General features: G+C 35.4%; 1 protein-coding gene across 1 annotated transcript; it reads left to right on the plus strand.

Annotated features, from left to right (window-relative positions):
- Positions 1-14,144: 14,144 nt before the first annotated feature.
- On the plus strand, positions 14,145-57,138 carry tmem161b (transmembrane protein 161B). The gene is made up of 12 exons (XM_056458395.1): positions 14,145-14,355; positions 23,717-23,820; positions 29,330-29,416; positions 37,784-37,881; positions 37,994-38,150; positions 44,562-44,713; positions 47,638-47,698; positions 47,851-47,991; positions 51,416-51,529; positions 54,024-54,198; positions 54,850-54,946; positions 55,035-57,138. Exons 1-12 carry the CDS (start codon positions 14,353-14,355, stop codon positions 55,298-55,300), a joined length of 1,455 nt encoding a protein of 484 aa, XP_056314370.1. The 5' UTR covers positions 14,145-14,352; the 3' UTR covers positions 55,301-57,138.
- The last annotated feature ends 14,951 nt before the right edge of the window (positions 57,139-72,089 follow it).

The following is a 72,089-nucleotide window of genomic DNA, read 5'->3' on the forward strand; positions in this document are numbered from 1 at the left end:
ACGATAGGCTGCTAAGCCTTTTATGGGGCGATCAAATCATAAGACGATGATCAGCCCGGCCCAAAAAGTACGTCGGCCCACCGGGAAAGTGCCCGGTCTGCCAGATGGAGAGTCCGCCCCTGCGTGTGTGGATTTTAGCGCGGTGGCAGCGGCGGCGCGCACACAAGGCCTCTACATGTGGGGATTGTTTACATCAGAGTGCGCATCAGTTCTGCGCAGCATATACACAGTGTTTCTTCAAGCGGTTGATGGAAAATAAGCTAAGGCGCGTTCTAAGAATATAAATTTGGATCTATTTTTCACGGTATTTTGAAGTGCCCGCGATAACAATATCGTGCATATTCATTACCGTGATTTATCGCATTACCGAATACCGGCACAAGCCTAGAGAGTACAAAATCATATGTGTCTTTGTACAGTTTTACAGCCAACTGTGTGCTAGTTTCAAGTCCCGAGCTTGTACACCGAGACTAATAACCACGCACACTGAATTAACTTTGACTGAGGCACCGGATGCGGCGCTCGAAGCCGCGACATGGCACACCAGACACTCTCTGTGGCGTGGCAGAGACATGAAGTGTCCCGAATCGTCGCGCCACGCATTTTTGAATTCTAAACATAGGTTTCTGCAGCGGTCCGCGGCGCCCAGCCGTCGACTTGAGTGTACCCTGATAGAAACTTATGTTTAGAATTCTAAAACGCATGCTAGTTAAGATCACAGGGAGCTTCTGGGATCGCGAGAAATGCAAACGGCTGAAGTATAAGGTAGACTCAATGAGAAGTACACATGTTTGCAAACCTACCTAAAGATACAACCAATAATTACGATTAGAGCGATAATGTGGAGAATATTGATCTTGTGTTGAGCCCAATGAGCCTTGCATCTAAAAAATAGAGCAAGGGTGTTCCTTTAATGATATTGCTTCGACTCACGAAGAAAATGGCGGACGTGAATCAACAAACTGAGGATATGATGACGCGCTTGTCAATCAATATTGGTGGGCGGGGGGACCGCTCTCCTACGTAAAGTTGCGGTCGGTTTGAAAACCGCTCCAATTGGTCCACCGTTTTTTATGTTGTTAAATTGAAAAAAAAGCACTGGGTGTGCTTATATCACCCTAATATGACGGTCTATACACCATACATGCACATATGTCTGTCCAAACAGCTTGAAAAGTAGATTTTTTACCATAGGTGCCCTTTAAAGGCTTCTCAACGCCGCGTTTCTGTTGCATGGAACGAAACTGCTGCAACTAAACAAAGTTATGCCACCTGTGCGATAGTTTAAAGTTCTGAGCTTATACACCAAGGCTAATACACATGCACACTGGATTAACTATAGCAGCGGGCCATTCACATATTGCGTCTTTTCCCGCGCAAGTTCATTATTTCCAATGTAAGAACATATGCCAATATGTGTGCGCAAGCGGAGCGATGTGCTCGCGCCTCCCACACCAAGTAGAAAATGATTAAAATGATTATGCAAGTATGAATGCACATGATAACAACAGTTCAATTACTTCAAATACTTACCTAATATAAAGCTTAAATTTACATTAGACGTGATAACCATAAAACCATGATTATCTTCAGGCTATATAATCATACAACAAAAATCTATAATTGTTATGAAGTTCAAAACATAACATACTGTATCAATGTGTCTGAATGTAAACAAGAACATAGAATCACTGAGAGGCGACACTCTGTTGCTATTTGGTAAACAGCCACTAGATGCTGCTAGGGTCAAGCGGCTATTTTGGAATGAAAATTCCAATAGGAAAACAGCACGGATAACTAACATTGGACAGAATTAATTAAAATATTGAGTTAAACATGAGTTAAATACATCCCCTTTAAAAAGTAACATTTTAAAACAATATCCCAATGAAAACAGACAATTTCCAAAATGTTGACAAGACTAAGTTTAACACATCTGATATCTAAAATATTTGTTTCACAAATAAAAGGGTTAACATAATAACTTAATTACTATTTTTGTTTTTACTCAACTTAGGGTGAAGCAAAAATGAGTATACACAACAAAAACTACATTATCTGGTAGATGGCCTCCATGATTTTTAATGGCAGCATTAAATTATGAATAAAAATACATATAAAAATAAAAAAATGAATAAATTTGGAGAAAGTAGCTTTTTAAATAAAAACTTTATTGGTATTTTTTTAACAGACAACACTGGAAAAAATACTATGTACTATTATAATAAAATACTCCAACAAAAAGTACTGTTAATCTGTTATCAACATCCCATTTTGAAAGTCATGTTAATTTAATTTAACATGTCAGTATTAATATGTATTATGCCAGTGTGTAAACTATTAAATTAAAGTAATTTAAAGTCATTTCAACTAAAAGTGACAGTTTCAAGAAAACAAGTATAGTTAATATGTTAAACATTAAGTCTGTAAAATACACAATTAGAAGTGCTGATAATCACCAGTCTATGATTGTAAGTGTTGTATTGTGGTCTTTCAGGTTGTATTTCAGCTTTGAAGTGCTTTTTAAATGAATAAATAAAGTTCAAAGCAGCTGCTTGCCATCGCGACAGCAATAAAATCCAATGGACAACTGATCGGTTGGAGCAAAAATACAGCATATGGGGTCTTATATTGCTGTTGTGTCATCACTCATATTTCAAGTCATATCTCTCCGGCCCCTCATTTGGGATGCTTTTCATGAGCTGGCCCCCATGACAAACTAATTGAATAGCCTTGGTCTATATTTTTCCCAAATCTAAGTTACAACAACCCAGAATCTTTTTGAGTGGATAGCAATTTGAAATTGTGCTTCGTCAATGTGGCTTATTTCAAAAGAATACTCCCTCTCTGAAAAAAAAGGTCTAAATGTTCGGCTGGGGATTTGAGGGGCTCTGGCTATTAGATAGGCTCTTGTCTGGGACAACAGAAGGGGAGATGGATTGTGAGGTGTGGGAGTTCACACCGGGCCATCAGTCTGACCCAATGAAGGTCCAGCCCTCTTTCAGAGGCGCTCAAAGGCCTCTCTCAAAGCACACTATAGCTGAAGAAAAGATTTCTCTATATAGTCAATGAATCCTGTCGCACTATAGCCTCTGTGTGTGTTAGTAAAAATAGAAGAACATGCCACAATAGCAGAGCCATGGCCGTGACGTCCAAACTTTGAAGACTAATTTTCCACTGGTACGCTTGAAATTTTCCTATGAGGCGATTTAATTCATGAAGAAAAAATACACTGAAAAAATGATTCGAAGATGATTCCTTGGATTCATTTAAAAAATTAAGTTAAGTGGTAATAAACAATTTATTTGGGCTAAATTTAAACAAAGATGAGCAATACAAAATTTAATTTGCTTGTTTAAATTCAACACATAAATTATTTGCAACAATTTTGCAGGCATCTTTTTTTTGTGTACGTTTTAAAGTAAAGCTAACTTCAAGATGCTTTGACGTTTGGTTGTACAACATGAGTTACACACACCATACTGCATAAAGAACACATTCGTTTTAAAAGATGATGAGTAGATAGGAATGTGTGTCGCCTTGGTACATTATGGGGACCAAATATGCCCTCATATATACAATGTATAAAATACATGCTGCATACAGTTGTTTAGTTGAATCAAATGAACTTTATAGTCATCTCAATTTGCGTCAGTCAAACTGACAGAAAATATTGAATTAAACATGATTAACTTACTGAAAAAAGTTATCATTACTTTTTGTCGTATCATTTTTACAGAGCAATCAATGATCATTTTGAGGAAATGTATAGTCAGAAAAGTATTAGTATAAATTCATATGATTTAATTTGTACAAACATGTACTATTTTGTGCCCTAAACTCCACCACTAAACACATTTGTCATTGAAAGATGAGCAAATCGTATTAAAACGATGCGAGTGCGATCAAACAAATTCATACAAATTATTCACTATAGCACAAAATGACAAATTGCAGTGAGACTGTGAATGAGGGTGTAGAGTTTGTAAAGGGATATAATGCACAGACTGAACAATCATTACGCCTACGGGAAGTCCACACAAACCATGAGCTTGTGTGTGTCTGTGCAGTTTGTGTGAAAAATCAAAGTACGGTTGAGTTATGCTTAACACAGACCTTGTTTTAATAATAATTATAAAAAAAACTTTAGTTAAGTTTACAACTCATGCTACTGGCTTATTATGCATTGTCTGTAGTGTATGAGTGTGAATGAGACGTATGGGTGTTTCCCAGAGATGGGTTGCAGCTAGAAGGGCATCCTCTGCATAAAACATATGCTGGATAGGTTGGCGGTTCATTCCGCTGTAGCGACCCCTGTTTAATAAAAGGACTAAGCCAAAAAGAAAATGAATGCCTTACCCAGAATATAAAAATGCATATACATTTAGATCATTTACTTTAATCAGTACTATTAAAATGTGAAGAGACTTTCAACCAGCACAACAAAAAATGTTTCTGAAGACAATCACCTACTGCACCTTTAACTTTTGTCTTTTTTTCTGATTTGTTCTTAATTTAAGCATTCAGTGCATCCGGAAAATATTCATAGCTCTTCACTTTTTCCACATTTTTTATGCTACAGTCTTATTCCAAAACAGATTAAATTAATTTATTTCCTTAAAATTCTACACACAATACCCCATAATGACAATGTGAAAAACTATTTTTTGAAATTGTTGCAAATTTATTAAAAATAAAAAACCTGAAAACTCACATGTACATAAGTATTCACAGCCTTTGCTCAATACTTTGTTGATGCACCTTTGACAGCAATTACAGCCTCAAGTCTTTTTGAATATGATGCCAAAAGCTTGGCACACCTGTCTGGGAATTTTTGCCCATTCCTCTTTGCAGTACCTCTCAAGTTCTATCAGGTTGGATGGGAAGCGACGGTTTACAGCCAGTTTTAGATCTCTCCAGACATATTCAATAGGATTTAGGTCTGGGCTCTAGCTGGGCCACTCAAAGACATTCACCGACTTGTCATGAAGCCAGTCTTTTGATATTTTGGTGGTGTGCTTTGGGTCATTATCCTGCTGGAAGTTTTCATTCAGGATATCTCTGTACATTTCTGCATTTATCTTTCCCTCTATTGTGACTAGTCTTTTAGTTTCTGCTACTGAAAAACATCACCACAGCATAATGCTGCCACCACCATGCTTCACTGTAGGGATGGTATTAGCCTGGTAATGAGCGGTGCCTGGTTTTCGCCTGGCATTCACTCCAAAGAGTTCGATTTTAGTCTCATCAGACCAGAGAATTTTGTTTGTTATGGTCTGAGAATCCTTCAGATGCCTTTTGGCAAATTCCAGGCGGAATTTGTCAAAATTGCCAAATTTTCTCCCCAGATCACTCAGCTTAGATGGCCGGCCAGCTTTAGGAAGAGTACTTGTGATTCCAAACATCTTCCACTTATGGATGATGGAGGCCACTGTGCTCATTGGAACTTTCAGAGCAGCAGAAATGTTTCTGTAACCTTCCCCAGCCTTGTGCCTCGAGACAATCCTGTCTCGGAGGTTTACAGACAATTCCTTTGTCTTCCTGCTTGGTTTGTGCTTTGACATGTACTGTCAACCCTGGGACCCTATATAGATATTTATTCGATTTTTACATTCTCTGACTGATATACATTTATATATATATATATATATATATACACATAAATATATATAGTTATAGTATAGTACGCTGATAGTAAAATTCCTGTTCGTACAACAAATTTAACTTTGAGTAATAAAGAGGCCTTGTTATACTATATATATATATATATATATATATATATATATATATATATATATATATATATATATATATATATATATATATATATATATATATATATATATATATATTAGAGGATGTAACATTTAATGCAATGAGTCCATAGTTTTAAGACATTCATCACTTCTAAGACCTTAAAATGTCGAAGGGCCAACTAAAACTTTGTAAGACCCACAGAAAACCTGTTACAGACTCTTTATTTAAAAACTTTAACAGCAATTTTTTTATTTATTTTTTGCTATATATTTGCTTTTTGTTTGGATTTCACTAAAAATGCATATGAGCACATCTTCGTTCTGCCTCGGCCTGCTTGGGTGAGGAATGTTTGGGGCTTGCAGACAGGGTCTAAAGTCAACAATGCATAGAGGTGACATTTACATTGAGAGAAGTGTATACATGCAACAAAAGCACTTCCAGTGTAATTCCTTTAAATAACATTATGTCTCCAGAAAAATCGCATGACATTTGATAGAACGAGTGTGATGATTCTAAGTGGACTGGATATCACAATGGCATATAAATGCCACTTTTGCATTTCTTTAAACAAAAGGAAAGAAATATGAATGCTGTGTATATTGAAGACAAGAGCGTGTCTACTCTTATCAATAGAATTTAAATAATACTTCAATAATAATAATGATTGTTAAAATCAACTACTAATTAAAACTACTTATTAAAAAAATTATTAAAAAATTAAAATTTAATAAATATCTATATATTTTGAAGTACAAAAATTGATAATGCTGAAGAGACAGCTCTTTTATTGAAAGAAAAAGGTGTACACTTGTAATGTAATGTACTGAAGTGAATGGCAGAACTGCATGTGTGTGCCTGTGGCTCTGGCACACATTTCACATCATGTATAATTAATAAAATATAAAGCAGGGCGTAATCTCGCTCTTTTTCCAGTTTCTGTTCGACAATCGCCATGAAAGATTCTGAGTGCCATTAAGAAACAAGCGTATGTGACTGGGTGTACAAGAACTGGGCTGCGGTATTGTCATATAGTGTGAATTTATATCGCAAAGCAAGGGAGTTGGAAATAAGGGAACAGACACCAAGGAGAAAGCCTGGATAAAACGCAGAAATGCCTGTGAAAGTCGACTGTGATCTTCCATGACCCAGATATGGTATTTCATCCAAAAATAAAGCATGCAGCAGGGATAGTAATGAAGACAATTCACTGCCACACACTGTACAGACAATAAAATGAAGGACTATAGGACTATGCACGGCATTATATGAGACATTCACTTGTGTGTTTCAGTTATTGTAATGTTTTTTTAGTCACTTTATCTGTTTGAAAGGTCTTTATGTTTATACATAAAACAATACTGTTATAAAAAGAGTGGACATATATGAAATTCAGAACATTATATATGTCAAACATGAACATGAAAAAAAAAAAATATATATATATATATATATATTTATATATATATATATATATATATATATATATATATATATATAAACAGTAAACACACACGCGCACACAAACACACACACAAACACACATACACACACACGCGCACACACACACACACACACACAAAAGAAATTGCTATCTCTTCCATCCTACTGTTGCGTACATTTCAAGCATTTTCTATTCATTTTCCTTAAATTGGAATGACACATGTAATTTACAGTAAACTCGATTAGTTTCCTTTGGCTTAGCCCCTGCTTTATTACTACTTACTTACTCCCAGGGCCATTTACATGGAAGTTGATATTTTGCCGCATTATATTTGTGTTTCATAACATCTAGTTTTTATGAGGTGGGTCGTTAGCCAGGGGCCATTTTACAATTCTCATTTTAGGGGGGCTCAGCTCCTTATATATATATATATATATATATATATATATATATATATATATATAGAGAGAGAGAGAGAGAGAGAGAGAGAGAGAGAGAGAGAGAGAGAGAGAGAGAGAGAGAGAGAGAGAGAGAGAGAGAGAGAGAGAGAGAGAGAGAGAGAGAGAGAGAGAGAGAGAGAGAGAGAGAGAGAGAGAGAGAGATTAATATTAATACACCTAAAAATGTTTGTTTAATATGGGTTGTATACTAGTATTCCACTGTATTACATAGACAGGCATGACCATTTGAGTTTTGAATAATCCAAATAGTCTCAACCCACCTGTTTACTGTAGTAAAAAAACTTTCTATATTCAAGTGCATTTATTGTTTCCACGTATTAAATAAATAAACTGCCACTTTTCTAATTGAATGACATACATATAAATATATATTTTTGAAACTTACATGCTAATTCACTTATTTCATATATTCATATTTCAATAAATAAGAAGCATTTTTAATACTAGACAACACTTGATGTATCTATCTCTTTCAGTGACTTAGTGACAGTTAAAACGAGTACATTCTCAGTGGTTCTGTCACTGTGTTTAATCCTTTCTATGCAAGACTGTATGGTTTAGTTAATGCCACACGAACTGTAAAGTGTTTAATATTGATAGTTCATTTGAAATAAAAATAGCGAAATTTTTTTAAAAAGAGTTAAATTTTTCGCTGGAGGAAACAGCTTTGCTGATGAGTTGAACGCTGAGAAAACCCGACTGCTCCTCTGTGACATTGGGATACAGGTGATACAAGGTATATCTATATCAAAGAACTGCAAATTTATCAATAAGCACACACCTTGTTCTCTCGCTGTCCATGGCAGTGCTTTGCTGATCAAGTGAAAAACAAAAGCTTAGGAGGAGCCGAATTCTGCCGCCATTTTCTTATGAAATTTAAAGGGGACTGAGGCGATAATTTAGTGTACAGTTTGTGAGCTAATCGCAAAAGTTTTAGGGTTTAGCCTCCCTAAAATAGGCCTAGCAACGCCCATGTCATCAGTCCAATGCTCAACCTGGAGGACCAGGACATACACACACACACACACACACACACTACGGACAATATAGCTTACCCAATTCACCTACAGCACATGTCTTTGGACTGTGGGGGAAACCAGAGCACCAGAGGATGCAAACACAGGGAGAACATGCAAACTCCACACAGAAAAGCCTTTGAACCAGTGACCTTCTTGCTGTGAAGCAACATCGTGAACCCCCAGTGCTGGAAAACGCTCACACACTCTCTCATACGAGTTTATCCAATTCTGCGGGGGGAAACCAGAGCACCCGAAGGAAACTTACGCAAACACAAGGAGTACATGCAAATTCACCACAGTCTATAGTAGAATAGCTGGGAATCAAACCAGTGCCTTAATTTACCTTAAACCAAATTCATTATTCATGTAAGATAATGCAAACTGCTTAAATGTGATTGTAAAGATTTGATTTAGTCACTAATTGCTGTTTAAATTACTGTTAAAAATCCCTTTTTAAACCACTAAGAGTTGACAATATAACAGAGCAGATATTTTTCACCATTTTGTGCTTTAGCTCAAGATGCTAACCTCAAACCAGATAACACCAGATAACTATTTTATCATAATATTATTGTTTTTAAAAAGTGACTGAATATCACAATAACAGAGTTGACAAATAATTAATCTACTATCAGTGTATTCTGAATATTGCACAAACAAATGAGAAAAGAAGAATGACATGCCTCGATGCCTTCCAGAGTTTCCTGCCAGAGAAAGTGACATCATTTGGAGAAAGACATGTTTTTTTTTCTCTCTTAAAAGTGCTTAAAATACTGTTATGCCTTTTTATAACTGATGTAACAAAGTTATAGAATGTATATAACTTAAATGACTAATAACATGAAAAAAAAATAGCATTTTCATGCAAATATTAATATAACTTAGAGAAAGGTGAAAATTTGACTTCTTTTTATTATTTGAAGCTGAATTTTTGATTGGCGGAGACACTCTAAAATAGGTGCAGGGGTAACTAAAGGCGCAGTCACACTGCACTTTTCTCCACATAGACTTCCATTTATACGCACACAAATGTGTCAGACCGGAAACGCAAGCTCGTGGGACAAGTTTCGAGTTGCAAAGTTCAAGGTTGGTGAACTCTGACCTGTGAAATCGCATCACGTGACTGCATGAGACCAAGTGAAGATCAAAACATGACCTTTCTGGACAGAAATGTCAAATATGGACCAACCGCTGGCTTTTTAAAATGTCTAATCATCTTGTTTAATCCCGCCCCTTTTTGCAGCGCCGTACTACAGAAATTTGCATGCTCACACTCTAGTGTGATCGCAGCATAACCTGGTCCTGGAGGGTCGGTGTCCAGAGTTAACTCTACTCTAATTGGACACTCCTGAAACAGCTAATCAAGCTCTATCTAGGCAAACTACAGCAGTGTTTCTAAACCACGTTCTTGGAGGACCACCAACACTGCATCTTTTGGATGTCTCCTTTGTCTGTCACACTCATTATAGGTCTTTCAGTCTCTGCTAATGAGCTGATGATCTGAATCAGGTGTATTTGGTTAAGGATAAAATGTGCACAGCTGGTGGAACGTGGTTGGGAAACCATGCAGGCTGTGTTCCATAACACTTTTAAAAATGCACTGGCAAACTTCCCTTTACTTGTTTCCTCTGGGGGATTCTTGCCACCATTTTCAAGTGCGTTACACCTCATCAGAGATTGAAGGAAGCTTACAAGAACATACTCTCGATCCATCGATTTTGACCAAGGGAGCAAGTCGGCTTCATACAGTATGTCCACTCCAGCACCTATATGTCCCAGAATGCAATACAATTGTGACGTCACAACAGTTGTTCCCAAGTGCTCAAGGGTGCTAAGGGCATTGCATTTAAACCCATTTAGGCGCTGCACCAGATGAGGACACTTATGTAATGTAATCAATGATGTAAATACGAAGGAACGAGACGGGGGGAAGTTAGCTAGTGAATGGTATGCAAATTGGACTGGAATGCAGCCTAAAAACATCCTTGCAGGTGTGAAACAGCAAAATGGAGCTAAACTCTGCAGTAAACACCGTCGCTCAAGGACTGAGTTTGGGCACCCTTGGCATTGACACCCAAGAGTCTTTAAATTGAAATTTTCAAGCCAAAATTTCCCAAAATACAAATAAAAAAAATATTTTAGAGATGTGTTTCATTAAGGTTTTTTTTTTTTTAATGTTTTTTAAGTAAAGAATTTATCTACCAATAATTCTACAATGACCCAGATACATATATATTAATGTTTGTTTGTTTCTAATTAAAAATTGCACATTACTTGCTTTTTTCTGTAATCGTGACATTTATTTGCAAGTTGAAAACTGTAATTGTGTTCAGAATACATGCATTTAGACTGGTTTGGGAAGTTTAGTCAAGCTATTAGTGGAAAAAAAAAATGTGCGTTTACCAATAAATATAGCACTATACTTAGAAATCAGTTTGGAATGTAGGTTATATGTTTTATAAATACAGCAGAATGAACATATTTGATAAACAAGGACATATTAGAAAATTTTTGTAATTACAGCTAAGGAAAGAAAACATATGCAAATCAATCAATAAATACATATACCAGTGAATGAATGAATGAATCGTTGCCCCTTAACAATTCAATCAATTCAATTCAAACATTCCGTTTAAAGGTTAAATTGAGCTTTCCTCATCGTTCATGCTTAGCACAGAACCACTGTTTACAGCCAGCTCTGCCAGATTAATGTGTTTGTTGTTCACACAGCAGCACCAACTATTTACTGAGCATTCCTTATTAGAGCACTCTATTTCTCAATTAGTTTTGAGGTAAATGAGATAACTATAAAGAACACAGTCATCAAATGAAAGCTACTGATTAAACCTGGGAGAACAGACAACACATCTAAAATAAAAATAAAAATAAATAAGGAATTCTAAATCTCTATCTGTATTTGACGGTTATAGACATCAGTTGCAGAAACGCATGCAGAGGTCTTTAGTAAATAGAGGATAAGTAGATCTTGTTTACCGTACACAGAGATAATGACACAGGAGAGACGGGGTTTATTCAGACATGAGCCAATGCTATTCATTTACACTACCATACCACTGTGAATACACCTACTCATTTACTATTAGTACTGCTTTCTGCATCAGGTGAATGTAAAGCTCATTTGAAAAAGTAGCTCATTTGATTGATTAAGCTGCCTCATTTTGCCTTTTACAGCTCTGCACACCATCAAATCACATTCTGAGATGCTTCATTATTATTAAAAAGGTTTTGTAAACAAGATTTTTTATGATAATGAGAAACCAGTTAGATGTTTTTGTTATAAACTGAACTCCCACACAAATACAGCAAACAAAAAAAAGAAGAAAAAAAACGTTTGCGATATTTATTTCTAGAAAAGTCATTTATATTTTATTGTATAAAGTTGCATGATATTGGAAAAATCTAACATTGCTATGTTTTTTTTTTCTTTTGTGCTATATAAATACAATTTCACCACATGACTCTATTTGGAAAGAATTAATAATGTTAGATCAATTGGGATGATTCTGCAGAGTGAATGCTTTTCCATAAAATCTAATAAACAATCTATACAATTTTTGGGGTCCCTGACACATTTTTGTTGTTGCCTGTGCTAACTGCAGTGCATTTCTGTATTTGCATGAGTTGTGAGTATTTTCTTGCACAACAATCTATAAGCATAAAATATACAATTGAAATAAAGTGTTTTATCATTTCCCGGAACAATATTCAAGTACAGTATCTGAATGATAAAAGTTAAAAATAACTCAATAAAATTAATTGTCGTTAAGGTCACAAATTGGTACAATTTCTTATACCTGAATGCTTTTAAAATCATTATACAATCACAGGCATCAAAAGCAAATGCAAATGATAAATTATACTGCAATCTCAACATTGCATATCCAGCGATGTGACTATTGAGAATGATCACATTGTGATATCGATGCTGAAACGATATATTGTGCGGCCCTAATAAAGACCCAATGTATACTGTGAAAAGTCAATATTATAAATTGGCCTAAAATAAGTTTTATTATTATTATTATTTACATTACTATTTATTTATGAACTTATTTTAATGAATGTATTTTTCATTTTAATCAGATTTGTATTTGTTTATTTTAGTATAGATGCTATTATTTACCTAAATGTAATTTAATTATTATTTATAATATTGTTTTATAATAATTATATTATTTTAATGAGATTGTTTTCTTTTCTGTTTTCTTAAGTGTGTTTATTTATTAATCTTAACAAAATGTTTGCTTGTTGTTATTTTTTATCTTTTTTATTCTTCTGATTTCACACAATTTTAAAGCACAAATCAGTAGCATTTTGTTAGAATATAATGAATTTTAACCTGTTTTTAAAACGACATCTCTCAATTTCAACACTTTAAATTTATGAATAAAAACTTATAAAGTCAAAATAGTTGCTCTTCTTATACTGTCTTAATATTGTCTTTGCTTCTATTTTTTTACATATTCAGGAAATAATAATTTTATAATGCATTAATAAACATACGAAGGTAAGTTTAATGTAGAGAATATAGAAAAAAATGAGTGAATAGTATTTCTATCCCTAAATACTGTGTAACTTATTTTAATGATTGTATTTTTAATTTTGATCAGATTTGTATCAATTATTTGAATATAGATGCTATTATTAACCTTAATGTCATTTAATTATTACTTATTGATTATTTTATAATAAATATAATAAGACTATTTTAATAAGATGTTTTTTTGTGTGTGTGTTTATTTATTCAACCTAATAAAATGTTTGCTTTATTATTTTTATCTTATTTTACTTTATCAAATTTAAAGCGTAATTTAGTAGCACTTTTATTAGAAGACTATTAATTTTAACCTGTTTTTAAAAAAAATCTTTCAATTTTCAACACTTTAAATTTATGAATATAAAACTTATCAAGCCAAAATAGTTGCTCTTCTTATACCGTCTTATTAATGTCTTTCATTTAATTTCATTTTATTGTTTAAATTATTTTACATTTTCAGGTAATATTAATTTTATAATGCATTAATAAGTGTGAATACTATTACCATCCCTAAACCCTGTCAGTGTAACGTTACCTCAGATTTCACTTAATACATCACAAAACTGAAGGTTTTTAGGAGTAAACTCACAAAGATGTTCCCCTGTCCTGTGAGGGTTAAATAAATAACAGCACCGGTAGAAAAACGTCACATGTGCTCCCTTCACTACTTCCGGTGAATGGGTCCTGCAAGATCCTTAAGTCACCCAAATCAGTGCCTGTTTCAAAGAAATAGAATTATAAAAACGTTCTTTTTAGAAACATATCTGAAATGTAAACAAGCATTAAAACGCGTCCTGTTAACCAATCTGAGACTTCAATGTGACTTATATATACTTTATTATTGCGCTTTGGAAGTCGTCGATCCTGACAGGCTGTCGCTGGCAAGCTGAGTAACCGAGAGTCTGAGCGTGACCTCTACTGCAGTTGAAAACACAGCGGAGCCGCGGCTCGATTAGTGGGATGTTTGTTTAGGTCTTCGTTTTACCAGTCAACACAGTCATCTCAAATAACAGCCCCGTAAGACAGGCTTATGTGCTCCGTGCCACTGGATCTCCGCTCCGGGGTGCTCAGAGTGTCAGCCGGCTTTGAGATCTTTCACAGCACTGCTACATCAAAATGGTAAGAGAAGAGCAGATCATCGGTGATGTCATGTTTACAGTCATATAACCGGAGGATTTTTTATATAGCTGCTCATTCAGATGATTGATGTATGTCGGGGAAGCTTGACGGTATTGATGCTTGCAGCCATGCTTGTAGATTTGGGTAACGTCTTCATCTAATAAGGTTAAGATTAGTTGATACTTTAAGTGGAAATGTGTAAGTGGTATTTAAAAAGAAATGATAAATTATGTCATTTAATGTCATATTTAAATGAGCGGAGTCAATGGACATTGTGGTTCTGCTAATGTGTCTCACCTGGTGCAGGTAAAGGCTCTGCTTTTGACCTCAGTTTGCCCTCAGCTGGCTGGATGACATCTCTCACCATAACAACAACAAAGCTTGTCATTTTTAAATTGAAGGTTCACCCCAAAATAACAATTTTCCTAGCCTCAGTTAATTACAGATGTCAACATCTTTGTCGTCTTTAAATGAGTGTACTCAATGGACATGATGGTTCTGCTAGTGTGCCTCACCTGGTGCTGGCATTGGGGAAAAGTTTTGTGTTCGCACGTTTAGACTTTCTTCTTAATAATAATATAATCTCAGAAAAGTGTTGTTTGCAAATTCTAAACATGGAAATCATATTAGACTATCAAAGTAGGACATTGTTCAGAGTCAATTAAGCAGTGCTAATGCTGCTTTGAAGTCACACTTGCATACTATTTTAGACCAAAGCATTCAACGTATCATGGTAAACAATATACAGACCTTGTCACAAGTTGTCACTTTTCACAAAATGTACAAATGTGTGAATATAATACCAACTTTACCTCAGTGTGCAGGGAAAGTCTCTGCTTTTGACCTCAGTTTGCCCTCCGCTGACTAGATGACATCTCCCACATTTTCCACTATAAAGCTTGTCACTTTTAAAGAGATGGTTTACACCAAAATAACAATTTTCTGAGCCTCAGTTAGTTACACATTTCAACATCTTTGTTATTATTAACTGAGTGTACTCAGTGGGCATGATGGTTCTGCTAGTGCACAGGTGTCAAAGCCAGTTCCTGGAGGACCGCAGCTCTGCACAGTTTAGTTCTAACCCTAATTAAACACACCTGATCAACCTAATTGAGTCCTTTAGGCTTGTTTGAAACCTACAGGTAAGTGTGTTGAAGCAGGGTTGGAACTAAACTGTGCAGAGCTGCGGCTCTCCAGGATCTGGCTTTGACACTTGTGTGCTTGTGTGTCTCACCTGGCGCTGGCATTGGGGTAAAGTTGGTTTTGTGTTCACACATTCAGACTTTCTTTTTAATAATATCATTTCAGAAAAGTGTCTTTTGCACATTCTAAATAGAGAAATCATATTAGCTATTTGCATTGACTGTCAAAGTATGAGATTGTTCACAGTCAATTAAACAATGCTAATGTTGCTTTAAAGCCATACTTACAGTTGAAGTCAGAATTATTAGCCCCCTCTGTTTATTTTTTGCCCCAATTTCTGTTTAACGGAGAGATTTTTTCAACACATTTCTAAACATAATAGTTTTAATAACTCATTTCTAATAACTGATTTATTTTCATCTTTGTCATGACGACAGTAAATAATATTAGACTAGATATTTTTCAAGACACTTCTATACAGCTTAAAGTGCATTTAAAGGCTTAACTAGGTTAATTAGGTTAACTAGGCAGGAGAGGGTAATTAGGCAAGTTATTGTATAATGATGGTTTGTTCTGTAGACTATCGAAAAAAAATAAAGCTTAAAGGGGCTAATAATTTTGACCTTAAAATGTTTTTTTTTTTTTTTTTTTATTAAAAGCTGCTTTTATTCTTGCTGAAATAAAACAAATAAGACTTTCTCCAGAAGAAAAAATATTATCAGACATACTGTGAAAATTTCTTTGCTCTGATAAACATCATTAGGGAAATATTTAAAAAAAGAAAAGAAAAAATAATTAAGGGGGGCTAATAATTCTGTCTTCAACTGTACATACTATTTCAGACCGACTAGTCAACGTAGCATGGTAAACAATATAGGGATCATGCCTCTAGTTGCCACAAAAGGAACAAATGTGTAAATATAAATCCAACTTTACCTCAGTGTGCAGCTGAAGTCTCAGCTTTTGACCTCAATTTGTCCTCCAACTGGATGACCATAACAACCATAAAGCTTGTCACTTTTAAAGAGAAGGTTCACACCAAAAAAACAATTTTCTGAGCCTCCGTTAGTTACAAAGTTCAACAAAATGTGCTCCTGAACAGAATGAGATGTTATGTTTCATCTGCTCACCATTATTATGTGGAAAATGTGCTGTAAACTTTTGGAAATGTTTACTTAAAAAAAAAAAATAAAAAAAATATATATATTTAACTATATATAGGGCTGATAAACAATATTATTTTGAATCGCAATTGAATTTATATCAATAACAATAAGCTCTGGACTTTTTTCTACTCTACAGTGATCTAAGAGCCAATCACACAGCATAAATGTGCAACAATGGGAATATAAATGTGTGCTCTTTTAAATCTCGAAGCATCAACAACTTATATCGAAATATATATTGTTATCGTTCAATATGGAAAATAATGATCTAGATTGCATTTCTGCCATATTGCTCAGTCCTAACTATAGTTGAATATTTATTTCTTGTGTTAGGCTAAATGGTTTAAGTTAGGATGAAGACCACCACTTTGCATAAACATTGATTATTCGAGTCAATGGCACACACGTGGAGTTACAGAGTTTATATACACATTTTGATTGTCAGTACTATGTGTTTAAATACATTTTAAATAAAACACACTTGTAAGTACCTGTTCAATAGTCTAAATGTAGATGACCCAAGTCCTAAACATAATGAAGGCCATGACTGAATGATATACGATTCGACCAACTATCATGGTCCTGGAGGGCCAGCATCACACAGATCTGAGGATTAGCTTGGCTAATATTTTGACCTTAATCATTTAGTTTTGGATTGTTTACATTGAAAAGCTATTTGAGAACAAGTGAAGATTTGTGATTTAGTTTACAGCACTTGTCATTAATTTCTGTGGTATCTTCCAAGGACTGACAATTTTAAAACAGTGTGTGCATGGTAGCAAACCTATAGTAGTGCTATTCATGCTAAACTTTCCAGTCAAGAGAGCAGCTCATTTTCTAGTGTAATTTAAGGCCTAGACCTGAAGTCGGTGTTATGAAATAAAAAAACTTGTCAATCCAAAATAGTTGAGTTACCTTAAATTCTCTTTTGTTCTTGCTCACAAGTAGTCAAGACCTCATTAAGTGGGCTTAAGACAGACTCAATGACTTCATTTTTCTGTAAATGCTTTATTACTATTTAACAGTTTATATCAGGGGTGGCCAAAATCTGTCCTGAAGGGCTGATGTCTTGCAGAGCTTAGCTCCATCTTGCTTCAACACACCAAGCAGGAAATTTCTAAAGCCAATTGAAGGCACTCCTAAATATCATTAGCCTAAAAGCACAATGGCTAATGCTAATGCTGTTACTATATGGCAGTACACAGAAAAGGAGACTAAAAGCTACTATGTGATTGGCTAAGACATGCTTTTATGTGACCAAGTTAGCATTACAGGTTTTCCATTGGTAAGTAATACAGACATTTGCAAGAGCTTGATTAGCTGGTTCAGAGTTTTGCTCCCACAACAATCATCACATTTGAACATGCTGATCAGTGTCTTCAAGATGACTAGAAATCTATAGGCAGGTGTGACTTATTGTGGTTGCAGATAAACTCTGCAGGAGCTCTTCTAGACCGAACTTAGGTACTCCTGCTTTATTAAGTGTATAAGATATTATTAAGGTGATGTAAATAATATATCATCTAATAAGACACCATTATATCAGTTATAGAATGTCATTTCCTTTCACTGCCACTAGTCTTATTTTTTGCTCTTGTTTACATTGGAATCTACAACATGTCAGTGAGATCTGAGTGAGGTAATGGAAGGAAATTAATTGGAAAACCTCAAATTTTGACGTGACGCCACAGGATGTTTTTGAAGAGCTCAAAATCCATACTTTACCAGAGCAGTTCTCCTCTTGACCATTATCTCATATGGTGACTGAGCTTTCGGACCTGCTGGTTATCTTCAGTGGCCCCCTTCAGAGCTCATTTGGCCCCTGTGCTGTCCAGGTCACTGCCAGCAAGTCAGATAAGTGTCCCATGCTGCTTCAATTACCTCTGCGGCTCCAACCTCTCATGGTGACTTACACTGATGGATCAAACTTCCCCAGCAAGGGAGGCGTCCCATTTTTTTATATTGGAGAATGTCCAGAGTGGTGGTTTGAGTCATCTAGAGAGAAGTTTTGTGTAAACTGTTCTGTTGTTACCTTCATGGCTTGATGGACATTCACCCAAAACTGAAAACTCTGTCATCATTTACTCTCCCTTTGCTTGTCACAAACATGTTTGAGTTTCTTTTTTCTGTTAAGCACAAAAGATATTCTGAAGAAAGTTGGAAATCAATAATCACTGACCTCCAAAGTATTTGTTTTTCCTACTATGTCAACGGTTTCCAGCTTTCTCCAGAATATTTTATTTTAGGTTCAGCAGAAAAAAAAGAGACTCATAAAGTTTTGGATCCACTTGAGGGCCCCCCAAATGATCCCTCAGACTGGAAATGCATCAAGCCTTTCTGTATTGGTGTGCATTAAGACTTTGCTTAAATATTTGCTTTTGCTCACATACTAAAAATAATACATATTGTTTTTTTTTGTTGTTGTTTGTTTTATTTGAAAATCTTATTACATGTGATTAAGTGTGTATCTTTGGTTTGAGAAGAGAGAGGCACACAAAATTGTGGAAAATGTTTTCGATTTAAATCCCATTTACTGAATTTGCCTATATTTAGGATATGGGGTGATCCAGGGAAAATATAGGCTGATTAGACAAAGTTAATTTATTAATCGACCTAATCTAAAAGTGGGCAGCACGGCGGCTCAGTGGTTAGCACTGTCGCTTCACAGCAAGAAGGTTGCTGGTTTGGGTCCAGGCTGGGCCAGTTGGCATTTCTGTGTGGAGTTTACCTGTTCTCCCCATGATCACTTAGGTCAACTCCGGGAGCTCTGGTTTCCCTCACAGTACAAAGACATTCTTGGTAAACAAAATTGGCCGTTGTGTATGAGTGTTTCAATGAGCGTGTATGAGGGTTTCCCAGTACTGGGTTGTGGCTGGAAGGGCATTCACTGCATAAAACATATTCTGGAATAGTTGACGATTTAATCCACTATGCCGACCCCTGATAAATAATAATAATTATTATTATAACTTTTTATTTTACCAGGAAAGATGCATTGAGATTAAATATCTCTTTTACAAGAGCATCCTGGCCAAGATTAAGCAGTATACATGTCACATGGGTCTAACAGACAACAAACAAAAAACAATTAACAGTTAACATGAATCACACTGACAACCTATTCAAAACATCTACAAACCTGTGTTTCAACTTCTAAACCTTTTATAGTCTTTTTAAAAGCATTTAGTGAAATTCTTTGAACTGCAACTGTGTATTGCATTCCTTGTGCATTCCTCTGTGTGCATTCCTCTTAATCAAGTGTAACGTCGATAGGGGACCCTCATGTCTGTGAGAATCACTTTCGACACCATTTGAACTGGTCAAACAGATCAATATAAAAAGGCACATCTTTTGCGTCAATGACTTTGTCCTTTTTTCAAGTGTGCCAATATATTGCTCTGTCTTTATAGGATGCAAAAACTGATGAGCAATTACAATCCACTTCGCTGTGATTCCAGTCCAGCTTTTTCAGCTTGTTATGACAGATGATACTGTAAGGGACTAATCTGAAGCAAAATGAATGAATGAAAAGTGGGGGTGTATGTCCCCCCATCACTAGTGTTACACCTCTAAATGTGATTAATACAAAAATAAATAAATCCAAAATTTCTCCACGAAATGTAATTTCTTCATTATGTTATATCGCAAATAAATAGTTTTTTTCTTTCTCTGAGCTCTTGCATATGCCTGAATCTTTAAGTGGAGCAAATCATTAAAATGTACACTTCATTCTAACCCATGAAAAAACATAATATCAATTGATTCAACATGACGGCTCCATTCCCAGCAGTCTCTCATTCATTCTCATGGCTCCTATAGTTCCCTTGGCAATGGGATACCTGCCTGTTTCAGGTGAAGTGAGAGAAACAAGCTTAAGTTCACTCAGAGTTGCCTGTAACCAGCAGTGAAAAGAAGCATGCGGCTGCTTTCATGTGTTTCACTGCAGCACATTATAGCTATTGTGTCTTTGTGTGGCTTTACTTTTGTGCAGGTTTTGGCATCAGAGTGGCGAAAAGCAGAATAAAATGAAATGAAACTTTTCCCATTTTATGGAAAGCTTTGCATTCATGCTGCTTATCGAGTGAGGTATTCAATGTGAAAGCTGTATGCTGAGACGCTCATTTTCACAGTGTTTTACTGTGAATTAAATCATGGCAGTGCAGCAGTGCTTAAATATCACCGCTGTTGATCCTGTAAATGTAAAAGTTTGATGCTGACTTTAAAACACGTGTTGAATGTAGTTGAGGAAGTCAAGATGATTTGCAAAGGTTATTCTTTTTGAATAATTGAATTAATCGGCTATTTTTGTGTTGTTTGGATGCGGTGAGCAAAACAGATGTTGCACTCATTTAAAATCATATTTTCAAAAGCTGCTTTAAAATGTTTTAAAGAGGACCTATTATGCCCCTTTTGACAAGATGTAAAATAAATCTCTGATGTGCCTAAAGTGTGTATGTGAAGTTTTAGCTCATCATACCCTATAAATAATCTTTTATAAGTCATTGAACCTGCCATTTTTAGGCTCTGATTCAAATTGTGCTGTTTTGGTGAAATTCAAATGAGGTTGTGCCCCTCTTTTTTTTTTGAGACCTCTTTTCAAAAGAGGGCGGGCTAAAAATTTACCTGTAAATCAGCATATAGTAACAGATTCAAAACAAAACAAAAACTCTTTGGACGGCTGCTTCTCACTCAGGGCTGTCTAATGAAGGAAAGAGTGTCACTAATGGGCAGGACCCTTTCCCTTCATGTACAAAAAGAGAGAATGACTATATTTATACACTGTTGCCACAGTTTTATCTGGTTCTCGAATTTGATTGGCTGATAGCAGTGAGATATTCTGCAATAACAGCACTCGTACAGCCTCCTCATCCTTCTGTATTACTCTGCCCACATAAAGTGACAGCAGATCAATAAACTCACTACAGTTTGACAAATACTGCAGCTGTGTGACAACATAATGTGCTTTTGAGGCTTTTTAGGCAAGAATGTAGTTGTTTAGATTGCAACTATACAGTTTTTTTTATAAGGATAGTGCCTATTTTAGATAATTTCAGAGATACAGCGCCATCCACAAGATGGTGACAGAGACCGCGTAATAAGCTCTTAGAAGAGAAAAACAGTGTAACTTTAAACTACAGTTGATCAAATCATAAAAAAAATGCTAAGTGACTTTCTAAGTCAATCCCTCTCTTTTGAATGTTGTAGTGCTGTATTTATACCATAGTATATTCTATCATAGTATATCCTATTCTGAGTACGTTTAGATTTAAAGGATTTGTTGTTTGTATTGTTTACAATGTTTAACAACCCACCCCTCAGGTATTTTATGTTAATTTTGAATAAAGTAGAAAGTAGGAACACATGTATAAAGTAGCCGTAAAGTAGTAAAATATGATAAATACAAAAAAGTGTCATTTGAACTTCATTGAATAAAAATTTTAAAATACATAAATAATTATAAGGATGTAGGCCAGACACTCTAACAGTGCAATATTGTTTTAGGGTTATTTTATTCAGCTAGTTACATATTGATTTTAGAATATGTGATATATATATATATATATATATATATATATATATATATTTATATTTATTTATTTATTTATTTATTTATTTATTTATTTATTTATTTTTTGAAACCAGGACAATATACATAATTTTTGAAAGCAGGTTATTTTGGAATTATTATAGGAGTTGTCAGGCTTTGCCATATTTCAAAAGAAGTGACATTAATACAGTATTTAAAGTTGAAATCAGAATTATTAAACCCCCTTTTAATTTTTTTTTTCTTTTTTAATATTCCTCAAATGATGTTTAACAGAGCAAGGAAATTTTCACAGTATGTCTGATAATATTTTTTCTTCTTGAGAAAGTCTTATTTGTTTTATTTCACCAAGAATAAAAGCCATTTTTAATAAAAAAAAAACATTTTAAGGTCGAAATTATTAGCCCCTTTAAGCTATATATTTTTCTCGGTAGTCTACAGAACAAACCATCGTTATACAATAACTTGCCTAATTAGCCTAACCTGTCTAGTTAACCCAATTAACCTAGTTAAGCCTTTAAATGTCACTTTAAGCTGTATAGAAGTGTCTTGAAAAATATCTAGTCAATTATAATTTACTGTCATGGCAAAGATAAAATAAATCCGTTATTAGAAATGAGTTATTAAAACTATTATGTTTAGAAATGTGTTGAAAAAAATCTTTCCATTAAATAGAAATTGGGAAAAAAATAAACGGGCTAATTATTCAGGGGAGTTAATAATTCTGACTTCAACTGTATATTTACAGTGTTGATGTTGTTTATTTTCAGTTATTGTTTCATTATATATTTCCAGAGGTGCAGTGATATCTATGCTAGATTTTAAACAACATGGGTCATTCATTGTATACCACAGATCCTGACCACAATATAATAAATGATGTAACAGAATTCAACAAGTCAAACTTGCACAATTACGACATTTCAGAATATTTCAGATACATTTCTTTCTTTTCTGTCTTGCAATTGAATTGCTCTACCGTATAATTCAGGATCACTGTGTGCTACGCCAGCAATGTTGGCATGTAAATTTCTTTTGTGCAAGTTTTGAAATGGTTAGCTAGTCACATAGCGATTTTTGAACTTCAGCGATCATTTGAATGCACATCACAGTCTCCTCAACACAGGCCAGGACACCGAGCTTTATACGCGTAGATGGTGAGAGTGAGATTGGCCATTGATGCTAACAGTCCTCCCTCCTACGCTCCAACCGGGAAAGTTTGATGCTGGGGTGTTTAAGGCAATTACAGAATAGGTGCTTGACCAGGGAAGTCAAGATCATTTGCAAAGGTTATTACCTTTTGAGGTGCCGAATAAATTTTTCCTTGCTCTGTGGACTAGTCACTTTTATGCTGAATCTTTCTTCAAATTCTGCTACTTCGGTTTGAAAGTCATCTGTTACAGCCAACCAAACTGTCAGTTGAGGCTAGTTCACTGCTCTGAATGCTGTTCTGTGTTCTTGCTGCTGCGATCAGGAAGTGTTCTAATATTTCACTCTTTCTCTTCAGGGTGTGATCAGTGTGCAGCTGGTGGTTACCATGGTAATGGCCAGCGTGATTCAGAAGATCATACCCCACTATTCGTTTGCAAGATGGCTCCTCTGCAGTGGCAGGTAATGAGAAAGTACAGCCCACTGTGCCACTCTGGCAACCCTCCCAATGGTCAAGCTAAAACTGCATCTTAATCTTCAAGGCAGACTTAACAACCTAGTCCACAGATCCTGCTCCACTTTGCAACCATCTCCCATGTTTTATTGTTCATATTAAGGGTCCATCAAAAATGCATCATTATGGTGCTTCAGAAAGACCAAAGGGTATCATCAAAAAGCGCTCCGACCCGAGAGAATCGCTAACGAAAGTACAAGCCACGCTTGTTTCCACCCTTAATTAGCGCCATATGTGTTTAGAGTAAACAGCTCTTCCAAATGTGCTCAATAATTCATCTGTGCTTGTTTTTGGCTGTAAAAATAGTTTGGGAAAACTCTGGCTCCAGCGCAGGGCTTGAAGTGTTGCCCTGGAGGATTTCATAATTAAGTTTTCATTAGGAAGTAAACATGCAGAAACAACTGAAAGCAGTACAGCCCTCTCAGGGCTCATGACAGGCCAGTTTCTAAATAAAGTTGAAGGGGTTTTGGTGAATGTTTGCCACCACACCTGTATGCTGTCTGCTTTATTTGTCAAAACAAGTTACGACTTCAATACCAACCTCTACTCAAATTTTTAAAGATAATTGTCCATTTCCCACCAAAATTTGGACTTGTTTTCGAAAGGTTACAGATTCGATTCCTCGTAAAGGGCAGGAATTGAAGATGGGGGAGTAAATGAAACCACACTCTTTCCATCTTTTATACCCAGCTGAAAGCAATAGCTTACCACTGTTCCAGGTGTATGCTCACTGTGTGTGTTCTTTCACTTGGATGGGTCAAAAGTAGAGCACCAGTTTTGAGTATGGGTAACCATTCTTGACAGTACTTACTTCACCACTTCACTTCACCTTAAACACCACTGATTGGCCATTGTGTTCACATGCTCAGCAGATATGACTGATCATCTCTTCATTAAGTGCTTTTTACACTAAGACATGGGGGGATTTGAAAGCCGTGTCTATCAGCTGATCTGTCAGCGGATCGCTTGCATATCTGCATATGAATAAACACTCCACTTTCCATATATCTGTGTTCGCTATTGATGAAAAGATGATCATTAGAGCCAATCAGTCATATCTGTTAAGCACGTAAACACAACGGCCAATCAGCTGGTGCTTTCACATTTGGCTCTATTGGTTTCCCACACCCTAAAGTTTGAATGTAGTTTCATTTTTTTTTAGCCTGCTAACATCTGTGGATCTATGGATCTTTTTATCATATCACGTGTTAGAAAAGTGAGTGATTAAATGCATGAAAGCACTATTTGACCAGTTCATTAGTGACTAAAAGCAGTTCACTGCAGTGATTTGGTGGGATTAGAACCATCCCGGAGTCACGTACCAGACCACCCCTTTCAGGTGGTCTGAAGCAGTTCATGGGTACCACTACAACGCCCTTGTATACACAGAGAACAACTTTATTTTACATTCTTCCATTAAATTACAAGCATGGCAAATTGCACAGTGTGTACCATGACTTGCACCATTTGAATCACATCCAAATTAATTAAATCTGGTAAGCAAAAGCGCTTTTATTTAGCACCGTATCTGGTTTGCATTTTTTATTTTAATGACTAATAACAATATACTAATGAATAATTCAACGATTTCATTGAAAATATATGAATATATTTTACAATTATTTGCAAAAAGGTTGAAAGAAATGCATTGATCTACAATTCCTCTCGAAAAAAGCATATTAAGCACCAAATCAGCATGTTTTTACAATGATTTTACAATGTGACGCTGAAGACTGGAGTGATGATGCTAAAATTCACTGTAAAGTTTATTCATCAAAAGAACAAATAACAAAACAAAAATGACCAGCATAAAATGGCATAAAACATAAAATGTCTCAGACCTGTTCTGTCCTTCACTGTCATCATCTTTATTCTTTTATCCTTCTTCTGAGAGTCCTGAGATCAATGTAGCACATGTGTCAATTGTCTCCACTTTTTCCACTGGCCTTCCAGTCCAGTCCCACTCATCATAACAAGAACTAACAAAAAATTACGCACTTACTGTGCTTTAAATTGTAATGTTTCTCTGTGTTATTTTTTGTTGTGACTACCATAAAATAATTGTTGCCTTGTTTACTTTAAGAAACTATTTTGAGAAATATGAGTTAGGAGTGTGACGAGATGCATATCCCATAATACAAAGCATGAGATTGGGATCACGAGAATGATACAAGTTTTTTAGACTTCAGAACGATAATAGAAGTAGAATAGATATAAATTCTCAGTAATAAAATATATGTTAAAGTGTTTTTTTTTTTTTCCAACCAAAAAATTCTAAATTTGGGGGAATTTTAAAAATCAACTTGTACTTTATGAAATAAAACCTTTTTTAAATAAATGCAGAAATAGACATGCAATCACTGCAAAAAGTTTTCCCATAACCTCAACAGCAAGTAATCGCCCAAAATTCTTGCTGTCTTAAATTGTTTTTGGTTATTTAGAGGCCACCCATGATGAAAATCATCTTTTGTAAGCTGTTTGGACAGAACTGTGTGTAGGTATGGTGTGTCCACAGTCATATTGGAGCGATATAAACACATTAAGTCTTTTTTTTATTTATTTATTTTTTTATTTCCTGACATTAAAATAGAATCCAAATCCCTCCCGCTTTGTGGCCCACCGCAACGTGACGTAGGAGTGCGGTTTCCTCGCCCACCGAATTGATTGACAGCTATGTATTAACATGTCTCCGTAGTAACTCGTATAATCATATCAACAAGACAGAACGTGCACAAAGCAACTGGGATTAAAAGATCTGTTCAGCTGTCTGTGATCATCAAACATCATTAAATGTGATTTACTTTATCACCACAGCTGCATGTATAACAAGTATAAAAGAAGACGCTTCACTCCCGATTTGTGGACATTAAATCAGGTTTATTTTGTACATTAACACAACGAATATCCATACAGCAGTGGATATTAATGTGAATCCTATCTCATTTGCCGTGCAAAAACAGTGCAAAGCTAAACATTTGCGCTGTGTTTGTGTGCGTCAATTTTATAATGACATTGTGTGTGACTCATCATTACAGAAAGGCTTGAATTAACTCCACAATAAATGCAACAAATAATCATTGGGAAAGTTCTTACTGTAGTACTTCTCACAAACTTTACATGAGATCTGCTTCCTTCATGTCTATCACAATGCTGTTTATCTGACGAAGACGGAAACACTGGGACGTGGGATTGGTGGGCAGGGAGAACTAGCTTTAAAGACACAGGCTACAAAAACAGCTACATTGTGCTCAGAGCAGACAATGCCAATATTCTGAAAGGTATCATAAATAATCAGATGGGTGTTTTGAGCTGAAACTTTACAGACACATTCTGGAAACACAAAAGGCTTATCTTAAATCTTGAAAAAGGGCTAAAATAGGAGCCGTTCAAATGAATCTTTCTAATAATCTTAATTTACATCAATCAAAGAGACTAAAAATTTTAAGTTGAACTTTGTAGAAACTTCAGAAAATTTAGTTGAAACCTGATTAACTTATTAAAATAAGTTTAAGCAACATAAAAATATTTGATGTCTTGACTTTTTGTCATACATTTTTTTACTGTGTAGCTGAAATAAAAAAAAAATGCTAACACTAATGTTGGCATATGATCTATAGAGAGAAAGCAAAGTTGGAGAAAGATATGGGGGATGGTATCTAGAAAGGTCCGTGAGCCGGTAGCTGATGTCTGGGACTCGACCTCAGGACACCTCAAGTAAAATTGTGCTTTAAATCCCCTTTTCTATAGATTGCGAGCAGTAAATAACCTGTTCATTCAGAGTACCATAATTTAGTTTAGAAGAAAAATTACAAGGGAGAATAAATTGTCCAAGCAAATTAAAAGCAATAATGTGTCCAGCATTATGTTCTGCTGCTATTTCGTTGGCCTCGGTTATTCAGCCCTCAGCCCCTGATGCAATCCTTTTTTATTCTAGCCCAGCAATGTTTTGTAATTTAAGAACCCCATTTCCTGGTTCAGAGACACTAGCTATGTTTTTATCCAAAAATGCTTTATGCGCAAAACTGGAATATTGTATGAAAGACGTGCGAATAAAGCAGCGTTTCCATCCAACGAGTCAAAGAGAGCAAAATCGTCACTTCCTGATTAACTGGTGCCAAATATCAAGTGTAAAAATGGAATGTTTTTCTTATTTAATAAATGACTTGTGCCTTAGAAGGCGATGGCGACACGCAGTGAATGGGCGGTGGCGTTTTAAGGCGTGAGATTCTCTTGATTCTGGAGGTCATTAATAATATAAAAAACACTAATACTGAAATGGTTAAGGAGTTTTAAAATGACCAAAACAACATTTGAGATGTTTTACAGTGCACTCAGCGTGCTGGTTTGTCCATTCTCACACATTTTTTATCATCACATGATCTCTTATAACAAAATCACATGACTTTAATGTGTATCCTAAAATTTGTTCAGTAAAAGTGTTTCCATCGTAGTTTATGCACATCTTTTCATATGTTTTTAATGTGCATTTTCAACATGTATGCGCATATTGGCGTTTCCATCAACCTTTTTTTGCGCACATCCAATATGGTGTTTCTTAATATGCGTTCTTCATCGATCTTGTGCCCTGGTGCTCTCGTGTAACATCATCAAAGTTCAGTTCTAAAACTCCAGTCCGCAAGAACTGAGAACGGGTAAAAGTTCCTGGATGTGTTCCTAAAGGCACCAATTTTACCCGTTTTTCAAGATTAAAGATGAGTCTTTTTTGTCTCCAGAATGTGTCTGTTTCACATTCAGCTCAAAACACACATCAGATTATTTATTATACCTTTCAGAAGTTTGTAATTTGTAGCTCTGAGCATCTTGTAGCTGTTTTTGGGGCATGTGCCTTTAATGCTAGTCCCATTTTAAGGCCCACCACAACATGATGTAGGAGTGTGGTTTTCCCGCCCACCAAATTGACAGCCGCGTATTAACATGTCTCCATAGTAACGTGTATAATTATATCAAAAAGACAGAACATGCGCAAAGCAACTGCGATTAAAAGATCTGTTCAGCTCTCTGTGATCATCAATCATCATCAAATGTGATCAAGAATGAGTTTTACAAGTTTAAAACCTTTTTAACAGTGCATGTTTGTAATGAATTACAGCGATTTACTTCAGCTTTACTTTATCGCCACAGCTGCATGACAGTACAATTATAAAAGAAGATGCTTCAATCCCGGTTTGTAGACGTTAAATCATGTTTATTTTGTACATAGTCTGTCTGTTATTTGATGCAGTTGAGGGCGTATATTGAGGCACACTCTGACAGCCCGTGGGACACATGCACATGCAAATAAATAAACTCAATGGGCTAAAAATCTGTGGAAATCTGCGGATTTCTGTGCCCACAGATTCCGTGTGGGCCTACTCATGACACTTGTAATAATAGTGTATATATCGAGTTTCAATCACTATTAAGAAATGTTGATCTATATTTTCTTTGTCTTGTTAGCTTGCGATGGTACCAACACCCCACAGAAGACGAGCTGAGGACTCTGGCTGGAAAGCAGCAGAAAGGTGGCAAAAGCAAAAAGGACAGGTACAAAACTGCGTTTCTCCAGATTGCTGCACTTGTTTGAAGAACATTTCCAACAAAGTGACAAAAAAAAATCAAGCAGCTTTGTTGCCCGTCTTCTGCTCTAGATGAAAGCTGTCGACTATGCATACAATGCTAATTCCCTGAAAAGGTAGACTAGCCTGTGTCTAGCAGCTTAGTTTTGATAGTCAGCTCTATTATACCTACCTCCTGTTCTCAGACAAAAGCCCATTTTTGCTCTGCGGGGAGTTCTTGGGCCATTTTGTCAGGCAGGTATGCCGCAATCTAGCGCAGAGAGACTACCGTGCCCACAGTGCTTTTGTGCTGAACACCATTGTGCACACTGACCTATGTAAACAACAGAGACCCAGAGGAGAAGTCCAAGAATCTCAGGTTCAGCTGGCTTGGAGCCACAGGGCAGAAAGCTTGCATACTCGACTCGTTCACGCTAAGGACTGTGCCCCTTTCCAATATCCCACCGCTCCCAGCAGAGCCCGACATTCATTTCTCTGTTCTTTGTCATGCAGACGGCATTAGAGGTGGCTGAAAATATGTTTGATTTGAACGTTGTATGGATTTAGCTCTTTTTTTTTTTTTTTTTTCCAATAGCGAGGAGGGTTTCTCTAATCCCCCTATAAAATGTGCAAACTCTGGTGTTTGGTCTCCAATAGAGATAGAGCCCTCTGTTGGGACGTGTCTGTACTAAATCCTTTGGACAAAGTTGAAGATCCCACACATTGATGCCTGATTCTCAGATGCATTCCCTTGAGTTCTCATCACTGTAATCACTGTTTTTTTTTTAATTATTATTATTAGCTGTGTTGCTCATATTAGGGGTCCTACAATGTTAAATTGACCAAAAGGGACAGTAAAAAAATATTTATTGTAAATAAATGCATTTATTTTTATAAGTCTATTCATCAAAGAATTTTGAAAAAATTGGATCACAGATTTTACTAATAATATTAAAAAGCACAGCATTTCAACATTAATAATGAGAGTTTCTTTAGCTTCAAATTAGCAAAAAATATATTTATTTCTAGTTAAACAGTTGAGTTATATCATTTTTTTAATCCATTCAGTCAATCTCCTGGGCTGATGGAAGCACCTCTAGTTTATTTTAGCATAAATCATTGTACTGGATGAAACCTGGACTGACACAGTTTCAATTTACTAGAACTTCTATGTTAAGCTGCTTTGACACAATCTACATTGTAAACAAGCTATAGAAAAAAAGATGAACTGAATTGAAATTATTGAACTGGATTAGACTAGTAACATCTTGCTAAAAAGGGTTTAGATTACTTTCTTATTTAAATCTTGACCCTTAGTTACATTGTGTACTAGACCGTCAGCAAATTAGACGTTACTATTTTCTCGGGCTAACTCCATATGGCTAACCATTCTCCCATTCTGCTGTAAAAATCAAGGAACTTTGCTGCTGTATCATGGATGCAGCAGGCACAATGATAGTGCTGATAAGAAAGAGGGCTGAAACCTAGTTACCTAGCTGGAGACTATTTTCAGGTGCTGCATAATATTGTTGTGCCTGTTGCAGCTATGGTACTGGAATAATTGTATATAGTTTAATAGATGGATGCCTTCAGTAAAGACAGGGTAAGTCACCTTTTGAAAGAAACAAGATTGTGTGGATTGCCAATAGGCGTCTGAATTTTGTTAATCATACATTCAAGAGATTCGTTCAAAATGCTGATTCATTAAGTAATGATACATTTTCATTCATTTCCCTTTAGCTTAGTCCCTTTATTAATCAGGGGTTGCCACAGCGGAATGAAACGCCAACTTATCCAGCATATGTTTAACACAGCGGATGCCCTTCCAGCTGCAACCTAGTGCTGGGAAACATTTATACACCCTCATTCACAGGCATACACTACGGCCAATTTTGTTATTCAATTTACCTATACTGCATGTCTTTGAACTGTGGGGGAAACCAAAGCACCCGAGGGAAACCCACGCCAACACGGCGAGAACATGCAAACTCCACACAGAAATGCCAACTGGCCCAGCCGGTACTCAAACCAGCGACCTTCTTGCTATAAGGCAACAGGGCTAACCACTGAGCCACCGTGTCACCCTGTAATGATACAAACTAAGCATTTTTGATTGAGTCAATTAATCATTCTTTCAAGGGATTAAAAAAAGTTGATTCATATTATAATAAAGGACATTAAGTATTTTTGAATAGTTAAAGAGATCAATTTAATGAGGATTCATCCAGTAATTAAATGATTTATTTTATTTTATTGAACAAGTCATTCAACAGATTCATTCAAAATCCAGTAATGAATCAAGTCTTTTTATTTTCATTGAATATTTCATTGATTTTCATTCAATTTTCAATACTGATTCATTCAGTAACAAAACTTTTTATATGATAGAGTTATTGAATCAAGTTAGTCATAACAAACCAGCCATTTTTCAAAATATGAAGGACTTTTTTTTCAGATTTGTTGGTTAGAATTACTAATTTGCATTTTATTATTATTATTAATATTTAAAAATATTTAAACATCCACAATAGTCAAATCACAAAGATATGCAAAGTTGAATTTGCAGTAACTTTTACATTAATGTATACAAAACCATAATGCATGTACTTTTTATTTCTCTTTTATTGTTGCTTTGTTGCATTTATCTATGCTTGTAGTTTGTTTATTGCATATTGTTTATGCATGATTCACTCCCCTACAAAATCATCCCAGTCATTTAAAGTTAATACAATCGGTAACACTTTAGGGACCTATTTTTGCTTTTAACTAGTTGCTTAATAGCATGCATGTTATTGAGATATTAGCTGCTTATTAGTACTTATAAAGCACATGTGTGTGATCTTATTCTACATTCCTAATGTTACCCAATACCTAAACTACCTTAATAACTATTAATGAGGAGCAAATTAGGAGTTTGTTGAAACAAAAGTCAAAATAGTTTGCCAAGAGCAAGAACTGGACCTTAAAATAAAGTGTGGCCACAAATTCTTTTCAAGTATAACAAAGTATATCGCAATATATATCGCAGAAAAACAAATCGCAATGTCAGATTTTTCCAATATTGTGCGAAAATATTCAAAAATATATAATTGTGTAGTCAGTTTAGTAGATTAAGTGAAGAGCAGTTTACTAGTCCACATGGCAGCTGTATGAAACCATTTCACCATTTTAATTTATTTAACTTTAATTAACTCTAACATCCCATATTATTCACCGGTGGCCTATAAATGTATTTTCGTAAAATGTGCTGGGGAGAGTATGAACTTCTCACCCTGATTATGACATCCCACTTCACAAAGCTGCCAGGATTCACACTGTCAGGAAGAAGATATGAGTCCTATGACGCATTGCATTGTGTGATGAGGTTAAATGCCAGAGAAGCCCTGCCATCCTACAACTGAAGCCACTTATAAGAGTGCTGATCCATCAAAAGTGAATGTATAATGTAGCCCAGATGCTCCTGAATAAACTCTGTCTTATCTCAGCAACAGAGCATGATAACGGGTAGTTTTTGGTAGTATGTACCGTTATCATTTATATATATATATATATATATATATATATATATATATATATATATATATATATATATATATATATATATATATATATATATATATATATATATATATATATATATATATATATATATATAATATGCTAATTATTCTTATTTATGTTTGGCCTAGAATAGTAATGTGCTTTGGAAAAAAGTTCTTTCCAACATTAAAACTGTTGTATTTTTATGTTCAGTTTTATTTGAAAGCATAAGGGTAGTATCATTAATGATGAATTTTTTTTTATATTTATGTAGTTTGAAATCTGATGTTTGATAAAATATAAAGGGTTTAAACAAGTTTTTTCAATTCTTTCAGTTTTTTTTTTTATATTTACTTGAAAAATACTAAAATATCTATGGTGTGACATACCAAAAGGGAATAATATCTCTTAATATTACACAAATAGTGACAGCAATTTATGTTCATTCTTGGACACTTATCTTCATATGGTTCTGTTTATCTTATCTGAAATTAGTATATATACTGTATATGAGCAATATCACATGAGTAGCAGTTCCATATGGCTGTATATTGGCACTGGTGGGAGGTGTGCATTATGCCGAGTTCAGACTGCATGATTTTCAAAGTAGTCATGTCACAGATGTTTTCACACTTCATGACTATCTGGGCTAGCGTTTTGTCGCTGCTTTATTTACACTGCAAGATGGATCGGCGACAGGGCCTTTCACATTGCATGACTTTACAATAGGAAGAATCGCAGAACTTCATCCAAACTACGTCTCACAGCCAAAAACACGTAGTCTATCTTTTGTTATAAACTACATAACGAGAAAGAAGCCTTTAATGGGGTAGAAAATGTAAATATTTGCTCACCTGGGTTTGAAGGGAACTAGCAATTTCTCCTCAACTTTTTTTTTTAACTTTCTGTATGAAACGTCAAACAGACACGGGTGCTCCTGTCAGACCTCCACTAGTTTTTCCTCCATTTCTTAGGTCCAAATAAACCGAAAATGAGCACTTTTAACTTCTCCCTCAACCTCCCGCTGGCCTGCAGGTACACACACACGCAAGTGAATGCTGCTCTCTAAATGGCTGTAGGCGATCGCCGATGTTATTTTCAGTCAAAACTCATTTCACATGGCATGATTTGAATCGCCAACAGCTCGGGGCTAAAATCATTCAGTCTGAACTCGGCATTAGTGTCCCAGCAGTGACGATATACTGCCACATCGCACTGCTACTTGTGTGATATTGCATTTATACAACAGTTTGACGGCGTAATCGTGTATTAAATTGAAAATCAAAGTGGAGCTTCAAAATCCTTTTTTATGAGGAACAATACAAAAGGCCATTCATTCACATCTGCAGCTGACGTCAGAACAGCAGAAACCATTGCTACTTCACCAACATCACTTTAGAGCTAGTATTTGAATGATTCTCTAGTGTAATGTCTAAAGTGATGACAAAACGGGATTTTGCTCACATTTTAAGATTATAAGGCTGAACGGCATGAAATGCCATCAGTCTACAGAGATTTTCCAGTATTTCTGTTGCAATCATGAGATCACAATAATTAAACCAGAAAAAGCCAAAGCAAAATAAACACTACCAGAAACAATACCAGACTATGGTATAAATACAGCACTACAACATACAAAAGAGATAGATTGACTTAGAAAGTCACTTACATGTTTAATAATGATTTGATCAGCTGTGGTTCGAAATTAAGTTTTTCTCTTCTAATTGCTTATTATGTGGTCTCAGTTGCCATCTTGTGGATGGACAACATCAATCATTATGTCTTTGCTCTGCTAGTATGACAGGCTGATGGATGTCGACGCTCTGTATCTCCGAAATTAAAAATATTTAAAATAAGCACTATCCTTATAAATAAACTGTATAGTTGCAATCTAAACAGCTACATTCTCGCCTAAAAAATTAAAAAGTACATTATGTAATCCAACAGCTGCAATATTTGTCAGACTGTATTGAGTTTATTGATCTGCTGTCACTCTATGTGGGTGGAGTAACGCCCCATTCACACGGGGCTTCAGCGTCAACGCTTGACAGAGGGTGTGTCTGAATTTGGGGCTGACCCAACTGAGCAAGTCCCAACTTCTGCAGCGAGAAACAACTCTAAAGCGGTGCCGATGGATCCATAATGCAGTTCAGCAACGCCAAACCAACCATTCAAAGTGAATGGGAAGCGTTGAAGCTGACGCCTCGTGTGAATGGGGCGTAATACAGAAGGGTGAGGAGCAAAGACTAGATTACACAAGACATGGCACTAGTATCTTTTTGAATGGGGAAAAGTGTAACGGTCAATATGGTAAATTAAGCTCGCCAATCATCGATCGCTATATGGTGGAAAAAGCCCGCCTTCTAGTACAGGAGCCAATCATCGATCGCTATAGACAGATGATGCTAGACTTGAGTTTCTGCAGATTTTGTTTGATTTGGACATTTAGAAATGAAACTAAAGGGACAGTTGTGGTTTAATTTTATTGGTGATTACTAATATGAAATTCAATCGAAAGCTTGGCAAGCAATTTAAGAGAATTTGATGTTTCCCTATTCAAACTGAATGCCCAAGCATACTGCCCAAGAGGTGTTTTAAAGATATCGCACGGTTTAATAAGAAATATACATTAGATAGATAGATAGATAGATAGATAGATAGATAGATAGATAGATAGATAGATAGATAGATAGATAGATAGATAGATAGATAGATAGATAGATAGATAGATAGATAGATAGATAGATAGATAGATAGATAGATAGATAGATATTTATATAAATAAAGTACAAAAATAGCCACTGTAAACTTAGGCCTGAGGTATTTTTTAAGGATTTTGCTATTTTTCTTTATAATTTAAAAGAGCTGTAATTTATTGAACTATGCTTGAGACAGTTATATACCATAAGTTTTGAGAATAAAAAAAAACAAAGTAACAGCAGTTTTTATAGAAAGGTCTATGGAATGTTTAACCATTTAATCCATTTGAAATCATTACAATAATAATTATATACATTTTTGTCATGTGGGTCTAAAAGTACAATGTCATATCAACTAGGGTTGGGCGATGTCAACCAATTTGGCATCTTACAATATCTAATGTGAAACATCGCAATGGACGATGGCGTCATTGTCGTAGGCAGCGGTGAATTAATAATTTATGAATAATTAATTCATTCATAGCAAATTAAATATTTGTAGCCTACCATTTCAACTACCTCACCCGCATGGTCTTTGTTTTACCCATAACCAAATAATAAATAAATAAATAAAGATAAGTTACACACAAATTACCACCTGTCACTCACTTTTTCCGCAGATGAATAGGCAGAGTGATCTGTGTCGTTATAATGGCGTTGACAAACTTGGATGGTAAAAAAGGTGCACAACCAACAGTATCTGAGGTTTTTGCTAAAATTACAGTGTACAAGCATGAAAGCGAAAGATTGAAGCAGTGTATTGATGCTGTGACATTACCTGATGGATTCAAAAGACCAAAGAGTCATTAGATAGAGACAAGATTAATTAAATATCACGTTTAACAACTATAGACGCCATCCAGCGAAACATTCTTGATAAACTGTCCGATGTGCACTGCTCTCTGGAGTGACTGCTGGAGCTCAGATGCACACATAGCCTACACTGCAGCACATGACAGAGTGTATGAGCATGACAGAGTGTGTGTGTGTGTGTGTGTGCGTGTGTGTGTGTGCGTGTGTGTGTGTGTGTGTGTGTGTGTGTGGTCACATGATGTGCGTTTTTAGCAGTATAGTGTGAAATGCTTGATGAAACATCAGCGTGGACGTGGATTGTTTTCGTTCTAAAATGCCATAAGACGTATTAGTGTAAACGGGGCCTAAGTGTGTATTATTTGCAAGCAGGTTTGCAACTGAGGCTGGGCGGAGGAGCGCAATGCCAGCTAAGCATCGTGATGTCTATCAGCCGTTGGCGATGGATGATGGCATAGTTTATCGACCCAACCCTAACTTCAACAACCTACCACCGTGCTGGAAAAATATGTGATATGTGATCTCGTTATTGAGTATTGCTATAACGATATAACTTGCAATATAAAATTCCCCTAGATGAAAAAAAAATTATTAGCTATTTTTAAATAATTTGTGTAACGATATTAAAATAAACAGATAAAATATATCTTTCAGATCTAATTGATTCTAAATCAGACTAAAAAAACTTTGTCAATGAGTGAAAACCTCAGCAGATATTCTGACTCTGACTAGCTGTTGTCTTGATTCCCACCATAAGTATTTATTCTCAACTTTGGCTTCACCTTTGGGGTGCTCCAGCCAATAGCAGATCAGCAACTGCTGGGCAGGTGGGGATAACAATAGTAAGGCCCCGTCTGATTGGTCAAGTTTTGATAACCACTACATGTATTTCTTATGTATGTCTCATATGCTATTATCGCGATAATGGTTTACAATATATTGTGCAGGTCTAGTTTTACTAGTCTTAATTTAGCTTCCTTTTATTTCAGTTAGTTACATGTGGCACCAGTAAATCCAAGGTTGTGAGTTGGATTCTCAGGATTCTCAAATTATCAAATGTTATCAAATTATCAAATGTGTACCTTCAATACATGCTAGTTGCTTTGGGTAATAGCGTCAACCAAAAATGCATAAATGTACTACAAATTACATAATACTATTAGCAAATGAATGGAGAAAAGAAATGCTACAATACCGTTTTGTTTTTTATACCAAAATACTATTGGCAATGTGTGTGTGTGTTTTGACTTGGCCTACTTTGAACACATAACTGTAATATGTGCTATGTTCACATTTTTGCTTTTCAGAAAGTACAATGGGCACTTAGAGAACAAGCCGTTGACTATTCCCAAAGACATCGACCTTCAGCTGGAGACGAAGTGCATCGCAGAAGTGGACACACTGGGTAACTCGCACGTTGTCATAGATGAGACCTAATGAACCCTTGAGCTTCAAGGATCTATTTATTAGGACCAATTCCTAAAGCTTCTTTTTGTTCGACTTCTCTTTTTGTCTAGCTCTGCATTATTTTCCTGAATTCCAGTGGTTGGTGGACTTCACGGTGGCCGCCACGGTGGTGTACCTCATCACTGAATTGTACTTCTGTGTGGCGGAGCCCAGTGGAGAGATGAACATCAGTGTGGTGTGGAGTCTGCTGGTCTTAGCCTTTGTCATGTATCCTTTGTCATGTTCTATTTCGAGCTTGAAGTACTTAAGTTTTTATTATTATTTTTTTTTATCCTTCCCATTTTATAATTCAACACTACAACACCTGCACATGTCATCGTATGTCATCTCGATCTTATGCTTCATATGAGATCAACGACTGCTGTTGCATTTTTTTATTTTTTTTTGGTATTTATCTTTAGGAAATCACTAAAGGCAACGATATCATGGTTTCGTAACCATATAATGTGGCAATAAGATCGTAACTGTACTGTGCATTTACACCGTGGCCATATTCATCTATGTAAACACATGAAAACAACATTAACATTACAGGAGACACTGTAAAAAGCTTATTCCAAGCCACTAGACGTTTCTGACAGGGGATTTGAGTGACATATGTGAAAGTATGTTGTGCGACTGCTATACAAGAGTTATTATTAAGCATTATAGATTGCAAAGTTTTGCATTTTTTTTAATTTATTTTTTATTTTTTTAAAGCATGTTGGTAAAACATGAACACCGTTATGACTGTATTAAAACATGTGGTTGTTTGTTGTAAAAATTCATAATAACGACAAAAAATACTAATATGTGCATCTCCTGACTTTTGGGTGCAGCCATGCTGCCGTTGTGGTTGGTGTATTCTGGGAAATTTTCTTACCCCTTGGTTTTGAGTGTGGTCCTGAAGAGGCTCCGTTTCAAGGGCTATCTAGACCTTCCATTTAGCCCTACTCCTTCAAGCTAAAGAGAGTTGGGACACCCCTTATTCATACATTAATTTTCTTTTCGGCTTAGTCCCTTTATTAATATGGGGTCACCACGGCAAAATGAACCGCCAACTTATCCAGCATATGTTTTATGCAGCGGATGCCCTTCCAGTTGCAACCCATCACTGGGAAACATCCATACACACTCATTCACACACATAGATTACGGACAGTTTAGTTTACCCAATTAACCTGTAGTCAGTCATTTTATTTATTTATTTATTTATTTATTTATTTATTTAATTATTTAATTATTTAATTATTTATTTACAGTAAAAGAATCTATGAATTTGACCAAAATTAGTTTTTTGTTATTGACTACCGTTTTGACTAATTGGTATTATACATAAAAAAAAAAAAAAAACATTTCATCAAATAATTCTGACCAAGAAAAAAATAATAGGATTACAGTTTACTATAAAATATTATGCACTGTCAACAGTGGTAAGAAATATTACGTGAACGCCAAATCAAACTTTTATAGTGACTTCTGAAAGATCTGTTATTTTACACATTATTACAGTTACACAATATTGCATTTTTACAATGACTATTATTTACATGTATTTCATTTTTAGATAAAATAAGTTTTGATTGGTACATTTGACATGTGCATTTTTAAGATAGATTAAAGCATTCAGACACAAGAAATTGTACTGTTTGTAACTTTAATAAAGATGCGCTTTTGTTGTATTATTTATACAATGAAGACTATGCAGTTTTATTATACTAAGTATTCAATTTCTGTATTCCCCGGAAAACCATAAGCATTGTTTATTTCACTTTTATCCTTGCTTGTTGTAATTATATTTTATGCATGATTCACTGCTCTGCAAAGTGATCCCAATCAATCAAAACTAACAGGATAGTTCACCCAAAAAAATATGAATTAAAAACATAAAAACAAAAAAAGTAAAAACATATTTAAGTTTTAAGAAATTTAACTTTCTTCTGTTGAACACAAAAAAATACTGTATAAACACCACCGGTCAAAAGTTTGGTGTCAGTTTTTTAAACAATTTTTATTATTATTTATTTTAATTAATAATTTAAATGAAATTATTCTGTTCATCAAGGCGGAATTTATTAAATGTAAAAAATTATTGTTAAGTTGTTAAATCTTTATTACAACGTTTAATAACTGCTAATTACTCCAGTCATTATTGCTTTTATTACTATTTCCATTAATAATAATAATTATTTTAACAACAACAACAACAACAACAACAATAATAATAATAATAACAATAATACCAAATAATGATATCAATAACGATAATATTAATAATAATAATAATAAGAAATATTAGAGTGATTTTTGAAGGATCATGTGACTCTAAAGACTGGAGTAATGAAGCTGAAAATCACTGGAATAAATGATTAAATTAAATGATAAACTACTTTTGAACAGTTATTTTATAGTGCAATAACATTTCAAAATTTATTCTATATTTTTGATTAGATAAATGCAGCCTTGGTGAGCAGGAGAAGCTCATTTTGAAACATTTAAAAATCAAACTGACCCAAAACCTTTGACCAGTAGTGTAAATAGCGAGATCTAGCTTTTTTTTAATGGAACCTCAGAATAAACCTTCAAAGTTCTTTATTCAATACCTACAGTTCCCAAATTATAAAACCTCCTTTGTAAAAGACAACCCTTGTGGAGAAGCTCAATTTTCACGCTCGGAGCAGGGACAGTCTAGCCGTGAGTGATGAAAGCTGCACCTGTTGCCTTTTACCTGCTACTTTCCCCTTCTAGTGCCTCGGCAAATCACACACATTAACCCCGGCACAGTCCACAAAGATCAATCTCCCTCCGCTCGCCGCTGCCCTTTACCTAGCTCAGCCTGCCACAGAAGATTGGAGGCCCAATTTTCACGGCCCACCAGACTGATTTGCCTGAGAAAAAAGGAGAGGAAGGAAGGAAGGTGCCTGGTAGGGTGATGAAGATGATGACGATGATGATAGGTCTATATGTGTGCAAATGGCTGAATGTGGACAGGAAGGAGCCATTTTTCCTGATCTCAGTGGAGAGTGTGTGCTGGCGGAAAATGGCCTTGTCAAAGTGATGGTCACTGAAACATTTTCTCAGATGGCCGCCCGCTTGCCTTGCAGATTTGCGCGACGTAGCCACAAGTTGAATGATTGACCCTAGACCGGTATAATCAAAACTGGCACATATGGGCGAGCTGCTGTAACGGGAGAGGCACAGCTGGACGTTTTCTGTCTTTGCTTTTCGAATTTGTCATTTCTCACCTTAGGGAAATTATCTTTAACAATGGTTCATGGGGGGTGTTTTAAATGCATTTCTCTAAATTGAAGTCAGGCAATGTGAAGAGTGTTTGGACAAAGTCAGGGCGGAACGTTGACAGATTTCACGGAGAGTTTTGTACTTTGTAAGAGCCACATAATTATGTTAAATGTTTTGTATATTGAGACAATTTTGGAACACATGTTGTTTTCATTTTTCAGATGAAGTGCATGTTTCTTTGTGAGTTTGTTTTGTCTGGAATGACTTGGTAGTGTGCGAGTATTTGTGGTCTTATAAATTTGCATTCAGTCATTTAGCACAGTGGTCCCATAACCTTTTTATCCCCGTGGACTGGTCAGTGCTTGACAATGTTTCGTAGATTGCTAGGCGACCCTCAACCATCTTCTCAGGATGACAAGCTGACAAAAACATTGCTGTCACTCTGATACACGTTTTATTTATGGAGTAAATTGCAAAGCACCATAGTGTTTGGGTGTTCTGTGTTTGTCTGAGATAATTAGTCTACCGAAATGTGTATATTGCATACAAGCTGAAGCTGATCGATCAGTTCTTGTCATGTGACTCGCAGAGCGCTCGCAGCATTCATTCAACTGGGAGCGTCTGGAAGGCATGAACGCGTCACATTCATTGTAAATAATTAACTTGCGCGAACTAGAAAAGACACGATATACGAACAGCCCCTAAAAGGCATTAACCTTCCAGCAGTTGACCTTCTTGCACAGACATGGTAGATTCAACTGATTTGTTGACAAATGGGTTGCGGATCTATTCCTTGGCAGTTTGCAGGACCTTTACTGGGCCTTTTTCCCTTCACAAAGAAACTTTCCAATGATGTCTGTTTCTTACTCATTTTGCTGCTTGTGGGTTAAATTTGGCCGCTCAAGTGACCGAGATGTAAGCGAGAGAATATGGTCATGTTTCAAACAAGAGGCAATACACAGAGAAGTGTCTTATCTCAGAGAATTTAGTTCTAGAGTAGGTTTTTTAGTTGTCAATTTAAGGATACCAGTGCATCCATAGTCCGAGTGGGAATGGGAAGATTAAATGATGGCAACATTGAACGAAAGGGTTTTGGAAAGTGACTTATAGCCTTTCTGCAATGGCATCACACCCCAAGGGGAGGCTCCTGGAGGGAATGTAGACCTTCAGAAGCAGGTGGAAATAAGAGGATACAATGCCAGTGGGTGTCCTGTAATGGCCCGTTTCCATTGAGTGGTACGGTACGATATTGTTTGGTACGCTTTTATGGCCGTTTCCACTGTCAAAGGGTACCTAAAAGCGAACCGTACAGATAAACAGAGAAACATCACTCGCGCATACACAAGCAGGAGAATAAAAACAAAGGAACCGTAATTTTTATAAACACTGCTGAGACATTACATTGTAATAATATATGCATATAATAACGAGCCATGGTCGACCCGAGCTTAAACAAACCTAGTTTTCGTCTTGATGAACAGCCACAAAGACAAGAAGAAGAGCAGTGTTTTTACCCTGTGCACTGTAGTTGTTTACAAGGCCATCTAAAGCACGAGCGGTTTGCTTTCTCACCTGAGTTCGCCACGCGTCTATATTTGAAATAAACTTCTTGAGCTCATGGTAATAACATGCACATAATTATTGAAGTGCTTCTGACATCCGATCCTTTCAGAAATGCGCAACAAAACAAAGGACAAGCCTGAAAAAACAAAGGAGCAAATGATTCTTTCAGCAACCTAAACCATGAACAAACTGCCATGTTTAACTATTATCACCACCTTTTGGACTATTATGAACTCAAAATGATGGAATTACTTTCTAACAAGAGGTTAGATGTGCTGGTGAAGATTAAAGATACAGATGAGAGGTTTGCACTGACTGTGGGCTATATGTTGCATGTTGTTTTTGAACCCAAATAATGACTAAATGTATGCTGTGTGTAGTTTTTCTGTAATTGGTAACATATCAGAGACTGTACAGGTATGTATGTGTTCCTATATGTTGCATTTATTTATTTATTTTGTATAATCGCAGAGGTTAGTTAAAGTAGGCTATTTCGCATTTCGTAATTATCATTTATCTGCAGTTATAATCAAATCCTGTTCATAGTTAGTAATGAACATTTATGCACAAGCATTTATGTGGATAAAGCCTCTGTTTTGTGAGAAGTGCTTCTCATATGATATGTAAACGACCCGTACAGCTTTACTTGACATTATTTTTCAAGCGAGAATGATGTTGACTGAAACTTTCTGTCAGAAAACCAATGCAGAGAGAGATCATTTATCTTTTAGCATACATTCACTCAACACTGTTTTAATTAATTTATTTATTTTTTCCTCCTTTAATAAGATAGGGTAGTAATGATTATAGACAAGAAAACATTGGGAGTAGAGAGAGGGGAGTAGTGGACAAAGGACATTAAGTTGGTAATCGAACTCGGGTCATCGTGAACGCTGTAGTGGTGTGTGTTAACGCATTAAACCACAAGGCTATTGGTTCTATTGGTTACTGTTTTAACTACAATTTACACAACAGTTGCATTTTGGGTGCCTGAAAATGCAAGCATTTGAAAATGGGTTTTAAAATTCCAGTTTTATTTTATGTCTTTTTTTTTTTATGTCATTTAATATATTTCATATATTTCATAAAAGTCTAAGGTATAAAAATGCAAAACGTGACAGACAGCAAATGAAATGTCTCAGTAGTTATTCAGCAATCCTCTGCTCTTCCTTGTGTAAATCAATAGCAGCTGCTTCAGTCCAATATCTACATTATCAGGATGATGAAGATGAAACCAGAGTGGACATTTTAGCAAGACAATGATCCAAAACAAGACAATGATCTTAATGCTTTCAGAGAACGAAGCTTGGCCCAGCCAATCACCTGACTTGAATCCAACAGAAAATACAAATTAAAAATTAAATTTGATAGACAAGACCCACAGAATTTATACACTGTTTATACACTCTGTTGAAGTCTGTGAAAAACTCCAAAAAAGCCTTTGGCTCAACTCCATGTCAACATCTCCTTAAAAAATATTATTCCCTGAAATCTTTTTTCCCCACTGTATATTATGTGTTTAGTCAGTCTGCATGCAAGTACTTGACTTGTTTCTTCACAAAGTAACATTGCCAACATGGCCTGGCATGCATAATACAGTGTTTTTAGCTATTTTGGGGTATTCTTAACAGTGTGGATTGCTTTAACAATTTAGTTTTGTCAGGTGTGTATGAGAAACTTTCAAAATGTCCAAAAAAAGAAAAGAAAATAGGTTTAAATTTAATTCAAGCATGTGTTTATGTATTTGTTTGTTTAGAGCAGGTTTTTGTGTACTGTGCAAAAGTTTTTTTTATTTTTTTATTTGTGAAATTGTTCCTTAGCTTCATTTTCTCTCAGGAAGATCCTTTTCTCGCTCACGGCTCACTACTTCAGACTAGAAGAAGGCGGAGAGCGTTCCCTCTGCATCACCTTTGCCTTTTTCTTCTTTGTGAAAGCCATGGCTATCCTTATTGTCACAGAGAACTACCTGGAATTTGGCCTAGAGACAGGTATAGTGTCAAGTTGTTTTTTTTTAATATATTGGTTTTTATTTTTTGCACTGTAGTAACAGAATTTGCAATATCAATCTAGTCCAAAATTACACTCTAAATAGTTCATGTAGGCTATGAAACTGTATGCTGATCTAACTAAGCAAATAAGGTATAAACCAACATGCGCTTGCATACAGACAATTTGTAGAAATAATTTTGTAGTAAAATTTCTGATGTATTGAAAATATAACATTGTTGTCCCTACAGCATCTAAAACTCTTGGATGTGCTTTAAAGAGTCTGAAAATCCCAGCCCATTGACAACTCAAAACCCAGCCAAAAGGAATGAAAAGTAGCCCAATTTATTTCCTTGTCCAACCAGTCAATTGCTGGATTCCCACAAGGAAAAGGTTTACAACGCTTTCTCTGATATTTTGTAATGCACATACTTGTAGAGACAGTCTATGTGTTAAAGTACTGACTGACTTTCCACACGCAAAAACATCACTTCTAAGTTATTTTTCTCAGATGTGGATGTAAATGACGCTCCACTTCAAAAATTCAAAAAAATAGTTTTGATAATCCAACAAAAAAAAAAGTTTGAATGAGATTCTAATGGTGTAATACAGGGGTGTTCAAACGCGGTCCTGGAGGGCCAGTGTCCTGGAGAGTTAGTTAGTTAGTTAGTTAGTTAGTTAGTTAGTTAGTTAGTAAGTAAGTAATGTGTATTTATATAGTGCAGTTATCGTGTATGGACATACACCCAAAGCGCTTCACAATCATGAGAGTGGGGTCTCCCCACTTCACCATCAGTGTGCAGCATCCATTTGCACTTACCATACACCAACTATAGATGGAGTGAAGAGACAGTGATAGAGCCAATTTAGTGGACGGGGGATGATTGGGAGGCCATTTTGGGCCAATGAAGGGAATTTGGCCAGGACACCAGGGTTACACCCCTACTCTTTACAAGAAGTGCCATGGGATTTTGAATGACCACAGAGGGTCAGGACCTCGGTTTACCGTCTCATGCAAAAGATGGCACCCACTGACAGTATAGTGTCCCCTTTACTTTACTGGGGCATTAGGACTCACACAGACCACAGGTTAATTGCCCCCTGCTGGCCTCACTGACACCACTTCCAACAGCAAGCTAGTTTTCCCATATGGTCTACCATTCAGGTACTGACCAGGCTCAGCCCTGCTTGGCTTCAGTGAGTAACTGGTCTTGGGCTGCAGTGTGATATAGCTGTGAACTCTTGTAGTTTAGCTCCAACCCTAATAAAACACCTGAACCAGCTAATCAAGCTCTTACTAGATATACTAGAAACTTCCTGGCAAGTGTGTTGGAGCTGAACTGAGCGGGACACCAGCCCTCCAGGGCCGAGTTTGGACTCTCCTGGTCTAACCTAATTCAATGATTTATGCTAAGCTAAGCTATAAGTGCTCCCGTCAGTTCCAGAGAGTGATTGAATGGATTTACAAATGGTAAAACTCAGTTGTTTAACTCTAGGTGACTTTTAAAATGACTATTTCCAAAAAAAAGTGGAGTAATTATTTAATGTTACCAGCAATCAAATGATTTTACTCACTTGCCTTGTTTTTGGGTTGCCAGGTAAGCTTTCCAGGATCAAGTCCAGTAAGAAATTATTCAGGTGTCATTTTGTTTTCCCGATCATGAAACCTTTAGGCCGCCACTGCATGTTTTGAAAAAAAAAAAAAAAAACTTCATATTTTTCCTAGCTACATTTTCCAAACGGCCCAAATGTGCAGCAAAACCTTGATCTGGCAACACTGGACTTTGCCATACATTATGCATAGTTGATTTTGATAAGTACTAATAGTCACATCTGTAAACACAACAGCATTCTTTTTCCTATGTAAGCCATCTTGATATCTTTGTTTCCAAAGCAAACTGTTATAAAACACACACTAAAGCCTAGTAAAATGTATCCAATCAGATGTTGACTTCGAAATTTTGAAAGTCTTTCCAATGTCGTTTACCATATGTGGCCAGTGATCTGTTGGTGAATCATATTTTGTGTGATGTTGGTTCACAGCACTGACAGGAAAAAAAAATCGATATATGCCAAGGTTTGGCCTCTGATTTTCAAGGGATCTTGACTTTTACAATGCCATTTTTAAATGTCCCTATATAATTCTTCAATTAAGTACGTTTGTAATTTTATTAATCGGTTTTGGGAAAAATCTCGGAAAAAGCTATGTAAAGTTTTCATCAGCATTCTAAAAAAGAATTTAAAACAGTCTAATACATATTGCTTGATATTGATTTAGTCTTTTTAATAGTTTGGTATTAGCAACAAAAGTGACATGCTCGATAACGATGCATGCATGAAACGTTCCTGAATGAAAGTGAAAGTGCCAAACTGCAGTTAACGTTGACAAATTAAAAACGAAACACCCGAAATTACATGAAACTCCAGAGGAAATGTGGATAGCGTGGTGACACAATGACGTTAATCGATCAATGTGCTATAGCATGTAAAACGGATCATTAAAGGAACATTCAAAAAGCCACACATGTAAACACCTTGAACACACTTAATCTTATCATCAAGAATTATTGTTATTTTAGACTATAAAGATTGCCAACATCTACTTTTTGTTTTTGACATTTCGTCACCTTGGAATTATAAGGTTCTATCTGCGTTCTGAAGGATTTTGAGATATGGAGCTTCAACCTTTTTGCATTCCATATAGCAAACAGTATGTGTGTAACATTTGTTTTTGTAAATAAAAAGTCTTAATGTAAAAAACATCCCATAATGTAAATAAGTTATCATTTAATAAGAATGCCAATAACTCAATTTTGACAGAAATGTCAGATAGAACCTTATAATTCTAAGGTGACGATTTGATTAAAGAATTTGTGAGAATGTTTCTCAATTAACACTTTCTGTCATCTTATTTCTCTTTTTGTAGGCTTTGCAAATTTTTCCGAAAGTGCCGTGCAGTTTTTAGAGAATCAAGGCCTCGAGTCCCAGTGAGTATTATGGCCAGTGAGCATCCACATAGGGTGTGTGTTTGTGTGTTTACAGTATAGCATGTCTCTGTGGGTTGGGATTAAGCAGTGTATGTGATGGTTTGTGCTTCCCTGCGGTGAACAGGCCTTGTTCTTTTCCTCGGTCTCTACAGGGGCCCCATATCCAAGCTAACCTTTAAGCTGATCCTGGCACTTCTCTGCGCTCTTATTGGAGCCTTCCTCACCTTCCCTGGCCTGCGATTGGCCCAGATGCATCTCGATGCCCTCACGCTAAACAACTGCAAAGTCACACAGTAAATATTTTTAAAAGTCTACTTTAATGCATTTACATAATTGATATTATGTCCAGTGTTGGGTGTAAATAGATTCAATTAGTAACTGTTATCAAATTACGTTTCTGCTGAAAAAGCAACGTAAGGTTAGGTCATTTAATTACAGTTATAATATACTTGCTTAAATGATGTACATAAATTCAGCAGTTATGTATAAACCAGTTTAGAGAACCAGATTAATTATATATATTATATAAAATAATTATATTGTTTTAACTGAAGAAGGCTACATTTATTAAGATAATTGCATATGCTTAAAAAATTGAGAAATTAGTTGATTACAAAATCAGGTATAAATTCAAGAGAATTTTATTTTTTGTTATTCAGATATTTTGCAGAATTATTAATTTTCAACTAAAGGATGAATTATACGACAATTGTACATGCTTAAGAAGCAATCAGATGTTTTTTGAAAATTAGTGGCATTATACTTTCACCGGCCACTTTATTAGGTACACCTTACTAGTACCGTGTTGGACCTACTTTTGGTCTCAGAACAGCCTTAATCCCTCTAGGCCTAGATTCAACAAGGTACTGGAAATATTCCTCAGAGATTTTGGTCCATATTGACATGATAGCATCACGCAGTTTTTGCAGATTTGTCGCTGCACATCCATGATGTGAATCTCCTGGTCCACCACATCTTAAAGGTGCTCTATTGAATTGAGATCTGGTGACTGTGGTGGCCATTTGAGTGCAGTGAACTCATTGTCATGTTCAAGAAACCAGTATGAGGTGCTTTGTGCTTTATGATATGGCGCATTATCCTGCTGGAAGTAGCCATCAGAAGATGAGTACACTGAGGTCATAAAGGGATGGACATGGTCAGCAACAATACTTAAGTAGGCTGTGGTGTTGACACGATGCTCAATTGTTACTAATGTGCCCAAAGTGTGCCAAGAAAATATCTTGCACACTATTACACCACCACCACCAGTCTAAACCGTTGATAACAAGGCAGGATGGATCCATACTTTCATGTGTTGTTGATGCCAAATTCTGACCCTACCATCCGAATGTTGCAGCAGAAATCAAGACTCATCAGACCAGGCAACATTTTTCCAATCTTTTAAAGTCCAATTTTGGTGAGGCTGTGCAAATTGTAGCTACAGTTTCCTGTTCTTAGCTGACAGGAATGGCACCCGGTGTGGTCTTCTGCTGCTGTAGCCCATCTGCCTTAAGATTCAACATGTTGTGCTTTCAGAGATGCTCTTCTGCATACCTCGCTTGTGACGAGTGGTTATTTGAGTTACTGTTGACTTTCTATCAGCTCGAACCAATCTGGCCATTCTCCCCTGACCTCTGACATCAACAAGGCATTTGCAAATTGCCAATCACTGGATATTTTCTGTAAACCGTATAGATGGTTGTTTGTGAAAATCCCAGTAGATCAGCAGTTTCTGAAATACTCAGACCAGCCCGTCTTGCACCAACAACGTTCAAAGTCACTTAAATCACCTTTCTTCCCCATTCTGATGCTCGATTTGAACTGCAGCAGATCGTCTTGACCATGTCTACATGCCTAAATGCATTGAGCTGCTGCTGGCTTATTACAAAGTTGGACAGATGTTCCTGATAAAGTGGCCAGTGAGCGTATGTACGAAATTTGGTGTCATTACTTTTAAACGTTTTGATACACATTTTGTTTAAAATCTATATAAAAGGTGTTTTTTTTTTTTTTTTTTTAAAGAATTTGGAATGTTTTATTTCACTTATTAGGTGTTTTTCTGACCATATATATATATATATATATATATATATATATATATATATATATATATATATATATATATATATATAATATATATATATATATATATATATATATATATATATATATATATAAAACCCACAAAGTTTTAGAAAAGTCATGGAAATTAGTTTAACAAATATCTGTATACTTGAATTAGAGCTTTATTTATTGGAAAAATCTGACATTACGATATTTTGTATTTCTGTGATATATATTGCGGCGTGAATACAATTTCACGAGATGATTTAACAGGTTTATTTGGAATGATTGGGGGGATTTTGTTGGGGAGTGAATCTCGAATAATATATAACAAATAAATTGCAAGCATAGATAAATAAAATATAGTAAAGATAAAAGTGAATTATAGTTTTCTGGTATTCACTATTCAGGTACAGATATTGAATAATCAACACTGCATAGTCTTCATTGTATAATATTTAATCTTTTTAAAATTTCTTGTGGCCGAATGTTTTAAAATTTGAAATATTGAAATGTTCACAGTCACAGGCCTTAAAGGGACAGTTTACTCAAAGATTAAAATGTACTTACTATTTACTCACACTACACTTGTTTCAATACTATAGGAGTTATTAAATTATATTCTTTTTGTGTTCATTATAAAAAAGAAAACTCAAATATTTAAAACAAATGAAAGGTGTAATGAAAATGGTGAGTAATTTTTGGGTGAACTCTCTTTAAAAATGCATACAGATGATAAACTGTTATGATTAAATTATATTAAACTATAATCCCAATATTGCATATCCTGCGATGTGACTATTGTGGATGCATACATTGTGATATTGATGCTGAAACTATATATTGTGCAGCCCTAGCTTGAATATAGGTTAGTTGTCTTTACTTTTCTGTCCTTGACCAAAAACTTGCTCTCACATTGTTAGTGCTGTGTCAGCATGATCAAAATCAATATATAAACAAATTTAAACAAAATAGATTGTGTTCTATGATATGTTGTAATTAATTTGATTGTCATTGTTTTTCTTATTATTTGCCATGTATATGTAGGCATTACTTGAAACATTATGTCATGAAAATGTACTTGAAAGTTCTGGAAAAGTCTTGGAAAAAATCATGGAATTTTAGTAGTACAAATGTGTATGAATCCTGTAATAAGAGTAACAAAATATTCAAAATTCTAACCACTAAAGTGGCTGTATGTATATATTTAGATCTGGACTCTTTTTGTCAAGCTGAATATAAAAAGTTTGCATTGAAAAATGATAGCCATTAGCAATATTTCCATGTTAATTCACATTGAAAGTAAGTGTCTGACCACATCCTCAGCCAGTTATAAGTATTACCTCAGATCCTGTCTCCATTTTCAGCCAGCACTGGGCTCTAGGGTAACTGTGTTACAAAAGAGGAGTTAAGCATTACACATCTCACATAGCTAATCCTCTTCAGCGTGGCCAGCTCTCCATACCTGCTCTCATGACACTATGGGGCTTAGAGTTATACCTCTTTTTGGCCAGGATTACATCCATGCTTTTTGTGCTTGGGAAATGCTATATTTAAAGCTGTGGTATTTTATGACATTTGATGCTTCACTAATATTGATGCTCTTGTCTGTGATGACGACTAATCGGTTGTTTTTATGCATTCATATTTCAGGACTTTGCTGCATATCAACTTCTTGGCCCCCTTAATCATGGTACTGCTATGGGTGAAGCCCATAACAAAGGATTACATAACAAATCCCACATTTGGGAAAGACAATGTGCCTTTGTGAGTACCTCACATTACTAGTTTATCAAATTAAGGAAACTTACCTCAAAGTATAACATTTTTATACGCATTTCTGGTGTTATTTGACTTGTTTCATTGGTTCACAGTATTGTAAAGAAAGATTATTTGCATTTTTTATCTACAGGTATAAGGTATAATTTATAATAATTCATTCTGCCCTTGAGATGGATTTGTTTGGCACAACTAAGACTGCAAAGGGCAAATTAATGGGCTTTTGTGGAAATTAGTAACCATTTACTCTTTGTGGAATTCATAGAATCTCATTTGAACATTTCACATGTTTATGTCCCACTGAGGGTTAGGTTGAGTAGTGGATCTTAAATGGATAGTTCACCTAAAAATGGAAATTTACCTACTATTAAATCACCCTCAGGTGGTTCCAAACTTTTATTAGTTCTGTATAATTCAAAAGCAGATGTTTTGAAGAAAGCTAAAATTATGTAACCTCTGACTCCCATAATAGGAAAACCAAATACTATGGAAGTCAATGGTTGGTTTACAGTTTTTTTTTTCAAAATGTCTTCTTTTGTGTTCAACAGAAGAAAGAATCTAAAACAGCAATTGAACAAATGAATGGTGACTGTAAATCTTCTGAGTAAAATACCCGAGTAAATTACCGGGCCGCACAAGAAATGATTAATTATTTCAATTTTATTGATTATTTGAGTCTGAGCCGTCTTTTATTTTGAAAAGTGACCGTATTTTCTCGGTTACATCTTGGTCACTTGAGCGCCCAAATTTAACCCACAAGCAGCAAAATTAGTAGGAAACAGACGTCTTTAGAAAGTGTCTTTACTAAGGGGAGAAGGCCCAGTGAAGGACCCATGAACTGCCAAAGAATGAATCCGCAACCCATTTGTCAACAAATCAGGTGAATCCCAAATGATGGCGGCCTTTTAGGGGGCCGTTCGCATATAGCGTCTTTTCTAGAGTTTGCTCAAGTTTGTTGTTTCCAATGGCGGCGTGACGCTCTCGCGCCTTCCAGAGATGCACCTAGTTGAATGAATCCCACAAGTCGCGTGACAAGAATTGACTGATCAGCTTGTATGGAATATACACATTTTACTAAGATTAATTATCTCAGACAAACACAGAACACCCAAACACTACGGTGTTTTGTAATTTTTTTCATAAATAAATCAATTCATGAATGTTTACAATGTTTTGTCAGCTTGTCTTCCACTGAGAAAACGGTTGATGGTCGCCTAGAAACTCCCCACACCCTTCCGGTCTACAGTAAAAATCCGTGGTCCGTGGTGATAAAAAGGTTGAGGACCACTGGTTTAGAAAGTATTTGGTCCATCTCTAAATTGAGTTAAAGTTACTCAAGTTAATGAGACAATGAAATGATTAATTAGGTGATGATTGAGCACTGATGATGAACACCTGCTGTTAATAAACAGAAACACAGAAGAGAAACACAAACTACAACTGACTTCAGTCACAGCCTTAGACAGGATATCTGCGCTGTATCTGCTTAATTTTCCTTTATACATGCAAAGCTATACCCAATTGGGCCAACACCCTTACAATCACTAACAATATATTTCAATAAAAGTTTTAAGAAACGTTTAATTATTAACTCTATTTACTTATTATTCATTCATTCATTTTCTTTTTGGCTTAGTCCCTTTATTAATATGGGCTTGCTACAGCGGAATGAACCGCCAACTTATCCAGCACATGTTGAATGCAGCGGATGCCCTTCCAGCTGCAACCCATCACTGGGAAACATCCATACACACTAATTCACACACATACGTCATGGACAATTTAGCCTACCCAGTTATCCACTGTGCCACTGTGCAGCCCCTATTTACTTATTAATATGGTTTAATTATCTTCCTTACAATAACATTTGTTTATAATGTTTTTTTTATCAGCTGAAATATAATACATTGAATCTCTCAAAATCTCAGCAGAGGATGATTATGCAACTCCACAAACAGCAGCTTTACTTATTACCAACCTGTTTGCCCTTGTTTAGAGACCAAATACCCTCTGAACCAAGTAAATGTTACTCAGGAGGATTCATGATGACAGAATTGTATTTTTGGGTGAACTACCACTTTTTGATTTTGATATTTATTCAGATCAAGTCTAATAGGTTCATTTTAACACAATCAAAATGTCGACTCATACAATTGGCTCAAATAGCCATAAGGTCTTCGAAGTAATAAAAAAGTAATAAAAGTTAATCGGATGAATTAATAAAGTAGTGCAAATGGTTACAAAATATCCTTCCCAGCACTGCCAGGCAATCAAGCCATGAGATGCAGTTTTCTTCAAATTTTTTCATACATAAATGCCTCACATTGTGATAGTAAAAGATGTTCTTCCTGTTTACTTGAAGTTATTTTTTTTTTTCCTTTGAGACTTTTGTTTAACTCTCATTACTCAAGTCAAATGCCAAAGTTGGGGCTCATTTTACTGGCACTGATTGAGTATGTCACTCTTCTTCATCTGCGTGCAGAATGTCTGAAAAGACGTACGACACATTGCGTCTGTGGGTGATCCTGCTTCTCTGTGTGCTGAGACTAGCCATGATGCGGCATCATCTCCAGGCCTACCTCAACTTGGCCCAGAAGGGCGTCTTACAAATGAAGAAGGAAGCAGGACGCATTAGTACTGTTGACCTCCAAAAAATGGTACATGGACTTTTAACACTTTTTCTTTTGTTACATCTTTCAGATAAACGACATATCATTATATCAAAAATCCCAAAGACAGCAAGTAGTCAGAATAATGTTGATAATTTTCAATTACATTGTCGAACACAAAGGCATCTTTTAGTTTTGGCCCCTATCCCGAGCATCTTCAGTGGATTGTTCTTGTGATGTTTGATCTGATACTGGTTAATAAATGCACTCAGAGACCCTCTTGTGGTGTCTACTCTAGAGGCCTACATTACAGTGTCGACATTCCTCAAAGGTGGAAATATGTCGGTATGAAAAAGGACTGCGTGGCATTGTTGCCCTCAAAGCTCCAAAATGAGGAGGCTATTTGAGTTTAGTGGAGCGCAAGGATCAAAACCCACAGCACTCCACAGCTGGAGCTGAGGAAAAGAGCCCGTTTGATGTTCCAAGCCATAAGTGAGACTCGCAAATGGCTGTAGAGTCGCAGGGGTGTCTGGTCTTACATCTGCTGCAGAATCATATGCTCGCAGCCTCCCTCTGTACTTAAGCTCCCAGTGATGGTTTCAGCAAGTCTGTTTGATGAGCTCCTCTCCCACCAAGCTGCTTGTTTTGAACAAAATTTGCCTAAGTGTTTTAACTGCAAATTTGTTTTCCCTCACACAGGTGGCCCGAGTCTTTTACTACCTGTGTGTAATAGCTCTACAGTACATCGCGCCTCTTGTGATGCTGTTACATACTACTTTGCTGCTAAAGACATTAGGTAAGTGCATTGAAGTTCTTCTTGACACAATCTCGATCGGCCCCGTTGGGTTTCTTGAAATTTTTTAGACTCCTCTTTCAACCCCCAGGTGGACACTCGTGGGTAATTTACCCTGAAGAGAGTTTGCCGTGTCTATCAAACGAGGACTCTAGCCCTGCCGAGGTGGGGCAAAGCCAGATGGAGGCCTCTCAAACTGTGGCCCAGCTGTCGGTTGCACTTGGGGGGCTGAGAACTGTTTTCTCCCCCTTGCTTTTTCGAGGGCTTCTGTCTTTCTTCACTTGGTGGATCGCTGCGTGTCTGTTCTCCACCTCTCTCTTCGGCCTCTTCTACCACCAGTATCTGATGGCTGCATAGCATCTTGAAGGGCTTGTTTCGACTGAACTGTGCAGCACGAGGCACTCAAACATTCCCCTTTCCTACAACCATATCAGTCAGGGTTCTTCTCTGAAGGACCATTGTTTTAACCTAACAAATTCACAAACGACAACAGTCATAATTCACTCACTTTAATAATCATCGATGCATCAATGAACGAGGATGCCAACTGAAGGAGACCTTGAAATGCTGACTTTTTTGAGCCACCAAAAGGTTGGTAGGAAGGGATCACTCATGGTCTTTGATGTACTTGATTTAATTTTTAATGAATTTCATAAGAATGACGTTTTTTTTAAGTTGTTTGAGATTTTTTTAAAGCTGTTATACTTCTCCAAAGTAGATACTGGGTTCTGCTGTACGAGAGGTTTTCATTGTTGGTACGTGAAGTCAAAACAGTGTTTTTAGTCAAGCTGGGAGAGTGAAGTGAGGGGATTCATCCAGGAGAAATGTGCGTATTAAAGGTGTATTTATTTGTCTTTTGTCTGAGGGTCTGAAGCCAGCTTTCTCGCCAGGAGTGTTTCATTTGACTGAAGAAGACTGAGAGATAATTTAAGTGTGTGTGAGCACGCACGCGCATGTGAGAGTGACGGTTTGTGTGTTAACATCAGTGCCTGCAGGCTCCCAGTGACCCCTGCTGCTGGTGGGTAAATCTAAAAAGGGCATTTTGATCAAGTATAAAAGCTAACAAAAAAAAAACTGTCTAAAGCAGTGGCCTCTGCTCATCTGATACCCTTCCCCATCATTTAACCGGTCAGATGTTTCACTTTGAATTTCGGGTCCAGTGACTTCAAACACATCCTCTAAGTGGGCTCCATGTTTCTGGATGGAGCTTATTGATTTTCTGTAATGCATCAAGTAACAGGATTGGATTTGTTTCATGTGAAGGTGCCAAGTATGCTTGTATTCCCCCATGAGTGTGTACAGTATTTCCCGCTGGAAATCGGAAGCACACATGCAGAGGCACAAGCCAAAAGAGAACATGCGGCTTGATCACAAAGAAACATTGTTTAATGAGGTCCGCCTTATTATTGTAAGATTGGGCACTACAGTTACAAAAACTGCACAGAGGCATATCAGGTATGTTTTTTTTATGTCTTATTTTTTTGTCTTTTTTTAGTGTTAACCTACTGTAAAAGTCTTATTCTCACCCTCTGTTTTGAGTTTTAGGAGGGTACGCAGACAATGAATGTATTGATCCTGCCTGATTTTTGATTGTTATTCTGATGGATTTTATTTTAACAAATCTACAGCTCTTTGCATTAACAAATATCAGTTGAATCAATTCTCCAGGGACTTTTATCATCAACAGCACAATCTATATTTGTGTATATGCTGAAGCCTTTTTTTATTTCAGTTGTTGATTATCAAGCTGTGAACATTGAAGGACTCAAAGTTTATTTTAGTTGTAAACATTCACATCTTTTATTAATCAACAATGGGCAATTTAGTCTTAACCTTTAGGATTTAGTTCACTGCCTTATTATGATTTTCCCCACCATTAAAAATCTGAAAAAATGACAAAAATTAATTACAAATAAATATTATTAAATTGTTACTAAATACAACACCTTTATACATTTTTTTTCAGTAAACATGTATGTTAACATTTCTGACCTTAATGCCAAATAACAGTGTACGAGGCTCATGACTGATCCATACTGAGATATTGTAGACAAATCACTTTTCTTTTCTTCAGTATTCCAGTAGAGACGTATCTGTTTTAAAACCCTTGGGCCTGAACTGATCTGTCGGTCTAATGCATTTTAAGTACTTATCTTTATTTATTATTTTTCAGTTTGTTTAATAAATGATTGTCAAGAAAACTTAAAGTCTTGTTGTCACATAAATCACATAATTTACAGAGTTTTTTTTCTTAAAATGGGCAGTTTTGTAATGGCGGAATTACTGTGAATAACATGAATTCGCACAGTGAATGGTTCTCGCTAGTGTAATGTTGTCCTGAGTGCTATTGTCGATACTGGCCTCCTCTTTCAGTTGCCGCTCTTGGATCAATGAGACAAATTCCAAAACAAACAGGCGAAGAGGCTCTTTTCTTTCCCTAAGAAGACTCCATTCACTCAAAGCATTTCATCCGAGGCCCACTGAGGGTCATCGTTCCCAGTGCCCGAACAAGCGAATCTTCTCAAAAGGTATCTTTTTAATGACCGCTCCACTGTCTGTGCTAAATAATGAGAGTTTCATTATTGTGTTAGCTCAGTTGAGAGCAGCAAAATAAATAATGAGAACTTGTAATAATGGGTGACCTAACCTTGTTCTTTTTGTCCAGAAATGAATAGACTGAAAGCACGGACGCTTGAGGAAGCTAACAAATCTGGATGCTTTGGTTTCGCACTGAGGGCTGTTTTCAAAGGCTATACTTGATTTTACATAATGCAAATGCACTCCAGAACAGTTCATATGCAATGCATGGAAGTGTTACTTGCAAACTAACTACTTAGACATTTACATGTTTGTGTAATTCACATCTATATATTGTTTTACATAGAGAGGAGAATGGGAGCTATGATCATATTTATGTTTCTAATATATATTATAGAGTGTCTGAGAATGCACAGTGTTTGAAATGTCAAATCTAATGCAATTAAATAAACTCCATAATGATTTGAGGACGGAGCTCACATCAGGACATTTGAACAGAAGTGACTGCCCCCTTGTGAAAGCATGATGCAGTGACAGGTATAAACTGAGATCAGAGCACCTTTAATTTGACTGCATGCCTTGTCATTGGTTAATTTTTTTTCTATATTGCTACAAATTGTTCATTTTATCTCAGATGTTGTGCACATCAGAGCTGTTCGCACATGAAAATGGAGTGCTAAGAAAGAGGTGCTTGACTTTAGGATAGGACAATCTGAGAAATATCTGAGGTATGTTCAAACGCATTATGAACCTTCATGTTTAATTCATATCTTGTTCTGCAATATTCATTTGCATTTTTAAGTATGTCATATTTTAATTGTATTACTCTTTTGTAATTTACAGTCATTTTGAAAACAATATTGGATTCATAAATAATAGGTGTAGATCATAAAAGGAACCATTCTGTTTTATGCATTAAAACAGAATTGTATAAATATCATACAGGCACAATGTACATATACAGAGTACTTCTGTATGCATTGAAGAAAACAGACACACACAGTAAATCCCATACACTTACAGAAAAAGAAAAAAACTTGAGCTTTACATCTGCAATGATGTTAAAATGACAATATGTGTGAAATATGAGGTTTTCACACTGTGTAAAAAGTGTAAATGATCACAGGTTTCATATTAAAACAAAGTTCCAAAATCATATTTCACAGAATAAGATCACAGCAATAACAAACAATATTTATTTCACCTAAAGCCCTTTCCCAAATTCCATTTATATAGTTTTTTTTTTCTTTCTGGATTACTTTTATAAATTGTCATGTATCCAGACTCGCTGATCATAATGGAGATCAGTGTCCAGACTAGTTTTAATGTTTTAGTTATCAAAAACGCATGTCCACTTGAAACACAATTTTACAATTTATTGAAAATTGAACTAATTACATATTTTTAAATCCTGTTAAATTAAAATATGGAAGGAAAATGAGGATTATTGTGTTTAAAAATGTTTTAATTTTACAACGCTACCTATTATCTATTTTTTAAATACTTTTTTATTATCTTAGTTTAATATATATATATATATATATATATATATATATATATATATATATATATATATATATATATATAAACATAATATGTGTGTGAAATATGAGGAACTGAAATATGGGTTTGAAACAATGTGTAAAAGCATGATCACAGGTTTCACATCAAAACAAAGTTCCAAAGTCATATTTCACACATTACGCTCACAACAATAACAAACAATATTTATTTCACTTACAATCCTTTTACATTTGTCAAATTTCATTTATGTAGGTGAATTGGGTAAGCTAAATTGTCCGTAATGTGTGTGTGGATGTTTGCCAGTACTGGGTTGCAGCTGGAAGGGCATCTGGTGTGTAAAACATGCTGAATAAGTTGGAGGTTCATTCCGCTGTGGTGACCCCTGACAAATAAAGAGACTATGCCAAAGGAAAATTAATGAAGTTGAATGAAAAATTAATAACATATTTTTAAATCCTGTTAAAATTAAAATATGGAAGGAAAAAAGAGGATTATTATGTTTAATAAATTGTTTTAATTTTACAACACTACCTAATATCTATTCATTTAAAACTACAAAGTTTTTGATGTATTTAACATGTAATATATGTGTGTGTGAAATATGAGGAACACGTCTGAAATACGGTTTTAAAACAGTGTGTGTAAAAACATGATCATAGGTTTCATGTCAGAACAAAGTTCCAAAATCATATTTCACACAATAATCGCACATTAATAACAAACAATGTTTATATTACCTATGGTCTTTTTACATTTCTCAAATTCCATTTATATAGGTGAATTGAATAAACTAAATTGGCCATAGTGTATGTGTGAATGAGTGTGTATGGATGTTTACCAGGTTGCAGCTGGAAAGGCATACGCTGTGTAAAACATGTGCTGGATTAATTGGCGGTTCATTCCACTGTGGTGACCCCTGATGAATAAATGGACTAAGCCAAAAAAAAAAATGAATGAATGAATGAAAATTTAACCCATTACATATTTTTTAAAGGAAAAATGAGTATTATTATGTTTTTTTTATTATTAATTTTATTATCTATTAAATTAAAAACTTTTTGTGAAATGTGTTTGCATCGCGATTTCTCAATAAAATTTAGCAGAGCTTTTATTTTGACAGGTTGTCGTAAAGATATTTAGTTTTTTGTTTGTCCAGGTAATATTGTTTGTTTGTCCAGGTTATAACGATGTTGTTTTATTTTTCACTCTAAAATGAATGTGTAAAAGTATATTTAAATGACCTTTCAAAGGAGCTCTAGAGATGAAAATCATGTTTATAGTAGTGGGCTATTAAAAAATTCATTTAATGTCACACCCGGCCAGAATAAGCAAACCTCGTCGTTTTGAGTTTTAGTATTCATTCTAGATTTTGTTCGTACGTCTCCGTTTGATTAACGCATTCAAATTTGACTAAAATTCATTTTTATGACTGACTTCCGAGTGTCCATTTTGATGAAATCCCAAGGCCTCACATCGTTTCGATCAAGCGGTCTTCATCAGGCGTGTGTCCGCCGATCTGTAATCCTCTTTAGCCCTTAGTTGCCCCTGATGTGTCCCTTGTGCCTCTATTTGAACTATGGCTAGTGGTCCGAGGGCAGCAAAGGTCGGCAGCCACTCAACCGAAGCCCCCGTGGGACGCCGCCATTACCAGCATACCAGCACTGTCACTGAAGACATCAATGAGCAGAAAAACACGACCCAGTGAGTATCTTTATTATTTTCATAATGACGTCACATACAAAACCTTTTCTACAAATATAGGCCCACACAAAACAATGTTGTTAATTTAATAGCAAAATATGTGCTATGCTAATTAGGTAAAGCCACTGAAAACATGCTAATAGTGAAAATAAGTCATGTTTGTGTTTAAAAATTCTGTACATTTTAATCACTTAAAAATCATAATTTTATTTATTAATTTTTGTAGAATAAAATGTTGCACGTAATCAAACACATCATATAAACTCTTTCAAAATATAGATGAATAAACAGCTACAAATGAATAAAAATGTTTGGTGTAGGCTAGGCCTAGTACTGAAATTGAATTGCAGTACAAAAAAATAATTCTGAGAAAATAACCTTTAAAAATATGTTGTAATTAAAGAAATAAATTGACAGGGTGCAATAACAGAAACTTAAAGGTGCATTTCGAATATTTTATTGCCATTAGACTGAAAAAACCCCACTTTATTAAGTTAAAAACAAAACAGCATCTCAAAATTGACAGAAATGTTTGGTCTGCACTGTCTTGTCTCAACAAAATGGCCGCTTATTTATTTTGTTTCATGTGAATAGCATTGTTTCCCAGTAATAAACATCCGCTGCATAAAACATATGCTGGATAAGTTGGCGGTTCATTCTGCTGTGACGACCCCAGATTAATAAAGGGACTAAGCCTAAAAGAAAATGAATGAATGAATGAAATATCTTTATTGCTAACAGTAATTAGCTTAGGATAGCGAGTCTTATTCCTATAAATAAATGCAGTAAATGAGAGAGTATAATGATTCCCGAAGAACCGTGGGATGATTTTAGCTGCATGTGTTCACACAACAATAAATCTCTAGGCAGAAAAAAGAAAAGTTTACTGTTTCCTGCTCAGGGAAATCTTTCTTCAGACATGAGATTTATTCCCACAATCACAGACACGACACCTTTTCTGTCCTGCTTGTGTGCAGCTGTACGTTTGTCCGAAGTGAGGCTCCTATACAGAAGTATTTGTCACTAAGGAATTGTTGCCACTGGAGACAGTTGCCGGGCGCAGTGGCTAGAGGCATGATCCGTCTATAGTATCCCAGAAGGCCATAGGAGCTGATTCCCCCATAAGTCACCAGTGGAGGTGAGAATCTCATATTGTGTCCTCTGTTTGCTGGCCTGAAAGACAGGGGAAATAAGGGTTAGTCTGAAAGTAAGTTTGCCAAGGATGTATTTCAAGTCAACGTGTCGCCATTGTGTGAGTGGCCTCTTCACACTTTGCTAAAGCCTGCCCGTTTACCAAAAGATTGCCTCTGTTTCCTAGCAACAATTTAATTAAGATAGTACGTGCAAGGTGGGGCTTTCTCTCTAAATGCGGGATTTTTTGTGTGTGCGTGTCCCAATAAGAATATGTCATATATTAATGTTTGCCGTAGCTGAAATTCTTCATTGAATGACCTAAATCACTTTTTAATCTTGTTAATGAACCAGTAATAAAGGTAAGCCAAACTTGGCTGTGAACTCATCAAGTGCTCTTATTAAAAGTAAATTAAATCTTGATTTCAAATAATTTATTTAAAAAGATCTTGCCACAAAATTTTGCAATATTTTTTTGGTTTGCATGTCTGTGTGTGTGTATTTATGACAAGTAATTTATGCAGGTGCACATTTTATACACATATTGCATATTGCATATATATTCCTATTTCTAGACTTAAATTGAATGTCATATGAAACGGACGCTGAACATGTCCTGTTAATTTGTACATGGACACATACTATCATCAAATTATTAGCATTATGTGCAATGATGATCTATATGCACTGTTAAAGCATGATATAATATGATAAAATGTAATATGATCTTATTAATTAACGTTAACCTAATGTATGGACTAACAACAAAAAGTACATTGTGTTGCGTAATAGAAATACCGCTTTAAAAACTGTTCATTGTTGGTTCATGTTAGCTCACGTCCATTAAATAGCATTAACGAATGCAACTTGATTATTATTAATGTATTAGTGTGTTTGAATTAACAATAACCCATTATATACATGTATTTGTTGTTAGTTTAAACATGATATAGTTGACTAGGCATGGATAATAACCGTTTTCAAGGTATACTGCGGTTTGGAAAAGTCTAGGTTTTGAAACTGCCAAAAGTTTCTGCTATAACGTTCCTATATGTTAGATTTTTGTTTTGTTTTGTTTTGTTTTGTTTTTTAGGACAACAGTATCTCCAGCAGAAATTGTAAAGAAATCAGTTTTTTTAACTAATGAAGACAGAAGTAGTTAATGATTCATTTGAATTATTCAGCCTGACATGTTTACCATTACAAAATATTTTAAATGTTTCTCAAAATAAAATATTTTGTGTTCAAAAGGGAAAAAAGTTTTAGTTTTTTACCCAGACATTTAAAAAGAGCATATATTAGAGAAGTAATTACAATACCATCAAACCATGAAACTGTGATATTTTTATTCAAGGTTATCATGCCGTCAGAAACTTATACCGGCCCATGCAGTTGACTAATGTTTATTGAACAATGATAATAATAATTGAATTAAATAATACAGGTTAGCCAAACTTGTCTATGAACTCATCAAATGATCTTATTAAAGGTAAATTAATTCTTGATTTCATTAAAAAACTCTTGTCACAAAATTTGCCAATGTTTTTTTGATTTGGTAATTTACGCATGTGCACATTGTGTCATATTGCAGATATATTCCAATTTCTAGACTAATATTGAATGTCATATGAAACAGACGGTCTATATTATGTTAATTTTGTACATGGACACATACTATCATCAAATTATTAGCATTATGTGCAATGACGATCTATTTGCACTGTTAAAGCTTAAAAAAACATAATATAATATGATAAAATATAATATGATCTTATTAATTAACGTTACTTAATGTATGAACTAACAACAAGAAGTACATTGTGCTGCGTAATAGAAATACTGTTTATATATATATATATATATATATATATATATATATATATATATATATATATATATATATATATATATATGCAATTTATTAGCATTATGTGCAGTGATGATCTGTTTGCACCGTTAAAGCTTATAAAACATAATATAATGTGATAAAATATAATTTGATCTTATTAATTAACTTAATTTAACGCTGTTAATAAAATAACAACAAGAAGTACATTGTGTTGCTTCATGTTAGCTCAGGTCCATTAAATAGTATTAACAATGCAACTTGATTATTATTAATGTATTAGTGTGTTTGGATTAAGAATAACACATTATTTATATGTATTTGTTGTTAGTTTATACATTATATAGTAGACTAATATGTAATGAACAATGATAATAATAATTTAATAAAATAATCAAGGTAAGCCAAACTTGGTTATGAACTCATCAAATGCACTTATTAAAGTAAATTAATTATTGATCTCAAATATTTTCTTTAAAAAATAAATCTTGTCACAAAATTTATCAAATCTTTTCCCATCTTTTTGGTTTGTGTGTGTGTATTTTTATGACAAGTATGGTAATTTTTGCAGGTGTCATATTGCAGATATATATTACATTTTCTAGACCTAAATTGAATGTCATATGAAACAGACGCTGAATATGTTCTGTTAATTTGTACATGGAAACATAAATAATAAAATTATTTTCATTATGTGCAATGGTGATCTATTTGCACTGTTAAAGCTTAATGAACTGAAAAAAAGTTGATAATAATATGACTTTATTAATTAACGTGATTTTAACTAACAATAAGAAGTACATTGTGTTGCTTCATAGAAATTTAAAAAAAAATTGTTCATTGTTGGTTGTGTTAGCTCAGGTCCATTAAATAATATTAACAAATGCAACTTGATTTTTATTAATGCATTAGTGTGTTTCAATTAAGAATAAAACATTATTTATATGTATTTGTTTGTAGTTATACAGTTGACTGACATTTAATTAATAATAATAATCATTTAATGAATTTTATTATAAATGGTATTATAAAGTGTTTCTAAAAGCATCTTAAAAAAGCATATTAAAGCTATTAAATCAATCTAACATTTTAATCAAAATTATTTCACAGTCAAATTTTTTTTTAACAAAGCCATATACCATGATGAGGTTATGTAATAAATTGATTTTGTAATTGTAATGTCTTCATATTGAAAATTACTTGCAGAGATTCAGTTTCAACAAATGAAACAAGAATACGTTCTGCCATCGGCACTTTCCTGTTCTAAAAATGTGATGAATGAGAATTTTAGATCAAGCTCCAGGAATGACAGAAACTCGTTTTAACCAACTGCTTTAGCTACCTCATCATCAATTCATCATTTTTCTCTGTCAGTTCTCAGTTTAGGAAAACCCACTGTGAAGTTCTCATTTTTTTTTAGGAAGGCACAAGCAGATGATATACAAGAACATAATGTGCATAATGTAGTGCCACTAAACAGATATTTTCATTGTTCAACAACCTGCCAGTTAAACCTTGCAAAAATACATTAATGAAAATGCACCAATCTGTTTGGATTGCCAACCATTTAAGCTATTTCTGATAATGTGATTTGTTTGATTAGACTGCACAATATTGCATTTCATTATCAATATTGCAATGTGTGCATCCACAATTGAGTGTGTATGGATGTTTCCCAGTACTGGCTTGCAGCTGGAAGGGCATAAACTGTGTAAGACATATGGTGGATAAGTTGGCGGTTCACGCCACTGTGGCGATCCCAGATTAATAAAGGGACTAAGCCAAAGGAAAATGAATGAATGATGCATCCACAATTGTCACATCTCAAGATGTGCCATGTTGAGTTGTGATTAAAGTTGACCAGCACCTAGGCCTGTCACAATATCTATTTTTTGTTGTACGATTTATTGAACCAAAATATATTGCGATAAATGATAATATTGTCAGTTTAAGACCATTTTATGCCACTCATGATGACAAAATGACAATATAATATCACAATGCAAGTACACTCTTCCAAAGAACACATAATATTTCATTCTTAAGAATATTTCATTTAATTATTGTCATTTTAACAATTTAATAATAAAATAAATTAGGCATTGGAATCAGAATGTGAAAATGTATATATCCTAAACAAATAAATAATAATAAATGTTGACAAAAAAGTGCAAAGTAAAAAAGTAATAGAGGCTGTGATATCTGATACCAGATCTATTTTCAGTTGTCAGGCACCCACATGAAAATATACTATGGTAATTTATAGTAAATACTACAGGGCTCTATTTTAATGATCCAGGTGCAAACTCTAAAGTGCATGGCGCAAAAGGATTAAGAGCGTGTCCGAATTCACTTTTGCTATTTTAAGGGCGGTGGTGCATGGTCTCAAAGAGTTGTGCTTATTCTCTTAAGGAGTTATTGGTGTGTTTTGAGCATAACATGCATTAAACCAATCAGAGTCTCATCTTCCCTTCCCTTTAAGGCTGCATTTACACTGCACTGTTCAAGTGACTCAATTCCGATTTTTTTTTTCTCTTCCATGTGGCACAGATCGGATATGGCCCATGTACGTGTAAGCAGGAACAAATCACATGGATTCTGATTTACTCAAATCAGATTCAGGCCTTGTTCATATGTGGAAACTTATCCGATATGAATCGGATCTGTGTTCTCGTGTCTGCAGTGTAAGCAGGTAGATCAGATTTTCACCTGTCAATGTGAGTCGCACATTATTAAAACCCGTAGCGAATGACGTCAAGTCTGACACTTTCTTTTCAGAACAGACTTCAGCACAGTACCAAACCTTAAATCTCATACACGAGGACTAAAACAGCTTTTATATTGTCATATAGCACAGGCATTTAAGCATGTTAACGAGAGCAAGAGAGTGCAATGTCCGCCACATAACCATGAATAAATTGAGAAAATCCCATGAAGAAGTCATAGAGATAGTGTTTTTATGTTTATGTAGTAAATAGTAATTTTTATAACCTTTTAATTCTAAATCTTTACATATGTAAAGATATTTGTGTATTGCTGTACATCCTGTGTGTTTAAAGCGTTTGAACCTGCATAGGCGCATAACTAACGCACTCTGTCAGTGGTGCTGTCTATTTCAGTTTCTCAAAATAGCAGCACGCCAACAAACTATCCACACTTCCTTTATAGACCGGCACACCCATGAGTCTGCAAAGTAGAGCAAATGGATTTGGGATAGGGCCCGTAGTGTTTTTTAACCATACTGACACTGACACCTCCAATAGAGATAAAAATGTTGCACAATCAGCTAAAATGTTGCTAGAATTGGTTTTATGTATGGGCGATATTTATTGCATCACCAAAAATGATTGAGGTCATGTCCATGTATTGTGCGATAAGTCGATATATTTATTACTGTGACAGGCCTACCAGCACCACAGTTCAAAATACAAGATTTATGGATTTTTTACTTCAAATTTTAACCATTCATTCCTTCATTCATTTTCTTTTTGGCTTAGTCCCTTTATTAATCTGGGGTCGCTATAGCGAAATAAACCGCCAACTTATCCAGCACGTTTTACGCAGCGGATGCCCTTCCAGCTGCAACCCATCTCTGGGAAACATCCATACACACTCATACACTATGGACTATTTAGCCTACCCAATTAACTTGTATCGTATGTCTTTGGACTTTTTGGGGAAACCGGAGTACCCGGAGGAAACCCACGCGAATGCAGGGAGAACTCCACACAGAAACGCCAACTGACCCAGCCGAGGCTCGAACCAGCGACCTTCTTGCTGTGAGGCAACTGCACTGCCTACAGCATTCTATTTAAAGTATTCAGGCACAAGTAATTGTACCGTTTGTTTTTTCAATATCTGTACTTGAACACTTCCCAGAAAACCGTAACTGTATTTATTGATGCCTGTAATTAATTTATTTTTGTCTTATGCATGATTCACTCCCCTACTGAATCATCATAATCAATATAAACAAATTAATTCTTTCCAAATAGGACTAGTCAAGTCATCTGGTAAAATTGTATTCATATCGCAAAATATACAATACATATAATATACAGAATTATTAGCCCCCCTGAATTATTATTTATTTTTTCTCCAATTTCTGTTTAACTGAGAGAAACATTTTTTCAACACATTTCTAAACATAATAGTTTTAATAACTTAATTATAATAACCGATTCTTTTATTTTTGTCATGATGACAGTAAATAATATTTTACTAGATAGACACTAGGTGACATTTAAAGGCTTAACTAGGTTAAATAGGTTAACTAGGCAGGTTAGGGTAAATAGGCAAGTTATATATTGTATAATGATGGTTTGTTCTGTAGACAGTCGAAAAAATATATAGCTTAAAGGGGCTAATAATTTTTACCTTAAAATGGTGTTAAAAAATTTAAACAGCTTTTATTCTAGCTGAAATAAAACAAATAAGACCTTCTCCAAAGAAAAAATATTATCAGACATACTGTGAAAATTTCCTTGCTCTGTTAAACATCATCTGGGAAATACTTAAAACAGAAAAAAAAAAAATTCAAAGGGGGGCTAATAATTCTGACTTCAACTGTATATTGCAGAAAAGGGGTCAGACTTTTACAAAATCATGTAGCCCTAATGTTTGGCCATTTAAGATGTTCACCAAACCATTCAATGCATGCAAATCAAAGTACTTGCTAGGGTCCTGCTTCACATAATGACTTTAGGAGTCCTGCCTCAAAATTTGGGCCTTGACATTGACAATGACCAAGTATTTGTGAAGCCAGTGTCTGGAATGGGATTGTGGGTTGGTGGGAAAGGGCACAAGCCATCATTGGGACCCAGTTCACCCTGTCGTGTCTCTGCTCCTCCAGACACATTGCCAATCTTACAATGGTGACAATAATGGTGGCCCATCCTGCCCCACCACTCCAGACAATAGGAAAGGCCTGAGGCCATATGCTGAGCCTCTTGACACGGGCTCGTCTGCAGGATTGTCTGTGGGAAAGCCTGGATGAGGACTACGCCAGACATCGAAGGTCATGGGGTCGAGCTCTTAACGAAAACCTCTGAAAAGGTAATTTTTGGGTACTAACGTATTGTCCTTTCATCCATGACTGAGGTCTTGGTGATCTGTACAATTATTTAAATGATCAAAATGCATGTCGTTAAATCACCATAACAACGTGGTCTAATTACGACCTACAACCCACCATGCTATTTTAAGAAAGAATAAACAACCTCGCCATCATCTATGAAGCAAAAATATGCCATGGCCTAAAATGATTTGATTATCGTATGCGGTGATTAGCAGGCACGCAATGTAGATTGGATGTCCAGCTTTGTTCGTACATACACAATTGCACAAAAGATGCTCGTCTTTACCCTTCCCCCACACTTCAGCATTCCCGCCTCCTTTCCCCTCAATGCTACGCAAATAGCGGGAGCACGTTAATTAGAGTGTCGATAACTAGCTGCACCCTCCATTCACACTTCCACGCTCTTTTATTAGCATGACACTGGTTAGTGGCCGATCTCGTTGGGCCCCTGATTAAAAAGCGGACCCCTTAGAACACAAATCTCCCGTCCCCTTTCATCCCTGGCCTCATATGACGGGGCTCTCTGATCCATGCTGGCACTGCGAACTGTCAAAAGTACCTGTTGGCTTCCTTCTCATCACCCCCGTTCCAGCTTTTGCCTCTTCAAGTGAGAGTAATTGTGGCTTTCACCTGAAAGCCGAGCCGCACAGATTTAACTCTGACGTACGGGGTGGCGCCCAGGACAAAAGCAAACAAAGGGAAGCGGGTCAGTGTTAGCATTGAACAAGCCTTTCAGGTCACGTTGTTGCTTGAAAATGTCCTCCTGTCATAATCCACTCTGGTTCGAGAGCATTATTCCTGTCTGGAATGGATCACACCCTCTCTCTCTCTCACTCTCGCTCTCTTGCTGAAGGATCCAGACCCAATTGTGATCCCCCTATGCAAGCTCAGCTCAACAGGGTCTCCTCCTGTCTTGCTCTGATTTCAAGGTAAAACGTCTCATTAGCTCTGGCCCTTGAAAGACGCCCGCTCCATCTCATATTCAGTTATACATTCCCTTTGAATAGCTTGTGAGAGGCGAGAAGGGAAAGAGTGAGAGAAAGGAAGGCAGGGGTGAGAGCTGATCCTGCTACCTGAGAGAGAGCGAGTGGAGGAGGAGGAGGCCTGCTGAGGCCTCTGTAATTTCATGCAATCATTACTGCCTTGTGCCACAGACACATTCGACTGTCATTTATGCCTTACTTGAGGATAAAAGCTCTCTAGAAAAAGGGAAGTAGAAAGTGTCTCCGCATTTGTATATTTGTGATATGCCGGCCAAATGAAAAGGGCTCGGCTTTTAACGGTTAAATTGTTTAGAATACTGCTAAAATGGATTAAGAAGCACGCTGGGTGCTTTTAAAATATTATATGTTGATTATTTTGTTCATTATGGAGGCATTTTGGACCCTGTTTAAGTGAAGACCTTTCATTGTTATGAATAGATGTGATATATAGAAGTGTATAGAAAGCTTGCGTTATTGTTATCATTTCTATTTCTTTAAATTTTTAAAAGCATTTTCATAATATAGAATGACATCAACCCCAACCCAACCATATATACATACACACACACACACACACGCACACACACACACAGTTGAAGTCAGAATTATTAGCCCCCTTTGATTGATTTTTTTTTTCTTTTTTAAATATTTCCCCAATGATGTTTAACAAAGCAAGGAAATTTTCACAGTATGTCTGATAATATTTTTTCTTCTGGAGAAAGTCTTGTGTATTTTATTTCAGCTAGAATAAAAGCAGTTTTTAATTTATTAAACACCATTTTAAGGTCGATATTATTAGCCCCTCTGAGCTGTATTTTTTCGGTTGTCTACAGAACAAACCATCATTATACAATAACTTTCCTAATTACCCTAACCTGCCTAGTTAACCTAATTAACCTAGTTAAGCCTTTAAATGTCACTTTAAGCTGTATAGAAGTGTCTTGAAAAATATTTAGTCTAATATTATTTACTGTCGTCATGACAAAGATAAAATAAATTAGTTATTACAAATGAGTTATTAAAACTATTATATTTAGAAATGTGTTAAAAATAAACAGGGGGGCTAATAATTCAGGGGGGCTAATAATTTTGACTTCAACTGTAAATACAGTGCTCAGCATAATTGAGGACACCCCATTTTGAAAATGAATATTTGATGAATATATTGATGCATTTAAACAAAACAGATTTATTACACAGATATATTTATTAAAATAATATTTTAGTCACCAAACATATTTAGAAATTGCAAGATAATACAATTAAATTCAAGCTAAATATTGCAAAAATAAATGACAACCCACAAAATTTCAACAATTATTTTTATTTTTTTGCTTCTCTTGATTTTTCATCTTTTTAAAATTTGTATGTAATATTTTTCTATATCATATAAATTTAGGTGTACTAGTTTTTGGACCGTTATCGTAAGTTATTTTGTTAAATAATCTCCAGATTTGGCTTCAGTACTGACTAATCTGATATATATGCACTAATATAATATTGTATGGCTTCCTATTAAAAATATGACTTTAAAAGAGAGATTTGTGAGGAGTGTACTTATATATGCTGAGCACTGTATATATAGCATTATTCTGGCCAACATGGAAGCATTTAAGGTATTTACGTGAAGACCTTTTTATTTGTTCAAGTTATTTAAACATGCTTCATCAGGTTATACAAGATTTTTTTTTAGAAGATTTATTTATCAGATTTTTGTGACAGTTAAAAGTAAAAGAGAAAATAACAGTACAAATAGAAAAATAAATAAATAAAAATATATAACAGTATAACATTTATTAAAAAATAAAAATGTATCGAACTATAACCCATATATTGTGCAACATACAGTATACTTGATACTTGAATCTTGATTAATTGAACATTTTAACTCGATTACGATTAATGAAGGATTATGTTATTTATTTATTTTATTTTTTTGAGCTCAGAGTTCACTGAAAGGTTTTGTACAGTAAATATGCTCACATATTACAAGTGGGAGATTTCTGAATGGTTTCTGAAGGGTGCATTACTTGATGTTATAATAATTGAAGGAAAAACACACTTTCTACTATCTATGATTATTTATTGAACATCAGTGTTAAACAACTCAAATTAAAACACACATTGCCTAAAACCAACAGTCAATTCTCTTTTAAAAAAGTGGGAATAAATAACCTGCACTTTGGAAACAAAATAAAAACAAATTCATATCAAAAGTAGAAAATAAGCAGTATCTCTTCTAAATAAAATAACTCTTGTATATCCTGTAAATAATATTTTAAATAAATAAATATAAATAAGTATTAAAATAAATAACTGTTAAAATAAATAATTTAAACAGTGCAT

Source organism: Danio aesculapii, chromosome 5 (genome assembly GCF_903798145.1).
Source record: "Danio aesculapii chromosome 5, fDanAes4.1, whole genome shotgun sequence".
NCBI lineage: Eukaryota > Metazoa > Chordata > Actinopteri > Cypriniformes > Danionidae > Danio > Danio aesculapii.

What these genes read in the sequence shown, in the direction of transcription:
- tmem161b (XM_056458395.1), top strand. An exon ending in CGCAGAAGTGGACACACTGG is followed by an intron (nt 37,882 to 37,993) that starts GTAACTCGCACG and finishes CTTTTTGTCTAG; the next exon opens with CTCTGCATTATTTTCCTGAA. An exon ending in CTGGTCTTAGCCTTTGTCAT is followed by an intron (nt 38,151 to 44,561) that starts GTATCCTTTGTC and finishes ATTTTCTCTCAG; the next exon opens with GAAGATCCTTTTCTCGCTCA.